The sequence below is a fragment of the Nyctereutes procyonoides genome, unplaced genomic scaffold (genome assembly GCF_905146905.1).
Source record: "Nyctereutes procyonoides isolate TBG_1078 unplaced genomic scaffold, NYPRO_anot_genome, whole genome shotgun sequence".
Taxonomy (NCBI): domain Eukaryota; kingdom Metazoa; phylum Chordata; class Mammalia; order Carnivora; family Canidae; genus Nyctereutes; species Nyctereutes procyonoides.
The window spans coordinates 4,780,386-4,840,647 of record NW_026575129.1 but is presented as its reverse complement, the minus strand read 5'-3'; the positions used below and the strand labels follow the sequence as shown (position 1 = coordinate 4,840,647).

The window sequence follows — 60,262 nt, the reverse complement described above, 5'->3', positions numbered from 1 at the left end:
TCGGGGTACCTCGATCATGCCCTGAGCCAAAGGCAGAGGGTCAACCACTGAGCCACCCAGGCGCCCCTCTTTGGAGAAATGTTTATTCAAATAATTTGCTCATTTTTTCAAGATTTTATTTGTTTGTTTGTTTATTTATTTATTTATGCAAGCTGGAGGAGGAGCCAGAGGGAGAAGGAGAGAGAGAGCATTCCGTGCTGACTGTTAATTGACTGCTTATATTATTGGTGAAGCTTTGGGTCAACAGGCTATGAGCAGCCTGTTTAGGTTTGGGGGCATCAAAAGTTATACACAGATTTTCAACTGTGTGGGGGGTGGGGGGGGTCACTGCCCCTTACCGTCCATGTCTCCACATTGTTCAGGGTTAACCATATGTGTAACTTTTTTTTTTACACACACACACACACACACACACACACACACAAACACAAACATACACACATCAGTGCTGACTGGAAAATAACTAAATTTTAAGGCCAGCTGCACTCTTCTCAAGAGTGAATTATATATACTGAATCAAAGGTCACGCTTCTACAAATGGCCTTACTTTATTCTACTCCTCTAGTAAGTATAGTCACCACTTTAACCCAGATTGTGTTAGTCAGAACAAACAATGCACTCTTTATTCCTATTTATATATATCATCAGAAGTATCTCCAAACTCTCAGCTCAATGCCCAATTTTCACATTTTAATCCCATAAGGCTCTGTATATCTGCTAGTCTTTCCTCAGTGCACCATATACCCTTCACATATGAAACCTTTCCTTTGTGCCAAAAAAAAGTAATTAGATACATATTTGGTATAAAAATATATTTTCTCAGGATGCCTGGGTGGCTCAGCTGTTGGGCACCTGCCTTCTGCCCAGGGCGTGATCCTAGAGTCCCAGGATCAAGTCCCACATCCGGCTCCCCGCATGGAGCCTGCTTCTCCCTCTGCCTTTGTCTCTGCCTCTCTCTCTGTGTCTCTCATGAATAAATAAATAAAATCTTTAAAAATAATAATAAAAAATATATTTTCCCCCACTCAAAAGTAGAGAAAATAGTATGATGAAGCTCCATGTACCCATCCTACAACCTCAGATTCAACAATTTTCCAGATTTTCTACCTTTGCTTCACCTATCCCTTTGTTCTTTGTTGGAGTATCTTCAACCAAATTTCAGACACAGGAAGAGGGAGATGCAGAGATGCAAGTTCCCAGCGAGGAGCCTGATGCAGGACTCGATCCCAGGATCCCAGGTTCACACCTTGAACCAAAGACAGATGCTCAACCACTGAGCCACCCAGGCTTTCCAAGATCTTTTCTTTATGTTTAGTTTTATCTGTGGTTATAATGTGCCTGGGTACGTTTTCATTTTTAACTTTTTAGCAACTTGATGTGCCAGTAGAAGTACTGTAAATTTTATGTAAATATATGTAAATTTATGACTTTCACTGTACTGTAAATTTTGGAAGTTTTCAGCTATTTTTTTTTTAAGATTTTATTTATTTAGTCATGAGAGACACACACAGAAAGAGGCAGAGACACAGGTAGAGGGAGAAGCAGGAAGCCCGATGTGGGACTCGATCCTGGGATCACGCCCTGAGTCAAAGGCAGACGTTTAACGCTGAGCCAGCCAGGGGGCCCACAGCTATTATTTCTTCAAATGTTTTTTCTTCCAATCTTTCTCTTCTTTTGCAACTTCTGTAACATGAATATTAGATCTTTTGATGTTTTCCCATACATCTTCAAAGCTTTTCTTTTTCTTTTTTTCTCTATATTATTCAGGCTGGATAATTTCTACTGGTATATCTTTAAATTTGCTGACTCTCTCCTTGGTTGTCTCCATCCTATTTAGACCCTCCAGTAGGGACGCCTGGGTGGCTCAGCAGTTGAGTGTCTGCCTTTGGCTCAGGGCCTGAGCTCACAGTCTTGGGATCAAGCCCCACATGGGGCTCTTTGCATGAAGCCTGCTTCTGCCTGTGTCTCTGCTTCTCTCTCTGTCTGTCATGAATAAATAAAATCTTAAAAAAAAAAGGCCCTCTAGTAAATTTTTTGATTTATATTTTTCACTTATAAAATTTCAATTTGGTTCTTTTTATAGCTTCTATTTTTTTGGTAAAGACTTCTTCCTTTCATTTCAATAGTATTTACCCTTGCTTTATGGAGCATAATTAAAGTAATATGTTAAGTCTTTTTCTCACAATTCTGAAATTCAAGTAACTCCAGAACTGGCTTTTGTTCATTGTCTTTTCCTTTGAGGGTTGTGTAGATTTCCTTTTTGTTTTACATGTTGAGTAATTTTGGATTATTTCCTAGATATTTTAAATGTTATGAAACTGTCAGTCCTGTTTAAGTCTTTAGAGAAATGCTTTTTTTTTTTTTTTTTTTTTTTTTTTTTTGGTTTTAGCTTGCAGTCCATCCAGTTAGTTCAGACCACACACCCTGGACAGCTTTATGTAGCTCGTGGTTCCAAGGACAATTTAGTTTTCAGCATCATTACAGCGCAGTTCTAATCTGCCCTGATTGTGCACCACCCAGTGGCCAGTCTGAAACCTGCATACAGGCATACATCATTTTATTGCATTTTCACAGAAACTGTGCTTTTCACAAATTGAAGGTTTGTGGCAACCCCAGGTCAAACAAGTCTATCAGGGCCATCTTTCAAACAACATTTGCTCACTTAGTTTGCTCACAATGCTTTACTGAATATTTTAAGCTCACTGTTGAGAACTGCTCAGAAAAAAAAAGATTCCTTTCAAAATAGGGCAGCTCACTGATAATGCATCTGGTCACCCAAGAGCTCTGATGGAAATGTACAGTGAAATTAATCTTGTTTTTGTGCCTGCTAACACTGTATCCATTTGGTCAAGGAGTCATTTCAATTTTCAAATCTTATTTAAGAAATACATTTTGTAAGCCTATAGCTGTGTAGATAGTGATTCCTGTGATGGATCTGGGCAGTCAACTGAAAAGCTTCTGCAAAGGATTCTCCAGTGTAGATGCCATTATGAACATTTGTGACTCATGGGAGCAGGTTAAAATATCAATATTAACAAGTTTGGAATAAGTTAATTCCAACCTTCATGGATGACTTGGAGGGGTTCAAGACTTCAGTGAAGGAAGTAACTGCAGATATGGTGGAAACAGCAAGAGAACTAGAAGTTGAGCCTGAAGATGTGACTGAATTATTACCATCTCATGATAAAACTTGAATGAATGAGAAGTTGTTTCTTATGGATGAACAAAGAAAGCGTTTTTTTTTTAAGATTTTATTTATTTATTTATTCATGAGAGACAGACACAGGCAGAGGGAGAAACAGGCTCCATGCAGGGAGCCCGATGTGGGACTCAATCCCAGGACTCCAGGATCACTCCCTGAGCCAAAGGCAGATGCCTAACCGTTGAGCCACCCAGGCATCCCAAGAAAGTGGTTTCTTGAAATAGAATCTACTCCTGGTGGAGATGCTGGAAGATTATTGAAATGACACCAAAGATTTAGAATGTCACATTAACTTGGATGACAAAGTAGTAGATTTGATCATATAAACTCCCATTTTGAAAGTTTTGTGGGTAAGGATGCCTGGGTGGCTCAGTGGTTGAGCATCTGCCTTTGGCTCAGGGCGTGATCCTGGAGTCCCGGGATCAAGTCCCGCATCGGGCTCTCTGCGAGGATCCTGCTTCTCCCTCTGCCTGTGTCTCTAGCTTTCTCTCTCTGCATCTCTCATGAATAAATAAATAAAATCTATATAAAAAAAGTTTTGTGGGTGAAATGCTATCAAACAGTATCACACACTATAGGGAAATTTATTGTGAAAGGAAAGAGTCAATCAGTGCAGCAAACTTCTTTGTGGTCTTAAGAAATTGCCACAGCCACCCCAACCGTTAGCAACCACCATTCCAATCAGTCAGTAGCCATCAACATTCAGACAAGACAAGAAAAAAAAAATTCAGACAAGACCCTCTACCAACAAAAAGACTATATATGATGCATTGAAAGTTCAGGTGATCATTAGCATTTTTCACCAATATTTTAAAATTAAGGTATGTACAATTTTTTTGACATAATGCTATTGCACACTTAATGGACTATATAATACTGTATAAACCTAACTTTTATATGCACTGGGAAGCCAAAAAATTCAGAATTTGACTTGCCTTATTGGAATACTCACTTTATTGCAGTGGTCCACAATGGAATACACAATATCTCTGAGTTATGCCTGTAGTGACCTACAGTGTAGTTCAGTGTTCAAAACATTTGCTCAGCTGCTTCTGGTCAGTTTCACACATGCACACCTTGGGGTGATCCTAGTATTTTTTTTTTTTAAATTTTTTTTATTTTTATTTATGATAGTCACACAGTGAGAGAGAGAGAGAGAGGCAGAGACACAGGCAGAGGGAGAAGCAGGCTCCAAGCACCGGGAGCCCGATGTGGGATTCGATCCCGGGTCTCCAGGATCGCGCCCTGGGCCAAAGGCAAGCGCCAAACCGCTGCGCCACCCAGGGATCCCTGATCCTAGTATTTTATACACAAATTTGGAGGTTCACTTTCTTTAGTTTCTTCCTATGATCTTCCTCCTTGGTCTTCTGGTAGAAAGTTAGGTCTTTAAGCCTCCCTTCAACCATTCCCAGTGTTCCACCCTGCAGTGTCTGATTCTCTGCTCCTACTGCATCACTAAGCGGAAGAGTGATGCTGTTTTGCTGTCTCTAGTTTGGTGTATGGCAAGGTTCCACCTCACAGGGTTTGCACATGGTAAGGAAGGGGTGCTGCTTTTCTGCAGCTCTCCTGGAGCAAGGCAGATAAATTCAAAAGGTTGATCTCAGGGCCCCCACCCACCTTCCTGTTTGACTAGAGGGAGCTGTTCCTTGGACTCTGCCAACGGGCTGTTCCTGTTTTCCTGTTGTGTGTCTATAGTCATTCCTTTTAATTTTCTTTTTGGCATCTGTCTAGCTTCTTAAGTCTATGGAGTAATGTCTTTCATTGGCTTTGAAATGTTTATATTTACAAATATTTGTTGTGCCCTAGTCTCTCCTTCTGCAGCTAATTAAGTGTATGTTAGGACTTCTCACTCTCTGCTCTATAGGTCAGTTTTTTTCCATCTTTCCTTCTTTTTGTTTTTCCAGGCTGCACTCTGGATAATTTCTCCTGATTTAATCCCTGCTTATAAATTATCTTCAATGGCTGTATTCTGCCAGTAATCTATTTAAGAGCTTTACAGTTCAGTAAAGTTCAGTGTTTATATATTCTTGTTACATGTGTATTCACTACTTTCCCAAATTAGCTCCATTACTTTTTATGGTTTCCCATTCCCTACAGGTACCACACACTTGACTATTTCTTGAAACAAAGCAAAAATCTAATACCTGCCTAAAGGAGATTTTCCTTATTTCTACTAAATCTTGTCTCTGGAGCAATTTATTTCTTTTCTTTTTTTTTAGATTTTATTTATTCATGAGAGACACACAGAGAGAGGCAGAGCAGAGGGAGAAACAGGCTCCATGCAGAGAGCCCGATGTGGGACTTGATCCGGGGACTCCAGGATCACTCCCTGAGCTGAAGGCAGTTGCTTAACCACTGAGCCACCCAGGCGTCCCTAGAGCAACTTCCTTATGTGACTACTTATTTATATTTTAACTCTGTGTTGGTAAATGTTATATTTGAAAAGTAATTTGTTTGTGGCCTGCAATGAACTCTTCCTAGAGAGGATTGTTTTTTTTTTTTTTTTCCTCCTAGCACCTAGAGGAATCACCAATGTGGAACCACCTTAAAGCAAGTTAAATGCTTAAGATTCTTTAGGTGATGTAGGCAATTCTCAATTTGGCTACAGTTTTATATTTCTGATTCATCCTCATCCAGAGGCTATAAACCTTTGGCAGAGTGGGGATATGTGTATCTCAGCCTATTGTGGGGGAGTTCCCATTACGTTCATGATTCTGATTAGATTTACAACGTTGTGTGTGCTGTGAACTTTGGTCTGTTTCCCTCACCCCATAAGATTGTCTCAATAGGACCCCACATCCCCTTCCCTTTTTCTTTCCTTTTGGACTGAACATTCCTTACAGTCTTGATATGCTTTAAGATGATTTTTATATTTTAATCACCTTCAGTTTTCAGCAGGAGCATGGATCTAAGTATCCTGGTGTGCAATTACCAGAAACAAGAAGTTTCCCAGAGCTGCATGTTTGTTCCTAATTGGGCAAACCCTACTCTTTTTATTGGTATTCTCGGCACTTAGCACATGCTACTTGTGGCATGTAATACACAAATGTTGATAGAAAATGTTTAATTCTGTTAGCAATTACTCAGTTTTAGCAATTTTTATGTATAGCTGCTCAAAAATAGAAGTACCTTAGTTATCTCATTTCCTGCATGTAACAAATCACCAGAAAATTTAGCATCTTAAAACATTTATTATCTTACACAGTTTTTGAGATTTGGGAATCTGAGAATGGTTTAGTTTGGTGGTTCTTATGAGGTTGCAAACTTTTGACAGCGCTGCAATTTGAAGGCTTGACTGCCGTTGGAGGATCCACTTCCATTCATATGGCTGTTGGCTTCAGTTCCTTGCCAAGTTGGCTTCTTCATGGGGCTGAGCATACCTGGCAGCTAGCTTCCCTAAGAATGAGTTGATCTAACAGGGAGTGAGGGTCAGAGGGAAGAGGAAAGGATAAGAAGGGACAAAAAGAAAGTGGGGAGAAATGTACCAAAGATGGAAGTGATAGTTTTTTACAACATAATCTTAGAAATGATATCCTAACCCTTCTGCCATATTTTATTGGTCACAAAGACCAATAATGTCTTGTGGGAAGGGACTACACAAGGGTATCAATACCAGGAGGCAGAGATCACTAGGGGGTTATCTTGGAGGCTGGTAAGCACTGTATTTTACCAAAAGAAAAAAAAAAAAGAAAAGAAAAAGAAAACCTTTCTTATACTCAGAGGTTCATAACAAAGCATTGAGTTAAACCCAGTTTTTCAGTTGTATAAAGCCTAAAAATATGGTTGTAATTTTATCAATGCAGATGTGCAAAATATTTCCCAAAAGGTGTTAAATATTAAATTGTTCCAAGGTATATCCAAAAGAAAGAAAGAATATAAAGATCTCAAATTACTAAAAATCTGATGTGAAAAAAAAACCTCAGTTAAGTGGTAAAAGATAAATTTAGATGGCAAGGCTTAGTGTCTGGTAGGAAAAAAAATAGAGGTTTTAAACATAGATAAATAAAAAATAAACTTGCACACATTTTAGTAATAAAAAATTTGTTATGAGAAAAATAGTCTTCCTATTTGAAACATACGGTCTAATTCCTGTAAAAAAATTTTTCTTGCCTCTGTGCAATTAATATGCTTTTATCAATCATGAGTAAAAGTGGTCTGAGAAGGAATGAAACCTTTAAGATTCTAGGTATGAACCTCATAACTCAAAGTAATTGAGGAAGTGAATGTGCTCTTCAATGTAAACACCATGCTACATTTTGTATAAAAAATGAGAAGAGGAAAAAAATCTATTTGTATTTGCTGCTACTACACCTAAACTGTGGGAAGACATAAGAAACTAATAAAAATGATTAGCTGGTTGAGATTGGAGGGTAGGAAGAACAAGGCAGACACATATAAGGTGGAAGTTAAAATGCATATTGATTTTTAAAATATTTTTTATATTTTTCTGATTTCTGAATCATACATATATGTGTGTGTGTGTATATATATATATATATATATATATATATATATATATATATCTCCTATGTAAAACATTTTTTAATCACAAAGAAATTAAAACCTAAGATGGATTTGTAGGTTTCTGGTTTATTTCAGGATATTATCTATTAAAATGTGAGTCAAGTTATCAAAGTTATGCTTGTGACTAAAAAAAGAAAAGTCTATTCTTTACTTATAAAACAGTATCTGAATCTAAGCTGTTATAAAATTAGACAGTTGAGACACCATAGTCAGGCTATTGCTTTTATGATTAAATCATAGGTTAAGATATTCATATAACACAGAAAACTCTTTAAATTGTCTTAAAAGGGAAAGTTCGATCTTTTTATATATTACCTACTTTTCGGGTTTTTATCTCTTACCTAGCCAAGTTTAATGACCACTATCTAACAAGTTCTCCTTATTGTCTTCAGGAGGCTATCCTTCTGGGTTGCTTTCCAACCACGTAGTCAACATTCATATCTCCATTACAGCAGTTACTTTTACTTTGTTAATTATCTGCATCATATATTCAGCTCCTAAGGGAAAGAACTATCTTAATCATCTTTCAACCAGAGAAGCCTAACAAAGTGCTCTGCACATAACAAGTATATAGACAAAATTTGTTGTGTGGCTGCATAGAACAAGTGGGCTAGATTTCATTTCATATTTCAAAATTCAGAGAAAGAGACCAGTATTAAAAAGCCTAAGACCAAAAACAGATCATTGTGGACTGAATACAAAGAGCCATTTTATTTCTTCACCTTTAAAAAAATTAAAGTTTCAAAGTAAGTACCAATGTGAAGAATATGACCAATAAGTTAACTACATTCAGAAACGTACTATATATCTACAAATAATACTTTAAAATGTGCCTCCAAAGGCATATTTTCTAATTTTCATTAAATGTAGAGGCTTTATGAAAATAAATCTAAAGCTATCCTATCGTGGGAAGAGCTCTCCACCATTTTGTTATTTTTAAGTAATTTCAGGAGCACCTGGCTGGCTCAGTAGAAGAGCATGTGACTCTTGATCTTAGGGTGGTGGGTGGTGTAGAGATTACTAAAAATAAAAAATAAATAAATAAAATAATTTCAGTATATATAGACTGTGCAACTACTTATACTGCAAAATAAACACACTATATAAAGAAAACATAAACTGAGTTTGATATGCAATTGTTTTTATCTTACACCATAGCAATAAATTTCACAGGTTACTTTGTGTTGCCATTTTATTTAATAGCTGCAACATTTTACATTGTTTATGAAGTAACTACTTCCAGAAGACTGATAATCTCCTTCATAAGGTATCTTTGGTTAGTACTACAGTGATTCAGTACGAACCATATGACCAGTGGAGCAAAATTCTCAGTCTCTCCTAGCCTGAGACCTCATATCCTGAGTTATAACCCTGATTTGGTCATCAAATTGAGATGCTTCATAAGTATTTTTATGTCAGGGCTATGTAGTGTAGTTTCTTTTTCTTGAGATATATAATGAGTGTTTTTGATACAAAAACATATTGCCATATAAGAATAAAAAAAGCATCAAAATAATGATTATATTTTATATAATGTAAATGACAGGACTAACTAAAATATCCCCTTTACTTTTTTTTTTTAACACAATGTACTTAAAACTTTGCTGTTTGAAGAGGAAAGTTCTGTAACAGTTTCAAATACATAGAATTTAACTTATGTTAATATCCTGTTATAAAAAATAACTATCATATAAAGAATTTAAAATATGCAAAAATTAGTTCATTAAAGTGTATATTTAATACATTAGTGTCAATGAAAATATGCAGACTTGCCAAGAAAGTTAAGTAAAGAAGTTTAAAAAAAAAAACCTGTTTCAGGCTTAATTTATTGCTACATAAGTCTTCATCAAGGGTCATATGGCCTGTTGTCAATCACTCTTAAAAGTGATAAATAAAGTAGGGTATATTTTCGAAGGAAAGAGGAAAAATAATGCACTGCAATACAAAAATATCACCTATTTATAAATTATTAAAGACTTATAAAACACATACTGAATCATGTTTTTGCTATAAAAACAATGTACTTAAATATAGAAGCACAAAATTCTGAAGCACCCACAATTATTTTAAGAATACCCATTTAATCAAGAAAAAAACCATATATATATATAATTTGAGAAGAAAAGAAGGCAAAATTCTGATTTTAATCCAAATAATCAGAGTTTATCTAATCATGGAGGTAGATCTCCACTCCAATTATTACAAATAAATTATCTTACTCAAAGAATTATCATATAAGACTAAGATCTGAAAATCGTGTCACTGAAATTCATTTTTAACAGACTTTAGTAACCAGCAATATAACTGGCATATATAACAGCTATTTCCCTCATAAGGTTATATCTGGAAAAAGCCTTCATTAAAATCATTCTTGGTATAACGAGGTATACATAAGTGCAGATACTTTGGCTTTGCATTTAAATGACACAGTAAATGCTACAAATTTATTTAAGACAAAAGAAATCTTTGTCTTTTTAGTACTTGCAGTAAGTCAAAGCTTCAAAAACTGGGGGTCTCTTAAGTTTTTAGAGATTTAAATATTGTGCTAATGATTTAAAAAGATAATTTCCTGCCTAAAAAGCAAAACTTACGTGTTTCAAACAGCAAACATTTACTTTTAGTGTTTGTGGCATTTCAGCTTTAGTGAATGTAGTTTTAACAAATTAGTTTGCAATATATAATATGACTCATCTTTCACTAAAAAAGATTTTCTATAATGAAAAATACTAATTCTATTTCTAATGGTAAACTAGTAGAGTCGGAGGTCCCACCATGGATCACAGGGATTAGAGCACTATCAAGATCATTTAAATAATGCTGAGGAAGAAGCTGGCCTTCAGATCCTGCCTGAAATTCAACCTGGAAAAAAAAAAATCTTGGTAAGTCAACTCTAGAAAGTAAGAAATCTTGTTTAGCTCAGCACATGAATATGAACTATTTAAAAATGTCATTTAGTTTAAGGATGTTAAGAAAATACTTCATATTCACTCAAAAAATGTTTCACGTTCTCCTATACTTCTCTTATCTTCTATATAAATTTTAATTATCTCTCCAACAGATATCATAAAATTGTTTAAATGCCACTATTTCATACTTTAGGTTTCTTCTCAATGCATACATAAACAATCTAGAAAACCAAGGTTTTATTGTTATTTTTTAAAGATTTTATTTATTTATTCATGAGACACACACAGAGAGAGGCAGAGACACAGGCAGAGGGAGAAGCAGGCTCCATGCAGGGAGCCTGATGCGGGACCGATTCTGGGTCTCTAGAATCACGCCCTGGGCCGAAGGCAGGCACTAAACCGCTGAGCCACCCAAGGATCCCTGTTCTCTCTCTTTTTTAAAAAGATTTTATTTATTCATGAGAGACAGAGAGAGAGAGAGGTAGAGACATAGGCTGAGGAAGAAGCAGGCTCCATGCAGGGAGCCTGATGCGGGACTCGATCCCAGAACCCTGGGATTAAGTATTTCTTGTTCTAATATTTGTATTTCACACCATCCATGTCACAGGGCTCCTAAAACCCTTTATACATTCTTAAGTGATAAGAGCACTAGCAATATCTGTTGTTCTAATGAGGTGACTGAGTGGGTTCCTGGATGGGGACTGGTCACCAGAAAGACCAAGATATGATTAGAAACTAGATTTTTCAACCCTTACTCCTTACCTTCCAGAGAGAGAGGAGAGGGGTTAAAAAATGGAGTTAAATCATGCCTACATGAGGAAGCCTCCATAAAATCCCTATAGTGGGGGGTTTGGAGAGCTTTAGGCCAGCTAATACACCCACACCAGAAGGGTGATACACCCCAACTCCACTGGGACAGAAGTACCTATGCTGGAGAACCTCCCAAACCTCACCCTATGAGTATATCTTTTCCTGTATATCCTTTAATAAACTGGTTAACATGTGTGTTTCCCTGAGTTCTGCGAGCTGCTCTAGCAAATTAATTAAATCCAAGGAGGGAGTTGTTAGAACTTCTGATCTATAGCTGACTGGTCAGAAGCATAGTCAATAACTTGGGCTTTTAATCAGCATCTGAAGGGGTGTGAGAGTACAGTCTTGTAGGACTGAACCCTTAACCTGTAGGATCTGATGCTATCTGAGTAGATGGTGTCAAAACTGAGTTGAATTCCTAGATATCCTGCTGGTGTCTGAGAACTACCTACCTGTTGATAGGGAGAAAACCCTCTACATATCTGGTGACTACAAGTGTCAGAAATGAAATATTTTCTATGAGTAGTAAAGGACTCACAAAAAAGAAAGACATAGGGAAGAACTGGTTTTTCCTTACATAGGATGGAAAAGACTAACTTTTTCTTTTTTAACACTTTTAGACTTTTGTAATTTTAAATCATGTGAATATAGAATAAAGTCAGAATGAAAAAATTAAAAACCTACTTGTCAAGCAGGATTACTACAGTGCAGAGGTCAACAGACTATGGCCTATGGGCCAATCTGACCCACCAGTTAGTTGTTTTAGTAAACAAAGGTTCATTGGAACATAGTGAGCTCATTAGTTTATATGAGCTGTCTATGGCCACCTGTGTACTATAATGGCAGGACTGAATAGTTGTAAAAAACATCATATGCCCACAATGCCTAAAATATTTACTATCTGGCCTTTTACAAGAAAGTTTGCTGACCCCTGGTGTGAAGAGTAAAGGAGATAATGTACAGGAAGTGTGTAGCACATGCTTATGTTCAACAAATTTTAGTTTTCTTCATTCATCCCAAATAAAGGATTAAATAAGAAACTTTTGATTCTTTTAATATATGATACATTCATTTCAAAAATACATCACAAAAACACGTCTCACCATATCAGTGTCAATGGAAACTCTGAGGCCAATTTTATTCATCCCATTACTCTTTAGAGTTTTCAGATGAGGGCACAGTGCAGCACTACAAGCCATGGCTATTTCTTTTGCAAACTGATAACGAGTTGCTGAAACAGATAAATCCTGGTCCTTTAGAAAGTAGAATACCTGAAATGTATTTAATTAGGAAACAAGTCATGATTAAGATTAAAAGCAGCTTTAAAAATTGCTACTTTCAATTCAACTTTATTAATAAAATTAATAAAATTCCAAAGTTAGTGCAAAGAAATTCATTAGTTAAAAACACTATGTGAAAAAAAAACAAAACAAAACACTATGTGTAAATAGATATATCTTTTTAAAAAAAATTTTATTTATTTATTCATGAGAAATACAGAGAGGCAGAGATATAGGCACAGGGAGAAGCAGGCTCCCCGCAGAGAACCCGATGTAGGACTCGATCCCAAGACTCCGGGATCACGCCCTGAGCCAAAGGCAGATGCTCAACTGCAGAGCCACCCAGGCATCCCTGTAAATATATCTTTTTTTTTTTTAAGATTTTATTTATTTATTCATGACAGAGAGAGCGAGCGAGAGAGAGAGAGAGAGAGAGAGAGAAAGGCAGAGGGAGAAGCAGGCTCCATGCAGGGAGCTCGACGTGGGATTCGATCCCAGGACTCCAGGATCACGTCCTGGGCTGAAGGCAGGCACTAAACAGCTGGGCCACCCAGGGATCCTCCCTGTAAATATATCTTGATCCGTGGGTAGTAAAAGCTTAAAACCAAAGATTATGGAATATGGTATGACTTAGCTATTTTTACCTAAAATTAACCTGTAGCAACAAAAGCTCTGTTAATTCAGTTTAGAAAAGTATACTGAGTCCACCCTATAAGCTCACCTTCCTGTAAGGACATCTTAATGAAATTAAGATCAAACAAAAAAATAATGTTCTATAATTTCTACATCCTCTATAGTTTCTATCCATATTGTACATACATAGACTCACAGGGAATATAAAAGAAATTAGTAACACTGATTGCCTGACCCTGGAGGCAGAGTGAGAAGGAGTACGGAGGTAGACTAAGGAGTTGAGAGTCAATAATTTCATATCCTTTTAGTTTAAAAAAAGTTGGGACATGCAAAAATAATTTCATTTGTGAATGCTGATTATAAACTGGTATCTATACAATAGTTTATTTTGGGGGGTGCCTGGGTGGCTCAGTTAAGCATCTGACTCTTGATCTTAGCTCAGGTTTTGATCTTGGGATCATGAGTTCAAGCCCTGCATTAAATAGACTGTGCGTGGAGCCTACTTAAAATAAATAAGTAAATAAATATATGTAAATTAAAAATAATTTTGTAAAATAAGAGAAAAATGAAAATAACATGGTCAAATATATAAGCTGTATAAAGATGGCAATGCTTCCAAAACTTAACTGTAAACTGGCAGGGAGTACCACCATACAAGAGCCTGAAATAATCTTATGGAAATCCAAATCTGGTATAAAGAAGGCAGTGTGGGGTGAAAATATGTGTGTGTTTCCAGATATAATGTAAAAAGTATTAATAAACTGCAATGAGAAATCTCCCAAGTTAAACAAAACAAAACAAAACAAAACCCCACATCCAAACACAACACATAAAGGGAAGGAATCTTTCTTAGTCACCTCAGTACACTTTACAGTCTTCTCATCGGTTTCAAAATCTGCTTCCAGTTTTATCTTTTCACTTGGAAATCCTTGTAATGATATCCCATCCACTGAACTAATAACACTATAGAATAAAACATAATACAGTAGTATTACTAGTACCAAAATGCTTTCTATGAAATGAATTATTAGATTTGAACAAATAAGGAGAAAAATACTAAAAATATAAATTTATAGCACTAAGGTAACTCAATTACATACAAAATAATTAAAACTATAGTCCATTCATTTACCAAAATTTCTTCATTGGACAGCAAATAATATCTACTCCTTCTTATGCCCAGTTTAGATCTCAGGTTTAAAATGCCTTAGTTTCCTAACAGAAAAGCTGTTGCATGAATTTAAAAAACTTTATTTTGGAATCCCTCAGCATTAAGCTATTTTTTTCCTTCTTTAATCCAGACCTTTGAGCCAATCTCCAAAAAAGAAAAAAAATGGTAATTGAAAAAAAGGAGTGGCAGGAATATTCTATAAGACCTCCAATATATGTATTATTAAATTCAGTTGTTACATATATTTTTAAAGATTTTATTTATTCATGAGAGAGAGAGGCAGAGACACAGACAGAGGGAGAAGCAGGCTCCATTTAGAGAGCCCGATGTGGGACTCAATCGTAGGACGCCAGGATCATGCCCTGAGCCAAAGGCAGACGCTTAACCACTGAGCCACCCAGGTGTCCCTCAGTTGTTATATTTAAGTGAACCAATATAGTACAGAATAAACATCCAAAGGAATGTTTTACTTACTTCACAAAAATAGATATGAAAAAACAGAAAAGGTATCTTGCCTTCCAAAACCTTGGCATCAAAGTCACACTACTACATAAGCACATTTTATCACTGTCCCCTCCCAAACTGACCACCCTTTAATAGTTTACAGTATCCTGGCCAAGAAAATACACGAGACTGGTTAGGTACATGTTTGAAAAAACAGACTACTAGCATACAAGCATTTAAATTAATGGTATAATTCTATATTTACTCAGAAAATGCTTAGTTTGCTAGCAAGATATTTTTATCCTTCCCCCTCCATCAAATCCATTACATTTTATTTTTTATTATTTTTTAAGATAGATCCCAAGACCCTGGGATCACGACCTGAGCTGAAGGGGAACACTTAACCAACCGAACCACCCAGGTGCCCCTCAATTATATTTTAGTAAAAAAAAAAAAAAAAAAAAAAAAAAAAAAATTCATACCCTTTGTTTCCTTCTTCTTCAGAATCTACCCAGCAGATATCCACATATTCTCTTAGGTCTACAGCATCAACTTTCCCACATGTAATTTTAAAGTCTTTCTGTTCTCGTAGAGCAAGCCGCAAGCCATCCATGGTCTCTGGCGTTATTTGTACCATTAAGCCATCTAAAAATGATTTATGTTTCACATTCCTTTTATTAAATATCAATTTATAGGTCTAACCCATAAAATTTGCTATCAAAGTATGTTCTAAGATAAAAGTTCCATATCATCTGTTAAATAATCTTAATGATTGTTTTCTACTAGGAAATATGAAAAATATTTCAAAGTTAAGGATTATCCTTTTTTTTAAACAGTTACACAAATAATGGTGATATTTTTCATTACTGACCATAATGAAACTACGGATGACAAACTGCCCTTTAATAACTGCCTAGCCATAAAACCAGATAAAATGTATAAGGCAACTGTTTTTAGGTACTGAACAACAGGAAATATGATACTTTGGTTCCCAGAGAAAAATTCAACAAGTAAGCCTACAATTTAATTGCCCAGGCTCTTTGTTTTGAGACAATTTCCACATGGTGACCTATTAAACCTACAATGGCCACATTGGGCTGGGAAATCAGAGATAAGCTTGGAGAAGCCTGGAATCTGGGGTCAGAACATTGAAAAGGAAGGCACCAGGAGACTGTGAATAAGGGTCCCTTTGAGTCCTTGAACTAGAACTGAGGACATGTTAATAAAGTGAGACTAAATAAGGCCTAATAGGGAACAGCTATTTGGGTTGGGACCAGAACAGAGATACTAGAAATCAAGCAATGATGGAGGATATTGACAGTCTGATGCAACCACAGTAGAGATACCTCATTAACTTGCACTGTGGCAAAGCAAAAACAAAGCCCTTACAAAATCTATAGGCAAAATGGATTTAGAGAATGAGTCCTGCCAGATTGTAAACACCTTAGGAGTTCCATAGATTCATCTGTTAACAAAGTGAAAAGTACAGAATACATAAAAATGCCTGCTTAAACATAAATAAGCCTTCTTCAAAAAAAGCTAATAGGATCTAAAGTCTCTAAAACATATTAACAATGACAAGTACATAATCAAAAATTATCAGAGAGAACCACAAAATCATGTGAGCCTCTATACAACTGAGACACACAGAGAGAGGCAGAGACACAGGCAGAGGGAGAAGCAGGCTCCCTGCAAGGAGCCTGATGTGGGACTCAAACCCGGGAACACACCCTGAGCCAAAGGCAGGCATTCAACCACTGAGTCACTCAGGCATCCCTCACATTTAGATCTTTAAGCAATTTTGAGTTTATTTTTATGTATGGTATAATAAAGTGGTCCAGCTTCCCCAACACCATTTATTGAAGAGACTACATAAAGAACTTATGTAGCTCAACACCCAGCAAACAGATAAGCCAGTTAAAAATGGGCAGAAGACATGAACCAACACATCTCCAAGAAGACATCCAGATGGCCAACAGACACATGAAAAGGTGCTCAACAGCAGTAATTATCAGGAAAATTCAAATCAAAACCATAATGAGACATTACCTCACACCTGTCAGAATGGTTAAAATCAACAATGCAAGAAACAAGGTTTGGCAAAGATGTAGAGAAAAAGGAACCCTCATGCACTGTTGGTGAGAATGCAAACTGGTGCAGCCACTGTGGAAAACAGTATGGAGGTTCCTAAAAATATTAAAAACAGACCTACCCTATAATCCAGTAATTGCACTATTGCGTATTTTACCCCCAAAATATAAAAACACTAATTCAAAGGGATATATGCACCCCCCCCTTTGTTTATAGCAGTATTATTTACAACAGCCAAACTACAGAAGCAGCCCAAGTGTCCATCAAAAGATGAATAGATAAAGAATATGTGCTACGTATATGTGTATGCATACACACACAATGGAGTATTAATCATAAAAAGGAATGAAATTTTGCCATTTGCAACAACGTGGATGGAGCTACAGAGTATAACGCTAAGCAAAATAAGTCAGAGAGAGACAAATACCGTACGATTTCACTCACATGTTGAATTTAAGAAACAAAACAAATCGGCAAAGGAAAAAAAAGATAAACTGAGAAACAGATCTTAACTATAGAGAAGAAACTGATGGTTACTTGAGGAGAGGAGGGAGGGAGGAATGGGTGAAATAGGTGATGGGGATTGAAGAGTTACACTTATGATGAAAAACAAACAAAACAGAAAACATAAAAAAGCTTTAAGATATGTGATAAGAAATAAGAAAAATGTAATTGGATACCTCACATCATCATCATCAGGACAGATATGGCATACCAAATTGAATCATAAAAACTCACTTATTTTTAGAAAGTATTATTTGACAAAAATGGATCTAGACAAGAGCATTTGCAATCACTGCTTCAACTGGAAAACCTAGCCAATAAACAAGAAACATAAAAGCCATAAGGACTGCAAAGAAAGAAACAAAATTACCATTATTAAATGATGATATACTGAGCTACACAGAAACTCTAAAAGAATCTATAGGTAAATTATTTTAAATTAAGAGTTCAGCAGTATAGCTGATTATAAAATAAAAATACAGGAATAAAATATGTGTGTGGCTCAGAGATGGGAGGACTTCCTATAAAGCTGTTTGAAATAGTATGGAGAACGACATTAGTGAAAGAGCAGACTAAAGAACCTCCAAAAATACTCTCCTCCAAAATAAGAACAACGAAACTAATTAACAGAAAAAACTTTTTCAGAGCTCTGGAAATTAACCAAAGGCTTGCAGCAATCTGTGGAGTATTTATTCAAGAAAAATGGCTGGATCTTCATAAGAACAGCAAACTTTGTGCTTTGTGTTAATTTATTCCCATTCCTTCCTCTCTAGCTTAGTGGAAGCCTTAAGAACCAATAGCCTGCAATCATGGTGAAAATCAATAGCCTGGTAGCCACCAGAAAGGCTAAAAGGAGGTTGGAGCCCTTTCAAAGTCTCATTATCAGAGAAGTATCATTTTTTGCCTTGTTGAGTATTTTGCCTAGTGCAAAAGTCTTTTCTCAGGGTGCATCTGTCAAAAAAAATCAAAACCCAATGATTAACATCTCAGCTACCTGTGGCAGCAGATTATAGTAGACGTAAATAGGCCAACCAAATACTTAAAAGGAAAAGCTGAAGAATGAGATGTCCCTAAGGGCTTTGAAAAGCTTTAACATACTTTTGGGAATTTAGGAAGCCACACACATGTACAATACTGTGTACATGCTCAGGGTGTGTGCATGCTAAAGAAATACCGTAAGCTCTCACCTCAGACTGACTTGTAGGCTCTGTACAGGCAGGAAGAGCAGGTTATGGCAGAGCTGCCATGCTTAACACAGACCCAAATATAGGTCATGTTTTAGTTTTTGAGCTGGGTAAGATTTTTTTTTTAAAGATTTTATTTATTCATGACAGACACAAAGAGAGTGAGAGAGAGAAAGAGGCGGAGACACAGGCAGAGGGAGAAGCAGGCTCCATGCAGGGAGCCAGACGTGGGACTCGATCCCGGGTCCCCAGGATCAGGCCCTGGGCTGAAGGCAGCGCTAAACTGCTGAGCCACCTGGGCTGCCCCTGGGTAAAGATTTCACTTAAGTTTGTGGTACTGTGCTTTGTAACTTACATACGTTCTTTTAAAGTATCAAATACATTTTAAAAGTAAATGGAAAACATCTTTACATTAAAACAATCCTAAAGATGAAACTCATACCTTCAACTATGCTGGACTTAGCAAGAAATCCTGAAGATGTTTTTAGAGCTCCATTGAATACCACAAAACTTGCACCTGTCACTGATCAGAAAAATACATTTATGTTTTAACTTGCCTTTTTAAAATGCTATATATTTGTTAAATGTATAATGTGGAGCATGGTACACTTAACTACTTGATAAATGCCATGCCCATACCACTTATATTAGAAAGCTAATAAAAAAACCCCAAACTAAACCAAATTAAGATAAAATATTGCATAAAGGCTATATAATATTTGTATATAATAATTGATGGCTTTGTACTACTTAAAATGTTTGTATTTGTGCCAGTGAGAGAGTATGGGAAATCAAATATCCATCATTGGTAAAAGCACAAATCAGAGAAACTTCTATGGAAGACAACTTGATAATTACCTATTAAAATTATAACTACACATATCCTTTGACACACCAATTCTACAACCAGGAATTAATGGCACATATATATACAAGGTTTCACAGTTCAATTTTATAAATAAACAAGAACTGGTAACAACTATTGTCCGTTAAGTAAGAGACAATTAAATGATGTACACATATAAAGTGAAAAGTTATGTAGAATGCAGAAGTTCTTTTTATACTAACAGAATCATCTCCAAGGTGTATTAAGAAAAAGCAAGAATGGAATACATGTTAGGACTTGTTTAAAAAAGTGGAAGAAATTTCCTAAAAATTAAAAAATATATAAAAATAAAAATTAAAAAGTAGAAAAATATGTGTTTGTTTGCATATTCCTGCAAGCAAAAATGTTTCTGAAAGGATATACAAAAAACTGATAACATTGGTTTTGGTTGCCTGTAGGGAAGAGAAAAGGGTAGCCTCAGCATCCAGGGAGGAAAGGAGATTTTCCACTTATACCTTTCAAATTTCATAATACATATACTTATTCAACAAACAAATATTAAATAGTTGTTACATTTTAATAACAAAAGTATTGACATAAGTTAGAAAAATACAAAAGTGTAAATATCCAATATAAAACCATCTATTTAATAGATATATACTAATATAAGCAGGAAATATATTTAAATGTCCATAAAGGCCATATTTTTTTGTTACTTTTTAAAACATATTTTCCAAACTTAGCATGTAAGTATATATTACCCTTATAATCAAAGGCTGCTATTTTATTAGCAGCCAGCAGCATGTCAGACTATTTTTTTTTAATTTTTTATTTATTTATGATAGGCACACAGTGAGAGAGAGAGAGGCAGAGACATAGGCAGAGGGAGAAGCAGGCTCCAGGCACCGGGAGCCCGATGTGGGATTTGATCCCGGGTCTCCAGGATCACGCCCTGGGCCAGAGGCAGGCGCCAAACCGCTGCGCCACCCAGGGATCCCTATGTCAGACTATTTTAAGTGTTATTTTAAAATGTATTAATTTTATGAATACTCATCTCCACTTAACTTTCAATTTGTTAGGCCCTCTATTGCAAGGATTTGGCAATCACAGTAGTCACTGAAGCCATTCAGCCAGAATTGAGAGTAATGTTACTCACATATGCTGCTCCACCATCTTTACCATTTCTAGATCCCCAACCACTTATAGTTTTATAAATCATTCTTCATCCTTATCCAAACTATACTCTCCTAAAAGGAGTTAGAACAGAGAGCAAACAAAAGTGACAAACACCTCATTCCAGAGAGAAATTACTGAAAATAAGAGTCCCATCATATGGGATAAATTAAACCTGAAGATACCAAGATAAACACAGTGTTCAAGTCTTTAAACCTAATGTAGCCCAAGGGAAAAAAAAAACAAAACAAATTAGAAACTATTTTTAATCTGTTTAGCTAAAATTTTAAAGCATACTATATTATTACCATCAATTTAGCAAATAAGTAAAAAATATATATATTTCCCCTTTGAAAGGAATTCCATATATTGAGGTAGTTTTACAGACTAATACTAGGAATCAACACTTACCTTTTCTAGGATGGCCAGTAGCACTGTTGGCCTGTGTTTGATAAATGCCATCATTTTGTACACAGACTAGGTGAGAATCTGCTTCAGTACTAAAACTGGCTCCAATGCTAATGACATGCTCATTAGAAGAATTTATAACCTTCATTACCTGGAAAAAAAAACAATACTTATTTAGAAACACTACTAACATGTTATTTCTTTATTAGTTACAATCATTCAAAGGGCCACATTTCTGACCTGCTTCATAATTATCAAGCTCTGGTCTGGACAACTCTAAGAATGTGATGGAAACATACGTTTTAAGATAAAAATCACCTCAATTAATAGATAAAATGGTAAAGAAAAAGTTGTAAAAAACAGGATTAAAACAAGTCCCTTGGGACTCCTGGGTGGCTCAGGGATTGAGCTCCTGCTTTTGGCTCGGGGCATGATCCCGGGGTCCTGGGATCGAGTCCCATGTCGGCATCTCCGCTGGGGCCTGCTTCTCCCTCTGCCTATGTCTCTGCCTCTCTCTCTTTCTGTGTCTCTCATGAATAACTAACATTTTAAAAAAATAAAAAACAAAAAACAAGTCCCTTATTAGAAAACAAATCTAAAATTTCAAAAATATTTTTTGCCATTATGTATTAGACAGTCTGATTCAAAATAAATTTAACACATCTTATTTTTTTATTTTTTATTTTGTCCATTAATAAAAGGGAGCCCGACGTGGGACTCGATCCTGGGTCTCCAGGATCACGCCCTGGGCTGAAGGCAGTGCTAAACCACTGAGCCACCCAGGCTGCCCAATTTAACACATCTTAAAGAAATCTAATGTTCAATAGTTATCTTTAAAATCTGCATGAAGAAGTTAAACTTACATCACTGTATTTTTTCCGAGGTATTTTTATGCAGCTCTTCCCCATTTCCATATGAATCAATAGCTGATCTATATTATGCAAGGTATACTGGTAATTCCGAAGGTCCTACATATAAAATAATGATATTTCCATAAGCCTTAAATTATCCATTAGCATTTTATCTACTCATTAAATCCTTTTTTAAGAGTGTCCATCATTTTAAGACTTGTGGTAGATACATAACTATCAAAATGCCACCCAGAAAGCAGTATCAACTGAAAAAAACAACTAATCCTTCCAACTACTCCACAATAGAAATAAAGAATATCATTCTCAGGAAGAATTCTGTACTATCTGGGGGTAATCTCTTTCTAATTACAGATCTTCCAAAATAAGTCTTCTCAGTAAACCTGTATAAACGAAAGTCCACTCAAATACTTTTCTACGGTTACAGATAATACAATTACAGAAAAAAGAGGTAGGTAGAAGGGAACCTGAGATTATTTAATTCAATTCTTCCCATTACAAATGAGGAAACCTGGGCTACAATTTGCTCAAAATCACCAAACTAACTTAGTATACTAACACACTTTTACTGACACTAAAACTGTGCAGATCTCACATTACCTAAATGTGAAAAAAACCACAGCAGAATGAATCAAAAGATAATTACAATCAGGTACACATAAATTAGAAGATGTGTCCTAAAAAGCAATTTGCTTAAAACAGAGCCCACTTATGCTAAATAAATTTATATTATAAATTAACTTACATTATACCAAATTAAAATAGGAAAATATGCTAAATAAATGTAAATTTATTGTTATAAATATTATGTGTAAAATATCCTAAATAAAATTTTAAAGTAACAATGTAAAAACACTTAATAGTTTGATTACTCACAACAAGCAAGTTCATAATAGTGTGTCCTATTTCTCCAAAAAGAGGTTTCCGACCTCTGATACTCGTTAGAGGAGCAGGATATGCTATACACAAGAAAGGAAAACTGGTTACTTTCAATAAAAACCCAAAAAGTCTTGAATTTATTACTTTTAATTCTCATTTCTCAAACATTATGGATAAATACCACCTAATAATCATTTGGGGAAAATGAAAGATACATTAACCTACAGTATGTATTTACTGGATACTACACTGAACTGGGAACTTTACATACATGATCTTATTTAAGCCCTAAAACAACCCAGTGAGGCAAATAAGTCTATTCCTACTTTACTGATGTGATAGTAAAGACATAGAGATTATTAAACTTGCTTATGGTGACTAAGTTAATAACCAGTGAAATAGATTTGAAATTAGGCTTGCTTGATTCCAAAGCACTTAATCTTTTCATTATACACGGTGTTCCCAGAAAATGATAATGGCTGGAAAATTACAGTAACTGGATAGAACTCTATAAAGTTCTGATAATTTAAAGAAAAATATGAAGAATTCAAGATTTTTAAGGAATGCTCAATTGTATTAATTTATAGATGGTAAGGAAACTATTATAGTTCTTGGGTCAGCATGGTAAAAGGGGCACACAGAGTCAGAGAAGGCAATGTAGAGAAATAGAACGAACATGGAGTCTATCACCTGACTACTTTTCTCTTTCTTTAAATATTTCTTTCTCTTTCTATAAATATTATTCACTAAAAAGGAAAAAGTATTCGGTTGAAAATGTACAAGGGCTTCTGGAAGAAAAGGTGGAAAGAGGAAGGTAAGACATTTCTATAATGATAAAAAGCAGAAGGCTTTCTACACTTCAGTTCTCAGCCTAGGTCATTAAGCAAACAAACCTCTCTCATACCTTTTATATATCAATATACTTCCTTAAAATTCTAAGAAAATACATTACATGACATGATCTATTTTTAAAATTTAAGTCATAGTAACTCACATCTTTGTTATTACCAACATATTTTTTAGTTTTGTTTTGTTTTCTAAGAATTTTTTTTAATTTATTGAGAGTCAGAGAGCACAAGTGGGCGAGGAGTGGAGGAGCAGAGAAAGAGGCAGACTCCCTTCCCAGGAGGCCAATATGGGGCTCAATCCCAGGACCCTGAGATCACGACTGGAACCAAAGTCAGATGCTTAACTGACTGAGCCACCCAGGAGCCCCTATTTTTTAGTTTTTAAGAGGATAACTACATTATTTAGAGGACAGAGGGTGCAGATTGTAAAAAAAAAAAAAAAAAAGACATTAGTGATAAAAAATATTAAAATGATAATAGATATGATTAAGATAAATGGTGCCTTTTTACTCCATCTTTTATGAATGAAGGAGCATCCTTAACAACTTGATTGAGGTCATTTTATTTGAAACAGTATTTTCGAAAGGTTATAACTTAGAAAGATACTCTGTCAGAGTTATAGAGAGACCTTATAAATCTTTTTTTTAAAAGATTTTTTTAAAAAAATTTTACTCATGAGAGAGACACAGAGAGAGGGGCAGAGACACAGGCAGAGGGAGAAGCAGGCTCCCCATGGGGAGCCCAATGTGGGACTCGATTCCAGGACCCTGGGATCACAACATCAGCTGAAGGCAGATGCGCAACCGCCGAGCCACCAGGCGTCCCCCTTATAAATCATCTAATCCAATAGTGAATGCTATTCCAAATAGTCTCAACGCAAGTGTAGATAATCCCCACTTGAACATTACTAATTTCGGACCACTATTTTCAGTTTTCAATCTTGGGTCTCTAACTTTTGTCATTAGATCTTCTATATATCCATTATCTCTAACAAATACATATACACATATCACACTTCCAAGTTCGTATCTAGAGGCATGGGCACCAATAACATCAAAATGTCAGTATATTTCAAATCCAGCAGTACACAATGAACTCAAAAAACAGCTAAGACTAATTAACTTCTATGTACAGGTTTCCCCCCCAACCAAAAGTTTGCTTTAACCACTTTGCTTTTACAAAAGACCTGTTTTCACTAACTGAAATATGAAACAGATTTTTGTGTTTAGGAAATTGTAATGGTTGCGGTGCTTGGGTGGCACAGCTGTTTGAGCATTCGGCTCTTGATTTTGACTCAGTGCATGAGATTGAGCCCTGGATCAGGCTCCACTCTCAGTGCAGAGTCTGCTTGTACCCCCGTTCTCTGCTCCCCCCCTCAAATAAATAAATCTTTAAACAACAACAAAAAAGACATGGTAATGGTTTCTTTGAATTAAAAGCCATTTTGGCTTATAAAAGGTTTCATAGGAATGTTCTACTTTTGAATGGTGGGAAAAACCTGTATAACTGGTGATTATTATCCTCATGGTCATTCAACAGCTATCCTAGCTTTGCAGCTCCAAACCCCTGTGATCTTTTAAGAAGTCCCATAAGTTGCTTCATGATTCTCCTTCGTGTGTGAGAAAAACAGATTTAGTATCTAGAAGTGATACTGACCAAAACACTGGTCAAACTTATAAATTATATGTTCCATGATGACTTAAGATTATTTTGACCTAATTACATGTTCCATAATGACTTAAGATTACTTTTGACCTAACTTTCCATAAAAATAGGATTCAAAACATTTTTAGCAGAGGCAAAATATCAGGCTGAATGGATGAAACAACGCAAAATAAACTTTCTTAAGCTCTGTAGTTTACCCTGTAAAACACCTGAGATGAAAAATTTTGACACTTCTTACACAACAGCATTATATATTTAAATCCTAAAATGGTGGGCTGCCTGGGTGGCTCAGATGGTTAAGTGTCCAACTCTTGGTTTCAGCTCAGGTCATGATCTCACAGTTGAGATCAGTCCTGAGCCAGGCTCTACCCTCAGTGGGAAGTCTGCTTAAGATTCTCTGTCTCCCTCTGCCCCTCCCCTGGCTCACATGCGCTCTTAACGCCCCCTAAAATAAATAAATAAATCTTGGGATGCCTGGGTGGCTCAGTGGTTTAGTGCCGCCTTCGGCCCAGGGTGTGATCCTGGGGTCCCGGGATCGAGTCCTACTCTGGGCTCCCTGCATGGAGCCTGCTTCTGTCTCTGCCTGTGCCTCTGCCTCTCTCTCTCTCTCTCTCTCTCTCTCTCTGTGTCTCTCATGAATAAATAAATAAATAAAATCTTCCAAAAAATTAAATGAATCTTAAATAAATCAATCCTAAATGGTAAAGACTGCTCCTCCAAAATCAAAGAGTTTAATAAATTTGCCAAATAGATTTATATCTCTTTCACTGAATTTGTCCATTTTGAAATATTTTGTAAATCTCCTACATTTAATTTTCCTCCAAGAAAATACCTATTTAATTATATTAGAATCAAATGCCTAAAACTTCATTAGATACACTTTACATGTAATAAATAATTTCTTGAAAAAAGTCAGGGAAAAAGGGTGAGAATTCAAAAATTTTAACACTAAAAATGATTTTGACTTAGAAATAACCATAAACTGGGACCATTATTCACAATCCTTCATATCTGGCTTTTATGATGTACACTAATTCAGAGAAGAAATCATTTACCTTCTTAAAATGTAAGAAACATAACAAAATGAACTCCCTATAATATGAGCTTTTAAGAAAACTTTCCAATGTTTCAAAATTTTGTTCTGAAATTTAAAAAAATTTTTAAGGTAAGTTAATATAATTATGAACATCTAGAACCTTCGTGACATACCAAGGCTGTCTAGTCAACTTATTTGGTAAAATTCTATCTTAGAATTTTAAAAGTATATCAGAACAAAAACAGTCCCCTTAAATCAATTTTGATTTTAATGATATCCCTGAAATTCTTATTTTATATTTAGTACATTTGAACCTATGTGATTTAACTTATTATTCTAAAACTTACCTTTATATTCTGCACCCAATCTCAACATTAAACGCATAGGAAAAACCTTTGCCCAGGGAATTTCTAGCTTCTGAATAAGAATTCCACAAAGAAAAGGATTACTTGGTAATAGCAGATCATCAAGTTTCTGAAAAGTAGGTGTAATAAACAGAAATCCTCCATGATCCTTGCTACTGAGAAAACTCTCAGTAAAAGTAATATTGTCCAAATTTTCTATGTATTTTCCTGGAAATAAAATCATGAATAAAAAAGATTTTAAGTTGTTTTAAAAGGCATTCTGAGTTTGAATGTCTCAGTATAAACTTTCTTAAATAACAGCGATATGGAATTTTTTTTATTTCCACTCTTGAAGAAGCATCTATTGAGTAACTTGTATGCACAAAGCTCAGTTATTCCTGGAAGTTGGAAATGGTGAACAAAAATTTAAAAATTGTTCTAACCATGGGTGGTTTTAAATTTTTCCCTTTACTGCATGACCATGTGAAAATTCATCATGTCCACCTCAATCTTATAAAGATATGTATATAGACAAGTATAAAAAAAAATCAAGGCAGCAAATATATTTCCTTTTTTAAAATTTAAAAAACTGTAAGATAGTAATTACATAAAATGCTAGATTTAAGGAGACTGAAAATAACGACTAAAATCTTTTAAGAAATCAGCAATCTATTCACAAAATAAATCTTTAATACAGTTAGCATAGCCAAAAGCATAAATGACTTTAATTTATCCATTCCCCAGTCTGCATAGTTCAAAATAAAATGCTACACCTTTCAGAGCATCCTTATAGATGGTGATAAACAGTTTGAAGATGTCCTTTGGGATAGTAACTTCATTTGGCAAACATAGTAACAGAATAATAATTTCTGCCTGTCCCAAGCCATGCAATCCATTGGTTGAGAAGTACCAATATTTGTCTGAGGAATCTGAAGCGATAAAAGCATACAACTATAAATGTCAACTTCTAAGAACCAGAGAAACTAATATAGTTGTCCTTTGTATGAAGCACAACTTTTCAAATTCCTTATTTTCCTAAAATTCTCTTCACAAAAAAGCTTGAAACTGATTCATATAAGATTAATGTAAAAAAGAGAAAGGATGAAAGACTATCTTATTGGAGTCAATAAATAACACTAAAATAAAAATAAACTAAAAGATGCATTAATATGCTGAAACGTAGTGGGTAAGAATCAAGTTTGTTTCAGAGAATGAAAAGCTGAGAGATTGATGAGTACTGAGGATTATTTACTTCCTTACTTTTAATTAGGTCACATGTCACTTACTTTAAAACTGTCTTTATTGCTACTGAATCAGGATTCCTGTTTAATTACCAAATTTCAATTTATCTAAAAGCTATATGCAATACAGTCCACTGTATCATAAGCATCAGGTACAGCTAGGAGCCCATAACCGTAACCTAGGACTGAACTTGAAGGATACTAGTAAAAATCTTTAAGCTTTCAAGTCCCAATGAATATAAATTTGCAAAATCTATATTCAAATGTGGCTGATAAATCAGCATCCAGTGCTGCTTACTTTTCATGGCTACCAGTCAAAATTTAATTAAATTCAGAAATCCTACACACCACTTAGGCAAAGAAAAATCAATCATTACTTACAAAATACTAACTTGACATTCACCAGTAGATTAGCATTTAGGACAAATGTAACAGGATGAAAACGTTTGCCTTCAAGAAGCAAAATGATCTGCTCATGAGATGGGCGTTCCTCTACTACAGGCACTAAATCATGAAAGTAACATATTAGTTAGGATATGACTTCCTGTTAAATATGTTTACAATAAAAAAAAGATTTATAAATCTATCAATGGCTTGATCAAATTTAATAACAAAAGCAAATCTATTTCATAAAAATCAGTCCATACTCTGGACAACTATTATATACTCATTTTTACTTTCCTACTTATATAAAGATAATTGTAATGCATATAAATTCTGAAATAATATATATAGTTATAGAAGATATGTTGATTAAATAGCATATTTATACAATTTTAGTCCCTATACAACTTTAAAACAAACATTTTTTGTGAAGTGGATTCCAGACTGCAAGCTACTCCAATTATAAATTCTGAAATTCACAACTCTTAAAGTAATCTAGACTCAAGTTGTATATACTGCTTGCTACCATACGCCCTTTGTCAGTGACCAAGTGTCAAAGAAAGATCTTAACAATCAACAGGAAAATATGTATGGCATGCAAAGTATAGGACTGAAGGCATTTCTGCCACTATAACTAGGCTCATGAAATAGCTCCCAGTGACAGAACAAATATCCTAAGCTTAATTCCTATATTATCATGCACAGAACACAATCATTTCAGGTTGCAGAATGCAGCATAATGCCAGGGGTGACAAGGATGTATCCTAGAGAACTACTCTGAAGTGGAAGCTAGCCACAGAATCTCCAACTTGGAAGGACCTTAGAGATCAAATAGGCTCTCATCTTTTACATAGGAAACTGAAGCCCAAAGAGATTAAATAACATGCTTCAAGTCACAGATGTATTAATAAGTAGCAGAGAAAGAACTAAAATTCTTGCTCTGGTGTCCAATCCAATACTCTCTTCTTTAGGCACTTTGCTCCTTAAAAAAAAAAAAAAAAAAAAGAGCAAGGAGGCTGGGAAAAAAATGATATGAAGTCAAAACTCTAATACAATGGAAATATTTTCAGGATTAAATATTTAATATAGGGACCCCTGGGTGGCTCAGTGGTTGAGCGTCTGCCTTTCACTCAGGGTGTGACCCGAGATCCTAGATGGAGTCCCACATCAGGCTCCCTGCATGGAGCCTGCTTCTCCCTCTGCCTGTGTCTCTGCCTCTCTCTGTCTCTCATGAATAAATAAATACAAATCTTAAAAGAATTTTTTTTTAAGTATATGAGTTTCCCTGTCAAACTAAACTTTTGCCTCATTCTAAATTAGGGACTCAAGATGAAATCAATGAGTCATATTCATTCACTTCGAAAGTAAAGATCTTTTTAGAATTTGGTTTCACATAATAAGACTTTTTGTAAAAGCTGAGGATACATGTCATGGTATATAGTCCAACCAAATCGCCTCAGCTTAAAAAAATACATTTCATATATCACAAAATTCACCAATGTTCTTTCAAAAGAAAAAAAAAAACCCTCTTTTTAAAATTTAAATAACTTATCCTACCTGATCCCTTTTCTCCAGATGGAACCAGAAGAGGTGGCAAACTGTCCTCATCATTAGGTAGAAGACTAATCTTATTGCAAACATTCTTGTCAATACCACACAGTAACCTATAATCTGAAGTACTAGCAACAGGTAAATTGCTGGGAACTAAGACACCAGTAGGACTAGGTGGTCCCTCAATTTCTGCAAAAACATCATCATTTGGCATAAAAGAACAAGAAGTAGGTAGCCCCTCAGTTCCTGTGTTTGTAGGCAGTTTTTCCACAGATGGAACCTGAGAAATAGGACTCTGAATTATCTCATTTCTTGTAATATCTTCTATCTCATTGTTTGCTTTTTCCACTGTAGTAGAATGGGCATGATCCACTGTATTTACTGTCTGTAAAATATGGAATTAAAAAAAAAAACTATTAGTTCATATTCTCTGTTCAACTGTGAAATGTTGAGCTCTATAGCCAAAGACACTTTTTTAAAAAAGATTTTATTTACTTATTTGAGAGAGTATGAGACAGAAAGAGAGAAAGAGAGAGAGAACGTACGTGAACAAGCAGGAGGGAGGGGTAGAGGGAGAAGCAGACTCCCCACCGAGCAGGAAGCCCGATATGGGACTCAATCCCAGGCCCTGGGGTCATGACCTGAGCTGAAGACAGACACCTAACTGAATGAGCACCTAGGTGCCCTAAAGATACTTTTGTAATAAGAGTAAAGAAAACTAAAATAGGCTCAGAAATTCTTCAAAAGCCACATTTGCCAAGAAATAGTACCATTTTGCTCCTTTAAATTCAGAAGAGTAAAGTTTAGCTTTATTATATGATATATTCAGGTAGTATTAATAACTTTAATTTTGTAGACTAGAGGGATGCCTGGGTGGCTCAGTGGTTGAGCATCTGCCTTCAGCTCAGGGTGTGATCCTGGGATCTGGGATTGAGTCCCACATCGGGCTCCTTGCAGAAAGCCTACTTTTCCCTCTGCTTCTCTCTGTCTCTGTGCCTCTCATGAACAAAGAAGTAAAATCTTTAAAAAAAATGTTATAGACTAGAAAAAGGAGGCAAGGAGAACTTCAGGATCCTGTATCATATCACACAGTAAGCAAACTAAGTTCAACCCAATTCTCCTCCTGACAACAGCCAAAAAGTCTTGTGTAGGGAAAGGTAGCAAGAGAGAGATCAGGGGAGAAGGCAGGGAGGGGAGTGGTTAGGAAGCAAGAATGATAGGTATATTCCTCAACAGTCATCACCAATAAGCAATACTTCAAGCTGGTTTCAATAAAGCACCCCCCCCCTTTTAATCTGGCCAAATCTGAGTTAGTATTAAATGAGAGGCATTTATGAACTCAAGTAAAATTTACTAGGCTGTTTAGAACTTTCATTTTGTTAAAATATCGATTGAGGATAGGTGCTAAGAAACATACCTGTGATAATTAGGGCTATTTGGAAATTCTAGCTCATGAACCCTTAGTGACAAACAACATGCATTTATATGGTATGTGAAACAGAGCAGGATACATACCAATCTTGTCTAATGCATACACCTAAGATAAACCAGGTAACTGGCACACAGCAGATGCTCAATAAATGTTTACTGAATAACAGCATTCCTACTTCATGTCTGAATACTTGTTTCTATGAATATTTTGCTACTTTACCACAAAAGTTCTTAGTGGGCTAGATTCTGTAGTACATACCTTTTATTTAACACCTAAAACATTTGTGTAAATGCAAACATAAATACCACTACCAGATATTTTACTGAATGTCTGAAAATCATTAAACAAATATTAGCCTAAATTATATTACTAAATCTCAGTTCTATTTCCCTATACTAAGGGTTCTTAAAATGTGAGTCAGTGTTTTCTAAAGTCGCCAAGACTTTAATAAAGGGAGTCAGTGAGGTCTTAAGATTTTCTTCATATAATTTAACCAAAAACAACATATCAAAACAGATTGAATGTAGAAGCAGATGTGAGAATTGTTTATTAAGCCAGATACCAAAGAATTTTGCAAAAAGTAAAATGGTATTATTCCTCTCACTAAACTTTGTTTTGAAATGTCTCATAAATATTTCCATGAATATAACTTAAATTAATTTTTTCACAATTTTAATTTAATTAAACAAATAAGTCTATTTATTTAGTTTTTAAATAGGCTCCATGCCCAGCATGGTGCCCAAATGCAGGGCTTGAACTCATAACCCTGAGATCAAGAGCTGGATACTCAACTGAGCCACCTAGACACCCCCACACAATTTTAATACAGTAATTATCACTAGATATAACCCACATAATCTATAGCTCTTTGAAGTTCTCAATAACTTTTAAGAGCATAAAGGGGTCCGGAGACCAGTAAGTTTGACAATTATTACCTTATTTTATTTTTTTATTTTGACAATCATTACCTTAAACCAACATCTAAAAAGGTAAAATCTAAAATATATTCACTACATCATATATTTCTCATTTTAGGAAGCTCGCAGCATTAACAAATAAGTACTCTAATAATCACACTACAAAATATATTTAAAAGAAAATGTTATTAAATTAACAGGTCGTTCTTTAGCTTCCTTACCAAGGGCATATCAGGTAAGAGAGGACTAATGTCTTCAGAACATCTTTTACTTCCAGATGATAACTTTGTTGTATCTGCAACTTCACCATTGGGCAGTATACCATCTGCGAACCATACTCTCTTCTGTTCTTTGGAGCTTAATCCTAGAATCAGTTTAAAAAGTAAAGTAGTACTTGAATTTGGTAATATTGCAATGATTTAATACTAAATCAGTTGGGAAATGTTTTCAAAACCTTTTTGCTATCCATTGGGAAGACCTGCCTTCTCAGGGCTGCAAAGGCCTACAGAAATACCCTTTTGTGATTCAGCTACCCAGAATGGAAGTTTTTTTCTAATTTATACAAAAGGCAGGAGTAACCCTAGGAATCATATACTGAGAAAGAGTGGATAATACAGGTTATATCTTTAGGACAGTCGGGGCAGATTTAAAGCCTGTATCACTAAGTGAAGAATGAATGAAATTTAAAGACTAAGGCACAAGGTGGAAAAATGTAGACTGGAGCATGGCAGATAAGCAAAGAAAAACATGGGAAGAACAGAAAAAAGTATAAAAAATCTAAAAAATAAAACAGGATCACTTGTGCATTTAAAAAAATTCTTTATTTAAAAGACGTCATTTCTTGGGACACCTGGGTGGCTCAGCGGTTGAGCGTCTGCCTTCGGCTCACGGTGTGAACCCTGGGCCCCGGGATTGAATCCCACATCAGGCTCCCTGCATGAAGCCTACTTCGCCCTCTGCCTGTGTCTCTGCCTCTCTCTGTCTCTCATGAATGAATAAAATCTTTAAAAAAATAAAAAATAGGTAATTTCTTAGTTTTAATTTACTTAATAAGAGAAGCATAATTTTTTTTATATGTGGGTATTGAATCTTACTAATATTAGTATTTTCCTCCTAAATTTGGAGGAAATAACTAGATATCAGCATAAATACGTGATCTCTTTTGTTACAAAGCATCCACAGAGGAAGGTTATGAAAATAGCTGCCAAATGGTTTTAGAACAATATAAAAAACAAAGGATCAACATCTATCTTCCAGAACATAATACAGGTAACACTGAGAAAACTGGAATTACACACAATTTTTGCAATATGGGTAGACATACTAAATAAGATATCTTTCATGTATTTGCAATGCTTTTATAATTTAATACTTTAGGATGTCAATATAAGAAAACATGTAAATATCTTTAAAGCAGATTTTTCATTTTAGAGCTGTAACATACAACCATATACGCTGAATCTCCTTATCTAAGCTATAATGACAAACAGAAAATGGCTGTATTAAGAGAGAAGTTGAAATCCAAAATAATTTTCAGAAGTATCTGAATTTGTCTCTGACATTTACAGTTATTTTCTAGCAAGTTAGAGACTAATAGTTTGTGCTTAAAAATTTTACACAGGCTTAGGGTGCTGAGGTGGCTCCATCAGTGAAGCAGCCAACTCTTGGTTTTGGCTCAGTTCACGATCTTGGGGTCCTGAGACAGAGCCACCTTGGACTTCACACTCAGCAGGAAATCTGCTTCAGGATTCTCTCTCTCCCTCTAACCGCGCCCCTCCGACTCTCTCACAGTTTAAAATAAACAAACAAAAAATAATAAAATAAAATAAACAAACAAACCTACCTTTTTTTTAAAAAAAAGTACACAGGCTTTATTCAACGTCCTAAACTACAGATTATAAAAAAGAACAGAGAACCCAAAGATTTTTGAGTAGATGTAAAGAGCTTTTTTTTTTTAAAGATTTTATTTATTTATTCATAGAGACACACAGAGAGAATGAGAGGCAGAGACACAGGCAGAGGGAGAAGCAGGCTCCATGCAGAGAGCCCGACGTGGGACTCGATCCAGGGTCTCCAGGATCACGCCCCAGGCTGCAGGCGGCACTAAACTGCTGTGCCACCAGGGCTGCCCTTTTTTTTTAAAAAAAAAGATTTTATTTATTCATTCATGAGAGACAGAGAGAGAGAAAGAGAGAGAGGCAGAGACAAGGCAGAGGGAGAAGCAGGCTCCATGCAGGGAGCCCGACGTGGGACTCGAACCCGGGTCTCCAGGATCATGCCCTGGGCCGAAGGCAGGCGCCAAACCGCTGAGCCACCCAGGGACCCCGTAAAGAGCTTTTTTATTATGGTAAAAAATATATATAGAAACAGGGTTTTTTTGTTTGTGTAGAAATAGATTTTTTTAAAAAAAGATTTTATTTATTCATGAGAGACACACAGAGAGAGGCAGAGACACAGACAGAGGGAGAAGGAGAAGGAGGCTCCAAACAGGGAGCCTGATCCCAGTACTGGATCCTAGGTCTCCAGGATCATGCCCTGGGCTGAAGGCAGACGCTCAACCACTGAGCCACCCATGTGTCCCAGAAACAGATTTTTTTTTTCCAGAAACAGATTTTTTTAATTTATTTTTTAAATATTTATTTATTTATTCAGTCAGAGAGAGCGAGAGAGAGGCAGAGACACAGGCAGAGGGAGAAGCAGGCTCCATGCAGGAAGCCTGATGTGGGACTCGATCCCGGGTCTCCAGGATCACACCCCGGGCTGCAGGCGGCGATAAACCGATGCACCACCAGGGCTGCCCAAGAAACAGATTTTTAAAGAAAGGGAGATACACCAGTTATTTACCTATCGTCTCTCAAACCCAAGCCCAGTCTTCTATAAGGTGCTCTTTGATGCAAGGGTGAAGTCTGGAAAGTGCAACTTCCAGACCCCCTTGCTGGTTGGCTCTGGTCATGTTCTGCCAATAGCACTGGTGGGAGAGTAGAAGGTGGGAGGAGAAGGAATTCTGTTCTAGTTCCTGCCAGGATCCTTGCAGCAGCAGCAGCAGCACTAGATATAGGTGCATGCCTTATAATTTTCAGTATTCCTAACATCAAGCCTGGAACACTCCTTCATTCAACTGAACACTAACCCCATGAACCCCCTTGATGGTTCCAACATTTGCCACTTGGTGTTCTCTCAGGAATCACACCAGTCACACCCCGAATCCCAGGTCCAAGAGTCAAATACCTCTTAGTATTCCTGCACTGAGTTCTAGATTATTGCCCTTCACCTTTCCTCATTCCAACCCTAGAAGTAGTGGTTTTTTACTGTGGTTAGTATCCCTGAGTCGCTTGAACATGCCCCTTTTGCTCTTCCAATCTTCTAACAAACATACATACTCTGCAGTCCCTGTACCAAATTCCTTGTAATATCTAGTCTGGTCTCTCTTTCCTCACTAGACCCTATCAAACTAGAAATTCCATAAAAAAAATGATCTTTAGTCTAAGAAACATTTTCTTCTAGTTACCTTCAACATTTGGTTGTTTAAGTGCTGAGATGGGTAAAGTTGTAGGTGAAGGTATACTGGATGTTTGAGTCTCCTGAAGAGGCTGGGTGGTGGCACATTCATCAAAATGATTAGATTTAAGATTAGAACCAGTTGGACTCATCATCCTTTCAAATGCCTGAGCTAGAAAGGGGGAAAAATATTAAAATACTTTTGAACTTCAAAGTAAATTATGATAAATTATCTATTTTTCAAGTTGGAGGAGAAAGAAATCAATGGCTAAGCAAGAAAAAGAAGTGGCACTTGGCAAAGATAATGTCCTTACTCCAGGTGGCAGCACCCCGCTTCAGTATAAGCTACTAATTAGTTATTTCAATATTATGTTTGGCATATGTTTACTAAAGAAAATAACTGTTATTTAATATGACTGTCTCTGTTTTTGTCCTTGTACTCCTACAATCTATTTTTAACATAGCTCAGAGTGATTCCATTAGGACATAAATCCTATCACATTATTTTTCTCTTTAAAATCTTTAAATGGCTTCTCAAGTGGAGTGAAGACTTCAATTGTTGTGCTCACAAGACCCTATGTACTCTACATCCGTACTTCCTCTACCTTCCCACTCAGCTCCTTGACCTCATCTCTCATTACAATCCCACTTGTTCATTATGATCCAGCCACCCAGACCTCCTGGTTCTTCAACAAGTCAAGCACTCCCCCTAGTTTAGGCTTTGCTTTTATTATTCTTTATGCCTACACTGTTCTTCCCATAAATACTCACATAGCTTTATTCTCTCACTTCTCACATGTCATATTATCATAAAGCCTTACTCTGCCTACCATTAAAAAAAATACTACCTGTTGGGACACCTGGGTGGCTCAGGGGTTGAGCGTCTGCCTTGGACTCAGGGCGTGATCCTGGAGTCCTTGGATTAAGTCCACATAGGGCTCCCTGCATGGAGCCTGCTTCTCCCTCTGCCTGTGTCTCTGTCTCTCTCTGTCTCTCATGAATAATAAATGAAATCTTAAAAAAAAATACTACCTCTTGCCACTAATCTGTTACTATTTATCCCTCTTACACTCTCTTTCACTTAGGATCACCAGCTGATATTCTCTTTGCTTACTGTCCATTTCTCCCCACATTCCTAAACTCCATGAGATCATAGGCTCCATGAGAAGAGGAGTATATTCTGTTCACAGCTGGAGCTCCAAAATGCAAAACAATGCTTGAAATTTGCTGAATGATTTTTCATCCAAATGGCATGGAACAGCACTGATAGCTCTCCCTTCATCCTTTCTCCAAACCAATCTGCTCTAAATGTTGCCACTGCTAAAGTAATCCTCCTCAAATGCCACTGAATCATAGCACTCTCATGAAATGGCTTCAACTCACCAAATAAAATCCATAATCTTACTCCAGGTTTTGAATAATGTCCAACTTGCTTTTGAGTAATGTCCAAATCTACCTATTGGCACTCACATTCAGGCTTTCCACAAACTTATATAGTCTCAGCACAACTTCCTCATTACCCATAATCTCTAATTAAACTATCTTTTCTTCAAATCTTTCATGGAGTTTGTCTTACAACCCTTGAGCCATCTTTCGCATCTTATTTAATAACATTATTTTAAATGATCACTCCTAACATCTTCAACCCTAAGGCTGATATTAAAATAACTTGTATTTGTTTTCTTGTGGTGTATAAATCAGTGTTAAATAGAACCATAAGTGAAAATACATGCTATAAGATATCATAACAGAATAAATAAAACAGATACCTAGATAAGCAAATTCATTTCAAGATATTTTCTTTGATAAACCAAAGCATGATCTCAATATCCTACTGAGTCTCTTTAATGGCTATATTTTCTCCTTTTCTGGAATCTTATAGTCCAAACTGTTCTAATGTTCACCCAAAAATCTGACCTGTCAACTCAAATAATGTTTCAAATCTTCATGGCTACTTTACTTTTTTTCCAAGTAGGAAAAGAGAATATACGGGAACTTGCTCTCATATGTTGTTCTCATTCTAGCAGGCTGTCTGGCTAAACAGCCTCAGCTGGCTTCTAGGCTACTGAAACAGCACAGGAAAAAACAACTAAAAAGTCTTAAACTAACCTCTTCATAAATAATGCTGGTTAGATGGAAATTTAAAAAGTTTACACTCTATTATCTTCCAGAGCAGAGGTCAACAGCAGGGAGAAAAGCAGCTTACCTCAGTCTAATAGACTCACATCAGAGCTTTTTGGAGAATTGCTGAAAAAATTTATCTTCATTCAAAAAAGAAAAATAAATTATTATCAGGTATTTATTCTCCTGGCTAACAGGAAGCAGCACCTGAGCTAGTTATACAGGTCTGATATTAAAAAGTCCCAAGTAATATTTGCTGGGAATTAAAGTGTCAACAAATCTTTGAAAATGCCAAGAAGTACTCAAAAAAAGAGCAAATGTGTATTTTAGAAAGAAAAACACCGTACAACACACAGACACACAAAGACAGACAGACAGACACACACACACACACACACACACACACACACACACACTGTGAGAACACAAGTAAGACGACCATGATTATTACTGATAATCATAGCTAAGCTAGGGAGCCAGAAATAAGGTGAAATACATACAAACTAAATCTAAAACTGGAGAAGGGAAAAACATATATGAGATAAACCTGTGCTAATACTATGACAGTCCTACGAATTTTATCTATAAAGCCATAAATATTACTACCTTATTTTGTATTCCCATCTTAGGTTATAATTTTCAAAAGGGTGGGAACTATTATTTTGCCTTAAGCTATTAATTTATAACACTGAATGCTACTTATCATTAAGAATTCTATAAAAGTTTAGATTAAGATGATAAAGATGACAATGATGATGACAAAACAAATAGGGAGATGAAATGCAGCATTCAGGGACTTGGTACCTGTTAAAAGTTAATGAACTGCCACTCCAGAAACTGAATGTTTCCTTTCCAAATTGGTAGTATTAATTGTGAGAGTAGAACAAAAAGAAGAGAAACCAAGCCATGGGATGTCCCACCTAAACCAGATAAGTCAACACTAGGTCCTCGCCTTAAGAAAATAAAGAAGTTTATCTTTGTCACAATCTGATTGTCTTTATGATATATTCAGTTACTGGAAGAAAATGTGTCAGGTTAATACTCACCTTTACTAATAGTCTCAAAGCAGACTACACACACTCTTGCTTCCTTTTCTAGATATTGTAGTTTACACTTCCTATTACAACAGACACCACAAAATACCTATAAAGAATAAAATACCAAATTTGTTTATACCTATGGGAGGCAGGAGGAGAGGAGGCCCAATATCTATTTTTCTGATTATACAAATAATTTTTCTACATTATAATCATAGACAGTTATTAAAATTATTATTTTTTATTTTACTTCAATGCAGTTTCTGCAATTTAAAATCATGTCTCTGACCAGAATTCCTTTAAATCAATCCTGTTAACTGGAAAATAACAAAAATTTTCTTTAATGAATAAGTTTATAATTTAAAAGCTTTCTGTAGTCCTTTATTCAAAACTTTTAAAAGAATGCTATTATTTTTCTAAAAGAGAGAAGAGTTGATGTAAGACCAACATAATACTGAAAAATGCTGAATAAAAAAAATGCAATGTTATTTCTATACCCTTAGAGTTTACAGACAAGATAGAATGCAATCAAGGTCTGCTTCAGCATTCTGAACCTTGTGGCAGTCAATTTGCTTCTTTTCCCCACAGTGTTTCCCTAGGTGTAGACTATAACACTAACTGCAGGGGAGTCTTGAAATTAATTCAATGACACAGGGAGTTATGACTGAATTTGGGATATCTCATGTGTCAATGTTAGAGGGATGAAGACATATTCTTAGATTTCACAAAAACTAGTAATTAGCATTCCTCATTTCCCAGTACATCATACTCCTGACAATGTGACATTTATACACCCTCAAGCAATCTGTAAAATGACAGTGCTTTATATATTTCCATCTAGGTGAAAAATGATTTTAAACTAACCAAAACTTTCAATCATCTATTAATCAGTTTTTTTTGTCACATTAAATTTCATTTATAATGTTTCAAAAGAATAAAAGACAAAGATTTTTTAACTTACTTTCCCACATGCTCGGCAATGATGTCGTCGTTTTGTGAAAGTAAATTTGACTTGGCAGTTCATACAGTTTGGAGCTTCTGAATCAGGAACCCAAGTAGGTTGTTTCTGGCCCAAAACGAGGCCTTCTTTGCAAGTGTTTGCAGGTAGAGATTCTTCATTCACAGTTACAAAAGTGGATCCACCTTCAAAATTACTTTCTATGTCAATGTAATTAGAGTTGAAGCTAACCTGAGGATCAGTTGTAGCATCGGGAGTACAAGTAGTTGGAACAATCGTATTTGCTATGCTGGGCTCACTTTCGGGCATATTTGGAACATCTGGTTTATTTGGTTCCTTTGAACCTCTTGGTCTTGATGGAATGTTAAACAATTGCTTTGGTCTGGCCCCTCCAACATGAATAGAAGACTGATTGTTAATATCAGAGACTGATAATTCATTTGTAATCTCAGATTTACTGTTAGATAACCCTTGTTCAACCAGAATTGTATTTTTTTCCCCTAAAGAAAGGCCACCATTTTCTGTTGTATTCTGTTTATCAATTGTTTCACATATCATATTAATACCAGGACTTTCTCCATTAGCTCCTGTTTCAGCATTGAAATACATATTATTGATGCTTCCATCATCTAGGCCTTTCATGTCTATCTGATTCGTTTGAGATTTTGAGTCATTTGCACTTTCTTCAAATGATTTTATGTTATTAGTCTGGAGATATTGTTCAGTCAGAAAGGCATCAAGTTCAGCATCACTAATTAATGCACCACTTTTCATGCCTTCATCAATATTAAAGTAATCTAAGTCTTGCCCATCGATATCATTGCTTGAAAAAGGGAAACCTTCACAAGAATCAGGAAACTCTGGTGCATTAGCCCCAGAAAGCTCCATTTGAGATTCTGTACCTGCAGAAGAATTTGTGTTACCAGGGTAATCCAAAGACTCAACTCTGATTATCATCTGGTTGGACTCTACCTTTCTATCTTCTACCTGTTCAATTATGTTTTTACATTTTTCCTGTTTCAAAAGATCATTTTCCTTTAATGGTTCCTCACCCAGAATAACACTCTTCTGTATTTCTTCATGTACTGCATCTTGTATGTTATCTTTATGTTCATTCTGTAGTAAACAATCACCATATGCTTTATTTTCAATTAATGATCCACACAAAGATCCAGGTACTGGAAGACAAGACAGTGAGGAGTATATCTCTTCATCTGAAACATGTAGAGTTGGAGAGGAATCTTGGATTACATCTTGATTATCTTTAAGATCCACATCTCTTGAGCCTTCTTTTGCAGCCTGTTTTATAAATACAGCAGTCCTATCTTCCTGAAAGGAAAAGTCAGGTAATTTGAAATTTTCATCTTTTGCATTTGAATCCTTTAAGTATAAATCCTCATTTTTTGGAAAACTGCAAGGCAAAGCACTTGTGTGGTCTCTTTCTTTTAAACATTCTGTGGCAGCTCTGACTGCCACATCTACTTCCTCTTTTACCAAACAGTTATTGGCTTTCTGTAATACACATGGCTGGTCCCTGTGCTGTAGGCTGTCTTTGGCATGAAACATTTTGGAACTTTGTTGAGTCAAAGCAGATGGCATGTTAAAATCAACAACTGGTTCTAACTGATTAGAGATCTCTTGATCTTTTAAATTCTCTTTTCCACTGTAATGACATGAATCTGAAGCTGTTGTATCTACTTTTATACCCAATTCTTCAGCTCCACTGACTGCTCTATTTTGTAATTCAGAGTTGACATCATTCTGTTCCTCTCTGACAGTATTATTACCACGGTCGGTTGGAGAAGCACAGAGAGTTTCTGACACTGAAGATAAATCCAATCCAATCAAAGAATCTGCACTAGACTTAAAATCATCTGGCAATAACTGTTTAATATCTTCTTCACTATTAGTTACATGAACTAAGTTACCCATGTCGCTTATCAGATCACAGACAGGTTTATTACATCGTCCTATAGAGAGAGGCTGGATTTCATCTGAAGTGCCACCATCCACAGAAGAAAGGAGATCAAGTCCTGTTACATTTTTTTCATTTTGTATGGAAGTTAGTCCCTCGAGTGTTTTGTTCAGGGAAATCTGATTTGTTTCATAGCATGTTTCTGATGAGGCACAACAATTAATGCATTGTTGATCCTTCTGTAGCAGTGAAGTCAGTTGTGAGGAAACCAACTCTGAAGAAACTGAACAGTGGTTAGAACCAAATGCATTTTGCTCATCTTGAAGATAGTCTTGTTCATCTAATTAAAACAGAGATATAATGTTATTCATGAAGGTCAAAGCAAAATTATCACAGAGATAATTATGTTTTATAAGTCTTCTAAATTAACTAAACTTTTGTTTGGAACAAAGATAAAGACTACTCTTTTACAAAATGATAATAACCTCCAAAAGTATTTTTGTTTAAACTACTTGGGAGTTTTTACTTTTCAGATGTCACAATGTAATAGAAATTCCACCCAAAATGACTCAGTTGTACTATAAAATCCAGACCAAGGAAGAGCTGAAAAACAATGTAACATTTTGGTTCTCTCTCTAGTTTCCTAGTCTTCGTTATCAGATGAGTGGAAAAACATCTCTCACATTAATGAAATACCAATTTATGTAAAGTTTTCAAGTTGTTTTTTTAGCTGGCTTATTTGTTGATTTTAAAGGTCTTTCTCTTAGTTAAATTTGTACCTGTAGAGAAAACTTCTAGTTTCCTTACTTCTATTTCTGGCTATTGGTTCTATTTAGTATAAGAATAGATTAATATAGGGGCAGCCTGGGTGGCTCAGCGGTTTAGCGCCACCTTCAGCTCAGGACGTGATCCTGGGGACCCGTGGTCGAGTCCCATGTCAGGCTCCCTGCCTGGAGCCTGCTTCTCCCTCTGCCTGTGCCTCTGCCTCTCTTTCTCTGTCTCTCATGAATTAAAAAAAAAAAAAAAAAGACTAATATATAATAAAATGTGAACTGTTTATACCATATAATCACGTGACCCCAACCGAAACCAAATTTTGCTAAGAGTACTCTGTATCTGAGATAACTGAATCACAGATACTTAAAAATTCCATTAGTAGCAAAAATTAAAAATCAACAAACCTGGATTCTGTTCAAAATCATCAAGGAGTTTGTCCAAGTCACTGACTGCTGCTTTAAAATAACTGTCCATCCTACTTGTAGACTTAGTCAGAATTTAATCCTTATATGCCTAGGAAATAAAAAGTTATTATAGTTCATTTAATTCTCTAACATATAAATATTATGCCACCTAACTGCATACAAAGAAACATAATCAGGGAACAGACACAAACAAGTTGCTCTGAAGAATGTACAATAATTCATGAAAACCAACTCTAACAACATAACATACATATGTATGGTATTGTAAATTTTAAGACACTTATCTAAGTACCCATGTTACTTAAGTTACATAAGACAAAGAAGAGGGGATCCTTGGGTGGTGCAGTGGTTTGGCGCCTGCCTTTGGCCCAGGGCGCGATCCTGAAGACCCAGGATCGAATCCCACGTCGGGCTCCCGGTGCATGGGGCCTGCTTCTCCCTCTGCCTATGTCTCTGCCTTGTCTCTGCCTCTCTCTCTCTCTCTGTATGACTATCATAAATAAATAATTTAAAAAAAAAGACAAAGAGTTCATAACTGAAAGCTAAAAACAGTTGTAAGTATCACATACCAAATAATATAACAATAATATGAAATATACTGCAAATAAAAATACTTCATATAAAAACTTGTGGGATTCAGCAAAAGTGGTACTTCAAATGCTTAGAGCTTTAGATGCTTCCATCAGAATGGAAGAAAAATTGAAGACTAATAAGCTAAGAGCAGGAGTTAAAGAAATAGAAATGAACATACGAGAGAGGTACAAAAAAAGTTAGCTTTATAAATAAAGTAGGTAAACCTCTGAGCTATGCCAAGAACTCCCAAATGAGTCTGACACCTTAAAGGAATCTATCAGTGACTAAAGGGATAAAATTAAAAGGACATAGCAGCCTAGCTGAAGGAGCTCCTACTATCTTAAATGGGACAAAAAAAAAAAAAAAGGGGGACAACCAAACATCCAATGAATGTAGGCTACAAAGGACTGAACACAAATCAAATAGCTAAAAAAACAAGAGATAATACTGATATTAAAAACAAAAACAAATAACATGAGGGCTGCCCAGGGAAAGTTCTTTAGATAAGAATTCCAGTTACTAAATACAGATGGATATTACAATTTTAAAAATTATCTTTAGAAATCCTTAATGCAATTAACAGACTAGGCAATAGTTATCAATGTATGCTAAAAGTGTTAGATGAAAGGTTGGAGGGTAACTTTATAATGGTGGGAACAGGCAAATGCTGACTTCCGCTGATCAATTTCACCATCAATAAATGTGGAAGAACCAAACATTATGTGCCTCATGTGGAAGATACAGCATCACATATAATATATTCCTGCCCCCCCAAACTAAACTTGAATTTAACCAAGCTTTTAGAACTAACTGCATATTTACAGGAAATTCAAGCACAGAGGGACAAGTTAGATGATATCAAAACAAAGCAATCAGCTAAACCCAGAAGGTGGAACACTCTATAGCAATGTTCCTCACACTGTCTTTGGTAAATGACCTTTTTTCACAAAAAATTTCCAATCTGTTCCGTACTGTTACTTCTGTAAAATACAATAAGACAATACAAATTTTGCAATAATACATACAAACAAAAAGATATACATCATGCAGCACATTTGAACAGTTGCCTGGGGTGAGGAAGAGGAGTAGGAAATGAGGGGTAAAAGACAATGAACAAATGAAAGGGTTTTACAAGAAACATTTGATGGTTGTCATGAACTGACAATGGTTGAGGTCCAAAAAAAAAAAAAAAAAGGATTTTTTTAAAGAGGAGTTAAACAGATTAGACATAACTTAAGAGAGAACTAAATAAACTGGAAAACCTAGTTGAAGAAATGACCTAAAATGCAGCCCAGAGAGACAAGAGGAAAATATAACAAGTTGAGAGGCATGGATGGCAGAAATCATCCATCATGAGAATGGAGTCCCATAAGGAAGATAGCATGAAACAAGTCTGCTTGAAAAGATAATTCTAGAAAATTTTCTAGAATTGATGAAAAACATAACAGATACAGGTAACTCATTATACCAAGCAATTTAAATAAGGAGAAATTCACAAGTGGACACTCTAATGAAACTTTTGAACTCCAAAGGCTGAACACCCTTAGGAATAAGTCATATTAAAAAGAACAATAATTATGCTGGCAACAGGTAAACTTCAGAACAATTTTCAATAACAGTGACATGTCATCCTAATTTAATAATAAGCATATTACTACTTTTACTTCCGTTTTTAAATTTTGGTTATATCATACATATACAATAGTATGCAAAAACATAAGACACCAAAACAAACAAAAGAAACTTAGAGAAAGAGACAATGCAGGAAAAAGAAGAAAATTCAAAGAAAGTAATTAACATTCTCAGAAAAATAACAATGCAACTATGACACAGGAACAGGAAGCCATAAATAAGGAACATATGGAGAGGGAAAAAGTGATCATGGAAAGTGACAGCAAAAATCTTAAAATTCAAGTGAAGCTTGTTGGATGCAGTGAAAGTGCTAAGAGGGGCATTTATAATTTAAGTACATAGGTTAAAAAAAAGATTTAAAAATCAATCATCTAAACTTGGGAAACTAGAAAAAGGAGAGCAAGAAGAGCAAAACAAATAGCAACAAAGATAACATAGAACAGAAACCAATGAGATTAAAAACAGGAAAATAGAGAAATAGGAAAAAAAAATCACTGAAACCAAAAATGCTGTTCTCTGAAAAACAATAAAGTAAAATTTAAAAAACTAAGCTAGGGGTTCCCTGGGTGGCTCAGCAGTTTAGTGCCTGCCTTCAGCCCAGGGAATGATACTGGGATCCTGGGATCGAGTCCCACCTCAGGCTCCCTGCATGGAGCCTGCTTCTCCCTCTGCCTCTTTCTCTCTCTCTCTCTCTCTCTCTCATGAATAAATTAATAAAATCTTAAAAAAAAAAACTAAGCTAGTCAAGAAAAGAGAGAAACACAAATTACCAATATCAGAAATGAAAGGGAAAATATAACTACTGAAGCTATGGACACTTTAAAGGACAATAAAGGAATATTATTAACAACTCTATGCCCACAAACTTGATAATTGAGATGAAATGCACCAATTCCTTGGAAGATACAAACTACCAAAACTCACACAAGAAGAAACAGATAACCCAAACAGCCCTGTATCTATTAATGAAATAGTATCAATAATTAGTAACCTTCCACAAAACAAATCACCAGGTCCAGGTGGCTTCACTGGTGAATTTTAGCAAACTCTTAAGAAAGGAAGAAATGATACCAATTCGTCATAATCTCTTTCAGAAAAAGGAAGCAGAGGGAACCCTTTCTATTCTTTTTATAAGACCAGCATTAGGGGATCCCTGGGTGGCTCAGCGGTTTAGCGCCTGCCTTTGGTCCAGGGTGCGATCCTGGAGTCCCAGGATCGAGTCCCACGTTGGGCTCCCGGCATGGAGTCTGCTTCTCCCTCCTCCTGTGTCTCTGCCTCTCTCTCTCTCTCTCATTAATAAATAAATTTAAAAAAAAGACCAGCATTACTCTAATACCAAAATCAAATAAAGACATTACAAGAAAGGCACACCACAAACCAATACTGCTCATGAATAAAGACATAAAAATCCTCAATAAAATATTATCAAGTAGAACCCAACGAGGTATTAAAAGAATTATACACAACAACTAAGTGGGATTTATCCAACTATGCAAGGTTGGTTCAACCTTTGAAAATTAATCAATATAATCCACTATATCAAAAGTCTAAAGAATTATCACATAATCATATTGACTGATGGAAAAAAAGGCATTTGACAAAACTCAACACCTACCATGATAAAAACTCTCAGCAAATTATGAGCAGAGAGGAACTTCCTCAATTGGATGAAGAATATTTATAATTATCTACAACTAACATTATACATTATGATGAGAAATTGGATGCCTTTTCCCTAAAGATGGGGATCAAGGAAAGGATAACTTCTCTCACAACTCTTATTTAACATAGTACTGAAAACTCCTCTAGTGCAACACAAAAAGGAAATAAAAGGTACACTATTTGAAAAGGAAGAAAAAAAACTGTCTCTATTTGCAATGACATGATTTTCAATGTAGAACACCCCCCAGAACTAACCTCCCCCAAATAAAGTAGTGAATATAGCATGGACAAAGAATACAAGGTTAATAAACAAAAAATCAAATGCATTTCTATTTATGAGCAAGGAAAAACTAGAATTTGGAACTTTAAAAAATGACATTTATGATAACACTCAAAAAATTAAATACTTAGGTATAAATTTAATAAAATATATAAAGGATCTATATGTGGAAAACTACAAAAATACTGATAAAAAATCAAGAAGATCTAAATAAATGGGAGATATATTCCATTTTTAGGGATAGGTAGACTCAACATTGTTAAGATGTCAATTCTTCTCAACCTGATCTCTGGATTCAACACAATCCCAGTCAAGATCCCAGCAAGCTATTTTGTAGGAGGACTCCGGAAACTCAGAATTCTAAAGTGAATATGGAAAGGAAGAGGACCAGGAACAGCCAACATAATGCTGAAAAAGAACATATTTGGACAACTCTGATTTTAAGGCTTTAAAAGGCTACAATAATCAAGGCAATATAGTACTGGCAAAAGAATGAACATACAGATCAATGATAAAGAATAGAGAGCTGGGAAACAGACCCACACAAATACAGTCAACATATCTTTGACAAAGGGGCAAAGAAAATTAGGAGGAGAAAGGCTAGTCTTTTCAACAAGTGGTGCTGAGAAAACTGGACATCCCTATGCAAAACTATGAACATAGGTACAGACCTTATACCTAAATGTATTTAAAATGGGTAACAGACCTAAGTGTAAAATGCAGTATTTTAACACTTCTTGAGGAAAACATAAGAGAAAATCTACATAACCTTGGGGTTTGGTGGGACACCTGGGTGGCTCAGCGGTTGAGCAGACGTCTGTCTTTGGCTCAGGGTGGGATCCTGGAGTTCCAGGATGGAGTCCCGCATCGGGCTCCCTGCCCGATGAATAAACAAAGAACATCTTAAAAAACAAAAAACAAAAAAAAACCCTTGGTTTTGGTGCTGAGTTTTTATTTATTTATTTATTTAAGATTTTATTTATTAGAGACAGAGAGAGAGAGAGAGATGCAGGCAGAGGGAGAAGCAGGCTCCATGCAGGGAGCCCGACATGGGACTTGATCCTGGGTCTCCAGGATCACGTCCTGGGCTGAAGGCGGTGCTAAACCGCTAAGCCACCAGGGCTGCCCTTATTAACTTATATTTAAAAGATTTTCTTTATTTATTCATTCATGAGAGACACAGAGAGAGAGAGAGAGGCAGAGACACAGGCAGAGGGAGAAGCAGGTTCCATGCAGGGAGCCTGATGTGGGACTCCATCCCCGATCTCCAGGATCTCGCCCTGAGCCAAAGGCAGATGCTCAACCGCTGAGCCACCCAGGAGTCCCTGTGAATTTTTAAATATAACACTGGTATGATCCATGAAAAAAAAAAAACCTGATTAAGTTGGGCCTTATTAAAATCAAAAACATCTGCTCTGAAAAAGACACTGTTAAGAGAATGAAAGTTAAGCCACAATCTAGGAGATATTATTTACAAAACACTTATCTGATAAAGGACTTGTATCCAAAGTCTACAAAAAACTCCTAATGTTAAATAGAAAACAAACAATCCAATTAAATGGGCAAAAGTTCCCAACAGACACCTCACCAAGGAAGATAGGCAGTTAGTGAATATGATAAAATGCTCAACATCATTTGTCTTTAGGGACTACAGATTAAAACAATGAGATACCATTTCACGTCAATTAAAATGGCTAAAATCCAAACAACTGACAATACCAAACACTGCAAGGATGATAATCAGCAGGAACTCATGTTTATTCTTGATGGGAATGCAAAATGTTCCTTTGTCCACACAAGAACTTAAGATGTGAATGTTTGTAACAGCTTTATTTATATTGCAAAAACTTGGAAGTATTCAAAATGACCTTCAGTAAGTGAATGGATAAACTGTGATACACTCATGCAATGGGACAGTATTCAATGATATAAAGAAATAAGCCAACAAGCCACACAAAATGACATGGGTGAGTCTTAAATACGTATTGCTAGGTGAAAGAAGCCCCGTCTTTAAAATTCTACACACTGGGGATCCCTGGGTGGCGCAGCGGTTTGGCGCCTGCCTTTGGCCCAGGGCGCGATCCTGGAGACCCGGGATCGAATCCCACGTCGGGCTCCCGGTGCATGGAGCCTGCTTCTCCCTCTGCCTATGTCTCTGCCTCTCTCTCTTTCTCTCTCTGTGACTATCATAAATAAAAATTAAAAAAAATAAAAATAAAATTCTACACACTGTACATGGGACACCTGGATGGTTTAGTTGGTTAAGCATCTAACTCTTAATTTTGACACAGGTCATGATCTCAGGGTCATGAAACTGAGCCCTGCCTTCAGTGCTGTGCTGGGCATAAGATTTTCTCTCTCCCTCCTCCTCTAACCCTACTCTGCTTCTCACTTACTCTCTCTCTCTTTAAAAAAAATCTATATACTGTATCATTCTAATTATATGACACTCTGGAAAAGGCAAAACTACAAAGAGAGTAAATAAACACACAAGTGATTGCTTTGTGGTATAGGGTAGGGGATCGTTGAACAGGAAAAAGCACAGTGGATTTTTTTAGGGTGGTGAAACCATTTTGTATAATACGATAGTGGTAAATACAAGACAGTAAACATTTGTCAGATTAGAGCACAAAGAATAAACCTCAAGTATGCAAATTTAAAAAAATATTTAGAAGGTTGGGTGATCTCAAAATGGAATGCAGAATGTGACAAAAGAGACTAAATTTATTATAAATGTATAAAACAATCTTACTGAAAGGGGTGGAGGAATAAAGTGCTACCTTTGGAAATGAGTGAATCTGTAAGGCTGAATTGAAAAAAGGAAGAGGGGCATTGTGCTCTAGTTGATAAAGTTGTTTCCAATGGGGGTATGGGTTAACAATTCTGAAATCATTATATATGTATACTGGATTGAACTGCAATTAAAAAGTAAATGGAATGGCTGCTTATGGGAGCCAGGTTTCTCCTTGTTGGCAGGGAAGGTTAGATAAGCAAAAAGGCAAGAAGCTAAAATGATCCACGTGGGAATGGATTTGAATTGGAGACACTGGTATAAACTCATGGCTAGTTTAACATGGATACAAATGGTTATACATCTGTGCTAATTTTTTACCAGAAGTATTTATAGATACTAGTATAAACACCTATATCTCTTGCTCTGTTAGCTGACAGGGCCTAGAAGCAAGACATCCCGTACTTAGCATAACAAGCCTACTTAGCACCCAGAGCATGGTTTCTCAAACAAAAGGAACCAAGGCTCCTTGGAGGGAGAAAAGGCTAATTCTAAGACTGGGGCAGAAACTATACAAGATGAGCATGGAGCATCTTGTAATCCCAGAAAGCACATATACACATGCACACATGGGTGTATACACACACACAATAAAGGAGGTATATCAAAGGAGTCAACTGAAAGAGCTCCCAAAGGCCAAAGCGGGAACAACTAAACAATAGAATATATAAACCAAAACTGGTTTATAAGGCAAAGCATTAAAAAAATGAGTTCATACTAAGATAAATAAATAGGGAATAGGACAAATATTCCAAATAGAAAAATTCTGAATAATTTACATAGACACTTTGTTCTCAGGGAAGTGGAACATAACTGCTCCTTAAGTGTGCTGCACATACTTTCTTCTCAAGAATACAGTATAGAAAGGGAGAAAAAATAATTTCACAGTGAAGAAACCTGACAAACTCTACCTCTAATTATGAGAAAAACATCAGAAAAACCACAACTGACATTCTACTAAATAGCAGAGTAGTGATTCTCAAAATGTTCGAGAGCATCAAAAACAGAACGTCTGAGAAACTGTCACAATCCAGAGGAACTGAAGGCAACGGGACTAATCAGGGTAATGTGGTATCTTCCATGGACTCCTAGATTAGAACATATTAGAGAAAAATCAAAGAAGTGTGAATAAAGTATGGACTTTGATTAATACTAATGTATCAATACTGGTTCATTAATCATGGTAAGTGTACCATATTAATGTAACATGTAATAATAGGGAAACTGGGTATAGGGTAAATTGGAACTCTGGACTATCTTTCCAATAATCCTAAAAATCTAAAATTGTTCTAAATAAAAGATTTAAAAAAAAATGACGGCGTTGGAAAACAAACTTGAGAAAATATCCCAGAAAGCAGAATAAAAAGAAAGGGAAAGCAAATAAGCAGAAAGATTAGAAAAGTAATCTAATGAGGTCTGATATTCAAATAACAAGAAGTCCAGGAAAAAAGTGTAGGAAGGAAAAAAGGAAGAATTTGTCAAATAAAATACCTCAGAACTGAAGGATATGATCTCCAGGTGGAAAGGGCCCAGTTAGGGCCCAACACAATGGATGAAAAATCCTTATCAAGCCACATCAACTTAAAATTTCAGAATACCAGAGAGACCAACCCATTTCAAGCTGTAACTGCGTCTCCCACCTCTCCCTTACACTTCTAACCTCCCCATCCCATCCTGCTCTCCTTTTTCTCTAAAGTACTCATTTACTTTACAACCTTGTAACTTTTTGTATAACAAGTTTATTACATTGTTTACCATCTGGAACACCTGCTCTGTCTAAGAAATTAAGCTTCATGAGGGTAGATACCTTGTATTTTTGCTCACGAATATATTCAAAGTATCTTGAACAATGTTTGCTACATAAAATATGCTTATTACAGACTTAGTGAATAAATAAAAGCTTTGAGAGAGCAAAAGCAGGTCACATACAAAGGACTGGTTATCATATCAGGCATTAGACTTCTCAGTAACAACACTAGAAGTTAGAAAACAATGGAATCATGCCTCCAAAATTCTAAAAGTAAATTATTTACAACCTGGAATTCTATATTCAGCTATCAGTCAAGGTGAGGGCAGAAACTTATTTGATTTTTTTACAAGATTTTATTTGACAGAGAAAGAGAGAGAGGGAGACAGCATAAGCAAGGGGAGTAGCAAGTAGGAGAGGGAGAAGCAGGCTTGCCAGTGAGCAGAGGGTCCGACAGGGGGCTCGATCCCAGGATCATGACCTGAGCCAAAGGCAGATGCTCAACCAACTGAGCCACCTAGGTGCCCCTGAGGGAAGAATTTTTAAAAACATATTTAGACAGGCAAGACCCAAAAACTTTGCCTCCTCTTCAGTCTCTCTTCTCAGGGGCCAACTGGAATATGTACTCTACCAACATGAGGGAGACAAGAAGAAAGAGGAAGGGCTGAAGTCCAGAAACCGGCTATTCAACACAGGGAGAGACAACTGTAATTCAAAGATGATCAAAAAAGAAAATACACCTCAAAGACAGCTGTGCAACAACAGGCCTAGAAAGCAACACATGAAGATAGACGCAGGGTGACAATTACAGGAAAGATGTTGCAAAACAAACAACAGACATTTTGAATCTACCAAAAGGAGATTTACACATCTTGTCTGAGGGGTTTTCAATAGATTAAATAAAAGATATATAAGACAGGGCACCTGGTTGACTCAGTCAGTGGAGTGTGCAGCTCTTGATCTCAGGGTTATAGGTTTGAGCCTCATGCTTGGGATAGAGATTAAATAAAATCTTAAAAAATATGTATGCATATAAAAGATACATTTAAAAAAGATAAAACATACATTCATAAAGATATATAAAATGTAGATATATGAGAACTGAGGTAATTACAAACTCTAGGAAAAGCAAAAATTATATAAAAAAAGAAATAGCACAATATACCTGGCTCACCTGTACACATTATGTACATAGTTAAATGATATAAACACTAAATAACGATTTAACTAAAAATTAACATAAAACTAATCTGCAAATAAGAGATGAGGAAAAGTGCAGTGTTTACAGGTTGGGTAACCTCAACTCTCATTTTCTGTAATAGGAAATTGGTATATAATATCTATAACTATGGTAGGATGGGGAGACACTATATAAGTAAGCAGGTTATTTAAAAATCTAGAGATAGAAAGAGTTGATCAACAAAAATAAATAAAGACCGGGATAGTCATTCATTCTGCAGGAGCCTTTGCCAGAAAGGGTTCTTCTATAAGAGAATGAAGCCTGAATCCCCTAAGGCATCCACTTTATGTAATGAATTACCTTCTTTCCTACCTTCTTAAGTATTACTAGTTTTAAACTATTGAGGGAACAGTAGCTCAACTTATTTTCTGTGTTTTGTGATCCTAATGAGGAACACTGATTGAGAAAGGCTGCTTTTCTAGAGTGCGATTCAGGAAAGTGAGGGAAAAGATTATTGCTTTTCATTTTAAGTCTTGTAGTCTTATTTGACTTTTTAAATTATGTACAAGTACCCCTTTGATAGCCATTAACATTATATTAAAAAACATACTAGCAAAAAAGTAGTAAAGGAACTCTGAATATAGAACATATTAAAAACATAAAGCACAGGACTTAGCAGCTTTAGAAATAGTCTCGTAGGGCAGCCCGGGTGGCTCAGCAGTTTAGCGTTGCCTTCAGCCCAGGGCCTGATCCTGGAGTCCTGGAATCGAGTCCACGTATTTACGTACACGTAAATAAACCTCTTCAGATTAGGGAGTATGTCATATTATTTTTGTGTCTTCATGATGTACGTGGTAGATTATTGGCACAGTAAGTTCAGCTTAGTTGAATGAAATGGGAAGTATGTGCAGCTTCAAATTTCATGTACAGTATTTGTATTATATCTTATGTAAATTGTTGGATTCTATTTTTATTTAATTATCTTACCTTTTCTATACCTTTTTAAATACCTCAAGTGACTTAGTGCTTAGTAGTACTTTGCTACATGGGTAGAGATAAGTCTGTAAATAGATATTCAATGAATTCCATAATTTTTTAGAAAAAGTGTTTTTTTCTAAGACTTTTTAATTTTTTAATTAATTAATTAATTCATTCATTCATTCATTCATTCATTCATTCATGAGAGACACACACAGAGAGAGAGAGAGAGGCAGAGACACAGGCAGAGGGAGAAGCAGGTACATGCAGGGAGCCCGACATAGGACTCAATCCTGGGTCTCCAGGATCATACCCTGGGCTGAAGGCAGGTGCTCAACCACTGAGCCACCTAGGCGTCCCTATGATAACCTATTTCAGGTAATGTTTTTACTCACCTGACCCCTTACGTACTCTCAGATTTACTATCAAAGATTTACAATATTTACTTTATAGAAGATGGCTTTAGGGCAGCCCCCGTGGCGCAGCGGTTTAGTGCTGCCTGCAGCCTGGGGCGTGATCCTGGAGACCTGGGATAGAGTCCCACGTCGGGGTCCCTGCATGGAGCCTGCTTCTCCCTCTCCCTGTGTCTCTGCCTCTCTCTCTCCTCTGTGTGTCTCTATGAATAAATAAAATCTTAAAAAAAAAAGATGGCTTTAAAAAAATCTCATGATTTAACAAAAATTGGCAGCAACATATAAGATTAATTAGAAAACCAACAAAACCAATAGTAAAAAGACACCTAAAATGGTTTAGATGAGAGATGATGAGGGCCTGAACGGACACAGTGCAGAACAGATGGAAGGGAGATCGACAGAAAAGTGCTAAAGAATGGGATATTCTGGAGAGGGAAAGCAAGGGAGAAAGCTAGGATTACTGTCAGGTTTCTATCATGGGCGACTGGGTAGACAGTGGTACCACTTGACCATGACGGGCAATACAAACAAGAGCAGGACTGAGGGAAAACAGGAGTTCACATCTGGACTGTTGTTTGAAGTACCTTGAGAACATCCTGGAGGAGATGTCCAATAGGCAGTTCAATATAAGGATCTGGAATGCAGGAGAGAAGTCTGAGAGAGATAAAAGATTTGGGAATTGGCAGCACATAGCTGTTAATGGATGAGATCACCTACAAAGAGAATATAGAAGAGGGCAGGAGCCTGACATCAGAAAACTAAAGACCACAATTAATATTCCTAAAGCCCTTCAGGATAAAACTTTGCTCAGAGTTATATGTACTTCTATATGAAAACAGCCAATATATAATGTTAAATGACAAAAAATCAAATTGCAAAACATCATGCACAGTATAAAACCAGTTTTACATATAAGTTGTTTTGAAAAAAAAAAGTGTTAGTAAAGGCACAGGAGAAAACCATGGAGGGCAAACATCAAACTGAAGGGTATCTGATTTTGCAAGTCTTTTATACTTACATTATGTATCTCCATAGTATTTTAGTTAATTAAAAAAAATACTACTTTCATAACCTGGAGAAAAGATAATTTTGCTCCTTTCCTAAAATATACATATATATATATATATATATATATATATATATATATATATATATATAGCACGTATCCTTACAATACAAAAAAGATAATAAAAGTCTGTTAGAAAAACACATTGACACTGGACAATAAATGGGCAAATAATACAAACTAATAAGATTATGAAAAATATTCAAAGCACAACTCTGTACTATCAACATAACGTGAATTAGAATACATATGATTTGTTACCTACTAAATCAGAACACAATTTTTTTTTAGCAATCTCTACACCCAACATGAGGCTCAAACTCAGGAACAAGAGTTGCCTAATTTACCAACTGAGCCAGTCAGCCACCCCCATAATTTTTTCAAATAATAAAAGTGCTCAATGTTCGTAAGGGTATACAAGAAGAGCACCTCAGACACTGCTGCTAGGAAGTAAACTGGTACACCCTCTCGGACAAACAGTCCCCAGAGATTGCATCTGATTTAACAATTCTCTTTCTTTAAAAATTCAAGAAAATAATTCAAAGCAATTGTAAACATGCAAAGATATTTCACCAAATCATTAACTGAAACCATCTAAACACCAACATTAGGGCACAAAAAAAATTACATAGGCATCGAAAGTAATTCTATTTCTAGAGAAACATTAGCACGGGTGTGGGGGAAACACATCACAAAGAACTTTCAACTTTGCAGTGTTCCTAATAGTGCAAAATTTCAAAAAATGTAAAAGTGCATCAATGCAAGAATACTTAAATCAGCTTTCTCAAACTGGTGTGAGGACCCCTGGAAGACCCAAAATCTTTTTAGGGGTCCTTCCTTTTCCAAACACCTATCTATGCAAGGCTGGATATTCTTAACGTGCTTTAGCATACACAATAGCACACAAGAGTGAAGGGAGAAGCAAATATTGAGAACCCAGCTGTCTTCTATAAAGCCAGACATCAGTGGTCTGCAAAAATAAAGACAATGCCGCCCTCCTCACTAAATTTTTTAAAGAAAAAATATTTTTCAAAGTATTATTTAATTCAACATGCGACGGGTTTTTAATGCATAATCCAAAAATTTTTTCTGAGTTTTAGTTTCTAAAATACTAAATATACTGCATAAATATACCGGAGAAAAACTCTTAGTCCTCGATAATTTTTAAGTTTGTAAAGGGATCCTGAGACCCCACGGGGTTAAAAAACTATGATACCATCATATTATGTAACATGATGATTGGGATGATAATTAAATGGGAACAGTGCTTTGCTCCTGCATTACTTGGACAATGAAACGTCATAAAGTCATGCTTAATTAAGATTTTAAAAACACTTAAATTCAAGCAAAAAAAGCAGGCAATCCAAACTCTATATAAAATCTCATCATCGGAATTAAGAAAAATGCCAAGAGGAAAAAAAAAAAAAGGCCTGGAAGGTAAAAAGTCAAAATATTAACTGTGGCTGATTATCTTTAAGTGGTGGAATTATGGCTTATTATTTTACCTTGATCTTTATAGCACGTCTAAGATTTTGTTTTTGACACTAAGCATGCAGGTTTCATACCCACGGGAGAAAAATCCATAGTTTTCCTAGACCGAAGCATTACACTTCTGCCAGTGCGGAAGACAGGAAGCTCAACATAGTCATTTAAGGAACCTGATTCGACCAAACAAACTGCCCATTTCGTTAAACGAAAAAGATGAAGTTATCAAACGCACGGACTGGTTTCCAGACGGGTCACACGGAGCGAGATCACTCCGTCTGCAATAATCTGCAATCACGGTAGTACGGGTAAGTCAACATCTGAAAGTTAGGTCATCTTTTAGAATTTGCCAGAGGTGCCAAAGGGAAGAGGCCGAGGTCGAGGCGCAGCACCGCATCCCTGCGGAGCCGGGAGGCCGAGGGCAGGGCTCCGCGCCGGCCCGCTCCTTCCCGCGCAGGCCGCCCGTCCGCAGCCCCCAGCCCCCCAGCCCCCCAGCCCCGCAGCCCCGCAGCCCCGCCGGTCCTGCCCTCCGGGCTCTCCGGGGCCGACGCGAGCCTGGACGGCCGAGATTTCCCGGCCAGGTCGCTGGGCCCCGGGAGGGGAAGGGCGCGGGTCGGGGGCCCAGCGGCCACCCCGCCCCCTCCGCGCAGCACAGGTGAGCCGACGCCAGGCGGCCTGCTGCCGGGGCTCTTACCTGCCCACACCCCGAGAAGCTCCGTGGGGCTCGACGGCCGCCGCGCAGCGCAGCGCAGCGCAGGGCGACCCCCGCCGGGAGTCCCGGGGCGGCTCCGTCGGCTCCGGGTTTGTTTTTCCCCCGACCAGTTGGGGAGGAGGGGAGGGGGCGGGGGGCTGGCAGCGCAGGCGCAGAACAGGCTCCCGAGGCTCGCGCACGCCTGCCCTGCGCCCGCGGCCTCCGCCGAGCCCCGACGCGCCTGCGCGCTGCTCCGAGCCCCGGCGGGGGGCAGGGCTCTCACCGGAAGTGCCGACGAGGTAGAGACCCGCTTTGCGCGGGGATGGGTTTCGCGTTGGACGCCCGGGGGCGCGAACTGCGAGGCCGGCGAGGCCAGCTGCGTCCGTGTCCGGCTTCCGTTGCCCTCCGTCGACCTCGCGTCGGCTTCCCCCGCCCCCAGCCTGCGGCTCTGCAGCCGGCGCGGCCCCGGCGCCCCCGCCCCCAGCCCCCCAGCCCCCCTGCCTTGTCGCTTCGCACAGCGGCCGCCGCCGCCCTCCACGCCCGCTGCAGCCCAGGGCCCGCGCCCGGCCCTTCGCCGTCGAGGCCGAGGCTGTGCTGCTGCTTCGCCCGCGGGGCCCGGAGGCTCAGCCGCCTCCCCGCCCCTAGAAGGACCGCTAAGCCTCGGGGGACCCGAGCCCCTCTTGGGATGCAGGCTTGCGCTCGTGGGGCTGCACTATTTTTACCGCGTGTTTCCTATGAATCGAGGGAAGAAGAGAGAATATGTGGAGAGAAAAATCCATCTGTTGCTAAAGCGTTTTGCCAGCTCATCGTCCACCCTGGGCTTTAGGAAGTGAAGTGTACGGGTCGGGGGCCCCGGGCGGCCCCGCGGGTTGACCTCCGGGCGCGCGCGCTCTCCCCCCAAAGCAAGCCTTAAAAAAAAACTTCTGGAGTTCTAATATCTCAGGACTATTTCAGATGTGATTTATGGCGAAGGGCTTGAGAATCGATTCGGATTCTAAATCTGCAGTTCGCAACTACAGTTTGTGATCTTTTAAGGATACGGAATCCTGATTTTCTCTCTCTAGCCTCGCTTTTACTTAACTCTGAAATAAGACGGTGTGGTTTTAGCCCAACCGTGAAACTTCTGACAGCTGAAAATAACTTACTGAGCACCTACCATGCGGCAGACACCGCATTAAATGCTTTGCTTGCATTATCTCATTTAATCTTAAATTGCACAGTACAAAGTGCATTTTCTCTACTATGTGTGAGGTGTTTATTTGCAGATAAATGAGGTCACTGCCTTTATGGAACCACCGTCTAATAACAGAGACTCATGTATGCAAATGTATATTTGGGGTAGAAATATTTACATAGAAGTATTCATATAGTATAATGCATATATATATATATATATATATATATATATATAGTGTTAGGACAAAGCATAGAAATAGAAAACACTGACACCTTAGAGATAAATAGGAAAAGTCTATACGTGAATGGTCAACTCACAAAATAGGAAATTTCAGTGCCTACTGCATGTTTTACTAATGCTCAAACTCATTAACAATGAAATGACAAAAGATACTATTTCTAGTGTATCTAATTAGCCAGTTTGTTTAAAACATGCATGAACTCCATTGGTGAGGGTAGAGTGAAATGAACCCTTATCCTGTTGGGATGTAAATTAGGAAAAGATTTTGGAAAGTAATTTACCAAATCAGATGAAGGAACGGTCACATGACCTAAAGTAATAATTTCCCTTCTGGAAATCATAAGGACATATTCCAGAATACAAAGATGAAATAACAATAAAGTGAACAAACTCCCCCAAACTGAAATGCCTTTCACATACAAATGCAATTGTACTTAGTGTAACATTTATTTTTTTATGAGTATTTCCTCCTTACTAGGAGCTGTAAGGATACAAAAATGGATAATTTATGAAATTTGTCCTAAAAAGTTCACAATTCACTGTGTCATTCTTTTATTTAGTAATATAAATAGTTGAGAGGTTGCTACAATATAATAAAATTACAAAATGTTTTGGGAGCTTCTGTGTCAATTAAATTTCCTATGATTTCCTTTGCTGATTGAAATGAAGAAATCTGCACATGAAGTGCACATGTCAAATAAAAATATTAATGAAAAAGAGTCCTTTCAAAGTTTGAGTAATAATTACCGGAAAACTCCATGTATCATATTTGACCTCTAAAGATCTCAGTTTATGACTAAATGGTATAGACTTCAGGAATTCATCCCAATTGTAACATATTTGACCAATTTATTCTTTCGACTTAAATCATTGCTTGGACCTTAAGCATGTTTTATTATTTTGTTTTCTATTATTATTATTTTGAAAAGTAACCAGAATCTTGATTATTTTAAGAGGCTTCAATTCCACAGTAATATGAATTTACAAAGCTGTCCCCCCCCCTTTTTTTCTTAGCTATTCCCTTTTCATTAGTAATCTGGATGGAGAAAATACCAGAAGCAAATGAAAATAACAATTACAATTATTCATTTGTTTCATGGCTGGTCTTACACTATAAGCAATGTTAGGACAAGGGGCATTGCTCCCAAACATAGAAAGCGACATGGAACTATTAACCATTAGTATTTCATGCTATCTAACCATGTTAGAACACTCATGTTACAAGGAAAAGAGCTATTTTTTTTTAATTATCTGCTTAGGGCCACTTAGATCAGCTATTTGGAGCAATTTCACT

General features: G+C 36.6%; 1 protein-coding gene across 3 annotated transcripts; it reads right to left on the bottom strand.

Annotated features, from left to right (window-relative positions):
* Window positions 1-6,373: 6,373 nt before the first annotated feature.
* ZFYVE16 (zinc finger FYVE-type containing 16) lies at window positions 6,374-57,690 on the bottom strand. 3 transcript variants are annotated; one of them, XR_008666746.1, is made up of 19 exons: window positions 57,555-57,690; window positions 43,033-43,141; window positions 39,940-42,191; window positions 38,988-39,084; window positions 35,831-35,992; window positions 32,544-32,686; window positions 29,980-30,358; window positions 28,420-28,542; window positions 27,571-27,726; window positions 26,801-27,025; window positions 22,902-22,984; window positions 22,020-22,124; window positions 21,160-21,307; window positions 19,192-19,272; window positions 15,453-15,615; window positions 14,213-14,318; window positions 12,546-12,713; window positions 8,068-10,585; window positions 6,374-6,614 (listed from the first exon to the last, which is right to left on the bottom strand). XR_008666746.1 is itself a non-coding variant. In XM_055342247.1 (18 exons), the coding sequence occupies exons 2-18, from the start codon at window positions 43,100-43,102 to the stop codon at window positions 10,424-10,426; spliced, it is 4,623 nt and encodes a 1,540-aa protein (XP_055198222.1). In that variant the 5' UTR covers window positions 43,103-43,141; window positions 57,555-57,690; the 3' UTR covers window positions 6,374-10,423. The 3 variants fall into 3 exon arrangements, 2 of the variants coding, with proteins under 2 accessions (XP_055198222.1, XP_055198223.1); XM_055342247.1 differs by having other exon boundaries at window positions 6,374-10,585; XM_055342248.1 differs by lacking the exon at window positions 57,555-57,690 and adding an exon at window positions 54,894-54,952 and having other exon boundaries at window positions 6,374-10,585.
* Window positions 57,691-60,262: the final 2,572 nt, after the last annotated feature.

Excerpts from the sequence above, each read along its gene's own strand:
- ZFYVE16 (XM_055342247.1), bottom strand. The coding sequence starts at position 43,102 with ATGGACAGTTATTTTAAAGCAGCAGTCAGTGACTTGGACAAACTCCTT. Across the intron at positions 42,192-43,032 it reads TGATTTTGAACAGAATCCAG|ATGAACAAGACTATCTTCAA; the intron begins GTTTGTTGATTT and ends TGTTTTAATTAG. Across the intron at positions 35,993-38,987 it reads CTTTGAGACTATTAGTAAAG|CTCAGGCATTTGAAAGGATG; the intron begins GTGAGTATTAAC and ends CCCCCTTTCTAG.